The sequence below is a fragment of the Tachypleus tridentatus genome, chromosome 12 (genome assembly GCF_004210375.1).
Source record: "Tachypleus tridentatus isolate NWPU-2018 chromosome 12, ASM421037v1, whole genome shotgun sequence".
In the NCBI taxonomy this organism is placed as follows: Eukaryota; Metazoa; Arthropoda; class Merostomata; order Xiphosura; family Limulidae; genus Tachypleus; species Tachypleus tridentatus.
In genome coordinates this window covers 14,490,488-14,543,303 of record NC_134836.1, presented here as the reverse complement: position 1 = coordinate 14,543,303, position 52,816 = coordinate 14,490,488, and the positions used below count along the sequence as shown (strand labels likewise).

Here is a 52,816-nt window from a genome sequence, read left to right as displayed (position 1 = left end):
CAACACTAACTCTCTTGAATGGTGCTAAAACATAATACTGCCACAGCTGCTCATGTTGTTCTTTCATGGACCTTTTCAATCACAGCAGAGTTCAGATGTGTTGCATCAATTCTCTAGAGATCCCTGGCACCATTTTTTCCACTTTCTTCAGCCCTGAGATGCAGAGAGATTATTTGTTTACACCCTCAGTCACTGGAATCTATGTCTACTGACAGAGATCTGCCTGCTTGACCCATAAAGAAAAGCAGAATATTAATGGGAGGAGTTGTTCCATAGAGCACATACTCTCATATCGCCTTAAACTTTCTTCAATACTGGTTCTTTTACTGCCATTGATCTATATATCTGCTCCCCTTCACTGTTCTCTCATTGGAGTTTAGCAGCAGTTATTTTCCAATTGTTTTGAAGAAAATTGGCTATGGTTGATGCCACCAGATTTTAATGGACGTAATCCCATCTGGGGAGGTGCTGATAATGATAGGAGAGGTCACTCAGTAGAGCACATGCTCTCGGATCACAATATTTCTCTCTTCAATACTGGCAATTATACTTATTTTCATGCACCTAGTCAATATTTTATGTATGTAAAAACGGCTCGTTTGGGTTGAGAAAATTATTTACGTAGAGGAGTGAACAACATTTCGACCTTCTGTCATTGTCAGGTTCACAAAGAAAGAGAGAGGAAAAAAAATTTTTTTTCTCAACCCAAATGAGCCGTTTTTACATATATATTTCTCTACAAGTGGGTTTTCTCAACATCACTGACTGTCAGTATTTTAATGCTATTGATCTCTTGGTCTACTCCCCTTCACTATTCTCCCACATTTCACAGTGGGTTGACAGTAACCCACGGGGTAGTGATCATTTTCCTGTCACTTTGAGAGAGACTGGCTGGGGTTGATGCCAACAGACCTGCATGCCCCAGTAAAAGCTGGACCAAGCCAATTATCCCTATTTCACTATTCTCGGAATTTGATCCTGCCATTGTCTGTAAGCCATTGATAGATGACTGTGTGGCAGCAGTGACTGACTGTATTATCTAGGCAGCTGCTCAGTGTATTCCTAGATGTCGCACATTTTTGAACCACATCACTTTCCAGCAGGCCCATGCACATGTAAGGCAGGTAAAATGTCAAAGCCAGAAGGAATCCTGAATTAAATTCACAACCAGCATCTCGTCTACCACAAGTTACAAAGTCATACAGGACTAGATTTGGAAGGTCAGTGGGAAGTATAATTCTGTCCCCCTTACAACCTTGCTCTCTGAGGGTCAGGAAGTTGCTAATTCACAGAGCATTGCTGACACTCTCAGCAAAAGCTTTTGCCAGGTATCTAGCACTTCTGTTTCCTTCTCCTTAGACAGAGTGGTCGCCTCTTTCCTTTCTAGCTGACCATCTCAGTGACTACAATCACTTCTTTACACCGGTGAAACTCAAGCTGACTCTTCCTTAGTCTGGCAGTACATCGGTCAGACCTGATCATATACACTATGAGATACAGCATCATCTCTCCCCTGCTGCTTTTTTGCTATTCTTCTGGTTGTTTTTAACCAGATCTGGCAGGAGAATGTTTTTCCTGATGTGTGGCACCAGCCAATTGTTCTACCTTTCTTTAAGCCCGGGAAAGATCCCAAGATTTCTTCAAACTACCGTCCAATTGCTTTGATAAGTTGTCTCTGTAAGACCTTAGAGGGGATGGTTAATGCTCATCTTGTTTAGTTCCTCGAATCAAATAATCTCCTCTTACTTACTCAGTGTGGGTTCTGATGACAGTGCTCCACTGTGGACCATCTAATTTGACTTCATCGATCAGAAAAGCCTTTCTCAAGCAACATCTAGCATCAATATTCTTTGACCTTGAGAAGGATTATGATACTACATGGAGGTATAGCATTTTGTGAGACCTTTACTTATATTTGCCCATTTTTATTAAATGTTTTTTAATGGGCAGGTGATTCCAAGTTCATGTGGGTTTGACACTTTTCCCATTCTTTCCTACAGGAACTTGGAGCCTCTCAGGGCTCTGTCTTGAGTGTTAGACTTTTCAGTATAAAAATTAATGTCATCACTGGACAACTCCCTTTCACTGTTGCAAACGGGCTCTATGTTGATGACCTCCACATCTCGTGTCAGTCGTCGAACATGAGGTTTATTGAGCAGCAACTACAGATTGCCCTCAGTTGTTTACTGAAGTGGACCACAGCAAATGGTTTTAACTTTTCTCTGTCTAAAACCATTTACATGCACTTTTGCCTCCAACAGGGTATTCATCCCAATCCTAAACTCCGTGTCAGTGAAGTTGTGCTTCCCTTGGTCTCTGAGGCAAAGTTCTTGGGGCTTATCTTTGGCCATAAGCTGACCTTAGTATCACGGATCAAGCAGCTATGAGTCAAATGTACAAGGGCACTAATCATCTTCCGTGTCTTCTCTTCCACCTTTTGGGGAGTGGATCGGTGTTCTGTGCAAAAAATATATCATGCTCTCATTTGATCGAAACTGGACTTTGGTACTGCCAGTACCTCAGCCCTGCAAGGGGGCTTACCATACTTCCCCAATCCAGAGTTTGTACACAGAGTCTCATGAACCTCCTTTACACCTCTGCCATTTGCAACTATTTTTATTGTATGCTTTGAAACTTTGATATTTACCACAGCGTCTCACCTGAGGTTGTATTTTCTTTCCTTGGTGAGCCATGCTTATTCAGAACAGATGATCTGCCATTGCTCCTTTTGGCCCTTGTATCCAGGTGCAATTGGATGAATTTGGTCTGTCCTTGGATAACATTGCTGTATACACTAGTCAGCCCATCCCACCATGGCTTATTACCATTCCAAAGTATGATCTTTCTTTGAGTCATCTGAGAAAGGCAGATTCTCCTGATTGGAAGTACCGTCTTCTATTTGCCAATCATTTTTCCATTCCTATTTTAACAGATGGTTCGAAATCAGGTAACTCTGTGGGCTCTGCCATGGTTTGTTGTGTTCGGTGGTTGTACACAGATTCCCCTCTACAGTTTCTGTGTTCACTGTCAAACTGTACACCATTTATCTGTACACAGAAGCTAAGCAGTACTCAAATTATACCGATTTGTTTCGCTCTCTACTGGCTCTGAAATCGCTTCACGTTAGTTCTCGCTGATGTTCACAACCGACTGGCCCATTTATCTTTAACATCTACTTTTATCCAGTTCTTCTGGATACCAGGCCTGGTTGATATTCGCGGGAACGAGCTTACTGAAATTGCAGCTAAGTCTGTCTGCTCTGGCGCTATCACTGTTATACCTATGCCATATATGGACTATGGTCCTATATTCAAGGTTCGGCTCCGCATCAGTTGGTAGTCGACAAGCTTTTCTAGATAAAGCTCTCTATTGGACTTTGTTCTCCAAGGACCGGAAAGGGGAAGTTGTCCTAAAACTTGAGTTTTTTAGCTCATCGTTTTCCAGTGGCGTCGCTATGGGGGCAAGGGGGTACATCTGTCCCAGGGCGCAGCATCGGGGGTGGGCCGAAATTGATGTTACATAATTAGGAATTATGGCTTACATTATGTCACGCGGGAACGCGAAAACTGACTTTGTTCCCGGGCGCTGAAAACCTTAGCTGCGCCACAGTCGTTTTCTTTTATGTGGGACTGATGCACTAATATGTGGTCTGTGAGACATTCAAGTCACAATAGTCCATATTTTACTGTCATGCCCTTGTTACGACTCTCAACAACGGTACAATTTTAGACATGTTTTGTCCACAGGTTTACCCCTGATGCTGGACAGTGTCATTAGCGATGGTGATATTGTCCATCCACCTTACAAATGTTTTTAAACTCTAAGTTCTTAATTTAAAAATTGGACTTTGGTTTGTTTTAACATTATTCCTTTTTTACGAATTTTAATAGTTTTACATATTTTTAGCGGTTGTTTGGTGCAGATAGCCTAGTTGCTTTGCGCTATAAAACGCCAACCAACCAACTCTGGTTTCTACACCTCTCGTTGTGTGTCGTATAACTAACGTATAAGTTACAACATTAACTATAAATATGTCTCAGTGATGTCGAGAAAACCCACTTGTAGAGAAATATATATGTAAAGGTTGACGATGACCGAAGAAGGTTGAAACATTGTTCACTCCTCTACGTGAAAAAAAAAATCTCAACCCAAACGAGCCGTTTTTACATATGCATAAATATGTCTTATATATATATTATATGGAGTATCTGTACCCTGAATGGAAATTATGTAAATACACGATTAATGAAAAGATACTCAGAAATACACACACACAAACATGAATGGGTTTGTTTGTTTTGGAATATCGCACAAAGCTACTCGAGGGCTATCTGTGCTAGCCGTCCCTAATTTAGCATTGTAAGACTAGAGGGAAGGCAGCTAGTCATCACCACCCACCGCCAACTCTTGGGCTACTCTTTTACAAACGAATAGTGGGATTGACCGTAACATTATAACGACCCTACGGCTGGGAGGGCGAGCATGCTTTGGCGCGACTCGGGCGAACCCGCGACCCTCAGATTACGAAGCGCACGCCTTAACGCGCTAGGCCATGCCGGGCCCAACATGAATGGGAAACAATTGAAAATTTACATTATGAACCCAATAAATCTTCTTCCCAAATTTGGTGAATACATATTAACAAGGGGTGTAGCAGTGTTAAAAGGGGGTAAAATGCTCATATATAAAACTGAAAATATATTTATACCCCCGCCAAGACCTAGTGAACCTCCATATCGAGTTTGGTGAAGATTCATCCATACCCTACAGGAATAGGCAGTTTGTTTGTGAATTTCGCACAAAACCTACACGAGACCTATCTGCGCTAGTCATCTCTAATTTAGTAGTGTAAGAATAAAGGGAAGGCAGCTAGTCATCACCACCCGCTGCCAAATCTTGGGGTTACTCTTTTACCAACGACAGGGAAATTGGACCATCACGTTATAACGCTCCCACGACTGAAAGGGCGAGCATGTTTGGTGTGATGAGGATTAGAACCCGCAGATTGTGAGTCGAGCACCCTTCACCTGGCCATGCCGGTTCTGGTTACACACAGTGTTTCTGTGTTTTTTATAGATTGGTTACGTGGTAACCAAGGTTACGAATAAACACGGTGCAAAGTACGTATATATACGTAAGCAAGTTGACAAAGTTTAACATTAACGTTCTAAATGTTAAAATATACATTTATTATTAATCTGATTGATTATGGCGAATTTTAATGAAGATTATTATGATGATGCCAACTGCCAGTATTTGGGTAGGTTCTATTTAACCTAATATAGCTTTTTATTGTATTTTAATGTGAACTAAAATTAGAAATCATTTCAAAAATTCGGTCTAGCCCATGTTCGACTTTTTCATAGGGTTAACCCCGCCAGTTAGCGTGACATATTTCGAAACTAAAATCAAACTTATGTTAGAATTATACACACTAATAAAGTATATATGTATATGTTGTATCTGTCTGTTATACTCGCACAAAGAGAGAGAGATACGCATATGTATATATAAAACGGCAAGCTTTGCTTTTAAAACTTTGTAACATCATAATTCAATCACAGAATATTTTTTTTTATAATTTATATGGTATTGCCTTCATTCTAAATTGATTTAATGTTAATCTTATTGAAAGTATTTGATGTTTCTGTTTTTGTTCATAGTTTTGAATAGAATAATATTGTGTTTGTAGCTCCAAAGGTCAGTATAATATGAATATTTTTTATCTTGGTAGTTATGAAGTGAAACTATAAATATTAAGTTTAAAAACAACTGTGAATGCATACCAACACTAAATAGCCTTTTTATGGAGTATTCCTTTCCTGGTTCAGTATTAGCCTATATACTCCACGAAGTACTAATGGCCCTTTTGTTCTGGTTTTCATTGCTGTAGCGTATTTAACATTTGACTTGCAAATATTGACAGGATTGTGATCGTTAATTTGGTGCACAAATTAAGTCTTAAACAAACTCGGTTGTAATGAAGTCTAGTGTATGTTCCAACCACAAAGAGGGATTGAAGTTATTGAAATATTTTAGACTAATTTTAGATAATATGAACAAAGTAAATTGGGCTTCAGTCTGTAGTTTAGATATTTAGATAGAAGGGTATTAACTAAAATGATATAGCTTAAACATAAAAATTGATAATCATTAAATTGATTTCAAACTCTTTATATTTTGAAGCATACCAACAGTTACCTATTTGTATATGTTTATAAAACTGGTCCACACACAAAGAGTGACCCTAAGCATTTTCATTTGAACAATAGAGTGATTTTTCAGATAATTATTTAGAATAAGATAATATTATTAATTTTATATATTTTGTCAATAAATTATAAAAATGTGAATTGTTTGTTTTCAGAAACATTCCTGTACAAGAAAAGTTGAAGTTATTTTGACTAATAATTTAAATCTGTGCATCTTAGCTGAGAGTATATGATTTTAGTCAAATAAAATGATCTTATAACTTAATATACTCTTAACATATTTTGTATGTCAGTTATATCAATGGCTTATCTATAGAAAAGTCTTTTTAGTTATGTAATTAAAAATACCAAAATGATTAAAGCTTTATGTTTGAATAAAACCTTATTGTAATAAAAGATTGATCCCAGACTGGCCCTTAATGGACAGAAGTAATTGATATAACATTTATTTTTAGAGTTTTATTGTAAATATGGAATAATATTGCCAAGAGGCATTCATCTTACTCATATCTCAAAATCAAATGATGAGCTAACAAAAAGTCTCTCTACTGAATGATAACCAGATATAAAACATTGTATAGAAAGAATTAGTAAAATGTTTCAAAGGTAAACATATTAGTTCCTTAAATTGTAAACCCTTTTAAGATCTTAAAAATGAACAAAATCAGGATATTTCTGTCAAACTAAATTTTTCCACTTTAAATATTAGTTTTTATAAATAATTGTCTTATGTATTACTCTGACAAACAAGGCAAACTTGTTGGCCATTCTTTCATTATTAAATAAACTTAAGGTTCTTTTTCTGGATTATAGGGATTTCTTCAGTTTGGGATTAAGACTTTTGCTTTATCAAAATAAAAGTGGAATCTTTTGTTTATATTCCATTTTGTTTTATTAGACAAAAGTAAGCATTTATGTTTCTTTTTGCTTATTATAAAGATATCTTTGTCAACTGCCTTAGGGTTTAATGATGCTCAAATTTGTTCCAGTGACTCCTGTTATAGAGACTATGTCATAGAGCATATAAATGCCAGGAATTTTAACCACAAAAGCCTTGTTAGTTTTGACATATCAGATAGTTTGCCTTTTTGATGTTCCATTAGGACAATAGTTTTGTGGAAGAGATGCCATTTTTAACTGAAGCTGTGTATTGCTAAGTTTAACCAGCAAATAAGTTAGTCAAAAAGCATAACTGGACAGTTGCTGTAGTCTCTGAGAAGAAAGGTAATGGTATCTTGAGAAAGGCACACTTTTCTTGTTGGAACTTTTGATTCATGTAAAGTTTTGATTTATTTATTAGATGAAGTTTCAACAATCTTGTTAAGTGAGTGTGAACTTTGGCCTTGGCAAGTTATTTTTGCTTTGGTGCAAGAAAGGAGAAGACTTATAGTATGGATCAAGGAAAGTTATTATGATGGGAATTACATTGCAGATTTCAGGAGTTGAAAGCTTATAATCTTTCCAGTTTAGTTGGTGCTTTATTCTTGAACTATCCCACAATGATATGGTCATTGTTCTGTACTACCAGATGCTTGTTGATAAGGTAGGTAGTTAGATGTATTCCACTAATGACTGGGTATTCTTATGAGGACATAATGCATGTAGCCATATTCAAGAGATTTGAGATTTGAACCAAAATCACAAACTCCTTGTTTTGTTGTTGCTGATACCCTGTGTTCAGATCCATAGCAAATTATGGCTTCATCATTTTTGCACCATGCAATGTGGCATATATACTGGCACTCTGTTCCATCAAGTATTGAAACATGGTATTGAGTAGTATAAGCAATAATCTAGCTTAATATTCATATGCTTTAGCAATTTATTGCAGTTGTTGAGGTCACTAGTATGAAACAGTTGAAAAAGAATCACCAATGTTTTGCATCTGTAACTGCTTTAGCAGTACCAGCAACAGAGTTAAGACCCGCTTTGATACACAGTTGAAAGTTATAAGTGAAACAATCAAAATGATGTTCATGAAGATGTCAGACACACAAAATCATGTAAACTGCATTGTTTGATATGATTCCTGACATGGACTCATATGTAGCCAAAACACAGCTATTTAATTTCCAGTTTTCATTAATAAAATGAGTCATCACATTTAGTTACCTTTTTATGCATAGCTGATTTATATTAGATAAATAGAGGTAGCAGTTTAGATAGGAATGTTTTATGTAGAGCTCATTTCATTACAGAAATACTCAAATTTTTGTCTTTGATGATATTTGTAGGACATAGATCAATTTCATATGTTGCTACAATTTTTTAAGTGCACTTGTATTTTTCTTTTAACATAGGGGAAGCTTGGAATGCTGTGAGAGTAGTGTGTTAGGGATGTAACCATTTGTTAACTAAAACTTGTATTTATTCTTTTTATACGTATGGTTACTCATATAACATAGAAATGTGGAATTATGAGATGGATGCAGTCAGTAGTAGTGATTGATATGTGCATTTAGTATTTACTCTGATCATATAAAGGAACAAAAAGCGCATTTGTTACAAGATTACAACTTAAACATTTTGCATTATGAGAAGAGTAAAAACTGTAACAAGTGTCTTATGTAGTTTTCTCCATATTTTTACTCTATCACTCTGAAAAGAGTGAAACATGACACATTTTATATGACACTTCCAAATTATTCATTGTTCTCTGTTTATATGTGAAATAAGTATTTTTGGACTAGCTACTATAAACTTTATAAATGGTTTTTCTTGCACAGCAGTTGGACTCAAATTGAAACATTGTGTGAAAAAATACAGTTTGATGTCTATTCTACTTTACAAGCCTGCCCAGTCATCTTTACTCTTGATCAGACATGAGTGGTTGGAAATCACAGTTCCTCTTTAATTTACTATTTTTGATAGCTTGGATGACAGATGCAAATAAATGAAGTTTTTTATAGATGTATTGTGAGGAAAGCCCCAGTAAAGTACCTGGTCTGTGTATATGAGATGATGATTTTGTATCTTAATACTTTAAGCAAAAACTAAGTTTGTTTTTAAACCTTATTTAAGTAGAATTGAAATTCTTTCTTAATGTAAACATTTTGAGGAATGTAATATTTTACATCTGTGTTTTCAGATCATAACTTCATTAAAACAATTTAATGTTATCCATGGTAATTATTTTGATATTCCATAGTTCTCTGTAATACAAATATGGAATTCATTTTTTTCACAATATCTTACGCTTTTACATAATTACTTGAATATTTACCCTCACCTCTGGAGTTGGAGGCAGTGAGGGTATTGCAGTTCTGCCTTTTCTTTGTGTGTGTTTGTGTTTCTGCTTGTATATCTTGAAAACTCATAAACCATGTATACAAAACTTATACACAAGATGGGAAGTTAGTATGGGACAATTCCCCACAAATTTCTAGACCCAGATTCTGGATATCCTTGGAACATATTTTATAACAGTGAGATAAGGCATTTTGCAGTTTTGAATTAATAACCCTGTGAAGTGTGATCAAATTTGTACCAAATTTCATGGGTACATTAAAGTTAAGGATCCTCATCACACTACAAAATATTGTCTGTATTGTTGATCATTCTGGATCTGAGAAGAATATTATGAGTTTTTGAAGTTTAAATATGACACTATCCAATATAAATGCATGCAATTTTGAAAAGGTGTAGTGGAGTGGAGGAATGTAATCTGTCCAGTTTCTCTTTTTGATCATGTATTTATGTTGTGAATTTGAGGTGTTGGAATTAATATATTTTTAAGTATTTCTGTTGTGTGCTAGAGAATGAACATATCTTAGTATACCTTGAAGATGCTGTAAAACAATTGACCACCCATCATCAAGAAAATCCAAAAGTTAAGCCAGCAAAGTTTTTCCGAGATTAGTGAGTATTATTTTAAGACTGATTTAAAAAAAAAAAATCATGTAAAAAAATTGACTCATAAATTATTTGGTTAAAATTTAATCAGTTGCTTATTAATTGATACTCAGTATTGATAACATTAGAAACTAAAATATATATTCATTGAGTCATGTATGGAAGTTGTATTTTCACTAGTAAGGGTAATTAATTGACTGACCCTAAACTGTCTAGTCTATATGGCTTTACAGTGTTGACACAGTAATTAGTGATATAACATATCAATTTATAGATGGATGTTCCAAACCTTGAATCTTTAACTATGTTAAGAAGCTAACTAATAAATGTGATGACTGACCACCAGTTATTTTCAAGTGATTGTCTAACACAGACACGATATGACCATCATAATCTGATTGTAAGAACTCACGATTCTTCACTTGTATATTGTTATAAATGTATATCATATATCCAAGCACATTTTTATAGGCCTCATATAACTGCTTGCCTCTATTTAAAAAATAACCATTGTATTAGAGCTTTGCATCTGAGAAATGAAACCAGCAAACTTCTGATTAATGGGGATTTGTAAAACCATTGCTAGTGGTTAAAACATTCAAGTAGTTCTTTATTTTGGTGTTATATGGTATTTGGTATGTGTGTCATTTTTACTGTAAAAAGAAATGTGTGTAATGAGGTCATCCTCTGTGATTTTTTTCCATTTATTTGCAAATAAATGTTTTGTGACTATATCTAATTGACATTACAGTAAAATGTTTTGTTCACTATCACCAACAAATAGGTTTCAATTTTTGGGAGAATATATTCTTATGCTTGCTGAATAAGCAGCAAAGAAGTTTTATTCCATGTTCATGTTTTCAGTTGGTATTGTTTGAAGCCTGTTTATCATCTAGTCTCATGTACATTACAAGCCATCAAAATACATCATAAACTTGTAACACATTCATAATGTGACAACATCCATTTGACACTTGCCCATTTCAAATTTTCATCCATACTTTTTAAAAACTAAACAGAACTTTGAACTTTTCATTGTTGGACCATGTGAGTTGTTATCACCATTCAAAGAACAGAGGGTGGAAATTTTATGCTGGAATTAAATAGTTGTTTACCAACAGACAAATGTTATTAAGTCATGTGGCCATACAATCCCTGAATTATTAGTGTAGCAAGTTTTTGAGTTTGGCACTCATAATGTGCTGTGTATGTACTTGAAGATTTTGTTTTCTGACTTTCAGTATTGTATCCCATGCTCTATGAAAATAATGATGCTCATCTAATCAATTTAAGTACTGAGTGCATTGTAATTATACAATAGTCTATATTTTAAAATATTCCTCAGTTTGATTCTAACTTTAATATTTTTCAAGTGGGGTGATGATTCTTATTACTGCATAAGTTTCAAAAGTAAATTTAAAGAATGTATATGTTGTGTTATATTCACTGTAATCCAGTTTCCGAAGTGTTCAGCAAGGTGGTCACATACTTCTTCGTGAATATGATTTCATCAGAGCTACACCATATAACCGAGCATGTGTGTTGCACCTATTTTGGCAGGCCTATAAATCTGTTGGACAAATTAAAGGTGAGTTTCATGGATAGGAGCTATAATTTTCTTACAGCATTTTAATTTATTATCAGATACTTTAATCCACTGTTACTGATTCTAAAACAGATGAAAACTTGTATTTGAATATATTTCCTATCTCTTCCAATATATTTCTGTCTTTTGTTATAACTATCTGGACAACCTGTTTTGATCTATTTAAAAAACTCCATTTTCTTACATTAAATGACAGGGAGGTATTTGTTCTCAGGATCTCTGTTTTTTACTCTGTAGCTCCACTTTTTGGCAGTTAACAATTTCTAATTGTTGGTCTTCCATATTCTGGGAGATTTGAATTTAGTTGTAGATCAACTGTCATGCCTGGACTGAATCCTTCAGACAGAATGGTTTATACATCTGCTAGTATTTCTGATATGGTACATTACCTATGCTTACATAAATAGATATTTGCATTCAGTGCTGCCCTCTATATCCAAAACTTTTCTGCAACAAACCCCATGATCAGTATGGTTTAACAGCATCTCATGTATAAATTATCATGTGACAACCCTCCACCAATAGGAGTGCAACACTCCTTCCTGATGCACGAGACTCCATCTATTCGATTCTACTGAACTATCACTTCTCGTTTTGCAGTGCTATCATCAATATGTTTTTGTTTGTGCTCTTTTAATTCCTGTGTTTTGTTTTTGAAATTGCATATGAAATGGAGATATATTCTGTTTTTTTTACTTCACTTTATCACTTTTAAATGATAACTTTCCTTTATTGTTCTTTGCTGAAGCTCATGTTTCCACTTTGAAATTGTTATAATTTACTTCCAACACAATGTGCCCAGGCTTCAGATGGCTTTACTTGACAAAATCGTCAGCTTTAATACATTGAAGGGTTTAGAATTACAAGTGTTGACCTTACTGGGCCTTGAGTTTGGGATCCTACACATTTTGAATACAGTCCACCAACTGTGGACCAATAAGCTGTTGTACTGTTATTGCTTTTTGAATAATATTTATATTAATATTATTATTTGTAGTTACTTGGTTTCACTAACATATGTTTAGTTAAATTTGTACCTACTTTTTGTACAGTTAGAGTTTTTCAATTAAAATTCAGTAATACCCTTTGTGTTACAATTAGGCTTAATACATATCTTTATTACTTCAGGTTTACCTGTCATTCACCTTACTTGTAAATTATAAGTTAGATTCAATATGTTGTTTCTTTAAGAAATACTGTTTAATACATTTTGCATTGTCAGTATATACTTACTAAAGTTTAAAATATCGTGATTATTTTATTTGTGTATTTCCACTGGGGTGGTGGACCATGGAAAATCCTCCTGAATGTGATATGCAAAAGAAAAAGAATCCATTCAGTTCATAGTAGGGTGGTGGTGTTCTGCTTGTATAGATGACAAGAGATCCTCCAATGTGATGCTCCATCTATAAATAAGTGGAAGGTTGTCACATGATGATTTATATGCAACACGCTGTTTAGCCACATTGATTGTGAGTTTCGTGGGAGCACAAGGCTTATCATAACACTGAATGAGAATAGTTATTTATTTTAGAGCAGGTACGTACCTGTTAGAAATAAATTTTCCTTATAGCAAAATAACTTTTGCAGATTTGTTCTTGCTTTGGGAGTCCTTTTTCAATGCATTTGTGACTCTTCTTCACATCAAGCTTCCATTTTTTACCAGTACCAGACTCCATGGCCATGGTTTAATCCACAAGCATTAATTACCCCTCTTAGAGCAGTTCAATCATGATTTCTACTCTGTTGCCTCTTGTTGATTCTGGGGCTTCTGTTTCTTCCATCTCTTATTTTTACATCAGTTTTGGACCTATCTTTTACCATGATATTACACACTTTTATCTTCACATGTGGCTTTTGTCTAGTCCTTTACAATATGGACAGTTTTTTTTCTTCTTCTTCTCCTTCTTGCCCTTGGATGTTTCCATACAAAAACAGATAGATTTCTTAGACTGCTCCATCTTCTTTAGCATGTGGGCTGTTTGTGTGGGTAATTGTTTATTTTTCCCAATTATTCTCCTTTACTTTTCTTCTTTATATGATTACCTCAGTCCATTTGCTTGCTTTTATTGGCTACCAATTGTTGCAGTTTATCAATCCAGGAGAATGATTTATCACTGTTGGTTGATTAACTACCCCCTTCCTGTAGGTTGTCTTATTTTTCTTCATGTTATTTTCTATTTTCCCTGGTTCTTGAGGATGGTGTTTCCATTTCTTTGATTGCTGGTTATAATGTGGCTTTGTCAGTAATCTTCCACAATTTTCATGTTCATTTTCCATTTTTTCTGGTTCTTACACATCTATTTCAAGTTTTTATAATCATTTATCCTCCTTTTCCAGGTTCTTTTCTGGAAGGCCCGGCATAGCCAGGTGGTTAAGAACTCTCAACTTGTAATCTGAGGGTTATGAGCTCAAATCCCTGTCATACCAAACATGCTCGTCTTTACAGCCATGGGGGTGTTATAATGTGACAGTCAATCCCACTATTTATTGGTAAAAGAGTAGCCCAAGAGTTGGCTGTGGGTGGTGATGACTAGCTGCCTTCCCTCTAGTCCTACACTGCTAAATTAGGGACAGTTAATGTAGATAGCCCTCGTATAGCTTTGTGCAAAATTCAAAAACAAATTCTCTTCTGGACTGAAACCTCTTAAATTCTGAAGGCTTATCCTTATTCTCCATTTTAACATACAGACACCTGTTTTTTGTGACTTCTTTTACTTATGAAGTATTTCTTCTTCTCTTTCTTGGCCTTGGATATTTCCATACAGGAACAGATAATTGTTTTTTTCTAGACTGTTCCTTCTTCCTATGGATGTGGGCTGCTTGTGTGGGTAATTGTATATTTTCCCCAGTTATTCTCCTTTACCTTTCTTTTTTATATGATCACCTCAATCCCAATCATCTCCTTTGTCCTATTAAGGGAGTTTACATTTCTTCCTTCCAAAACATCCAGGATAGCTCTTTATGCCATTTGCTTTACTCTTCTTTTGGTGACTTCTCATCATATATTGTGACCAGTTTGGTTATACAACTCATTCAGCCTATCTGTTCCTCTGTAAGATATAAATATTTTCATTTTTTTATGTGTCACCTCCCAGAAAGTTCCTCATCTTACATTTTCTCTTGAATATAGCTGTTGTTATCCGGATGAAATATTGCAGGTGAGATGTGGATGAATTCCCCCTGTCACCTTTGTGTCACTTGAAAGACATTTTAATGGACTGCCTCTGTCCAGGAAGTGCTTTTGATTATGTTTTTAGTTACAAACATAGATCTTTCAAAAAACTTCCTAGACAGATGTAATTTATTAGCAATGCCTTTAAAGTTCACTTTCCTTTACCAAAACTTTTCTCAAGCACAATTCTTTGTGTCAGAGTTTTTACACCATATTGCAGTTTTTTTCTGTCTCAGAGTTTAGTCTCCCACCAATTACTTTTCTCCAATCTTTCCAGAGGCTGTAATGGGTGAATTGTTGATGATTAATTTTTGTTATGTAGATTGTAGACAACATAATTCCTGAAACTATGAAAACATATACATATATATGTGTAATCCACCATATGGCCACCAGTGTTGTCTCTTAAGTAATATTTCTCTCTCCAGGAAGTGTTAAGCCAATCTGCCACTGCTCTGTACCCTTTGTTTGGATGGGGTTGTCCTTAAGCCTGCTTTGGCAGTGTTTATATTTTACTTTCCAACTTGTACTTCTTTTTTTCAAAGAAAAACAAAAAATTTAGTACCAAGTGTGGCTTCTACTTTAATTACTGCTGTTCATATTCACAATGATTCCTTTTGTCAGTGTGGGACCTTATGCATATGAAATGATTTCTGTTCAGTATGGATATATCATAGTTAAAATCACTTTCACAGCTTCCTTCTTTTCATTTCTTCCTGTGGAGAAACTAGAATCCTGACTTTCTTTCTATTCCCAGTGCCAAACCATTGTGTAAGATGAAATTAAGAATTTCCTCTTAGGCTGTTGTGGGGCCCGGCATGGCCTAGCGCGTTAAGGCGTGCGCTTCGTAATCTGAGGGTCGCGGGTTCGCGCCTGAGTCGCGCCAAACATGCTCGCCCTCCCAGCCGTGGGGGCGTTATAATGTGACGGTCAATCCTACTTTTCGTTGGTAAAAGCCCAAGAGTTTGCAGTGGGTGGTGATGACTAGCTGCCTTCCCTCTAGTCTTACACTACTAAATTAGGGATGGCTAGCACAGATAGCCCTCAAGTAGCTTTGTGCAAAATTCAAAAACAAAACAAAAAACAAACTTAGGGTGTTGTGATCCACTGGTATGAGACCAAGTAGACACACTTTTCAGTTGGAAGTAGAGCTAGGGTGTTTACCTAGAATTGTAATACAGGCCACTCATACCTGAAAAATGAGGCCATTCCTTGTTATTTATTCCAGCTGGTTGAATCTTACTTTCTCCTCAGGACACATCTCTGCACCTACTTAATCTATTAGCTATTTCACATAAGAATTTGGTTTAGCCACATTACACATACATGTCTTGTTGATCCCTTAAAATATACAGACTGGTAGAATGGTTATTGCATTTCACTCACTTGTGACACATTAGCACCTTACAGGAGGTTCTTTTGACAGCACTTTTTTGTTCTGTTGGAAAAGAATATTCCCTGCATGAGATGGATATGGTCTGCCACTGAGTAATGTGCTACTAGGTTCTCTATACTTGATGACATGCTCTAAGAGTTTTCCCTTTTTATCACAATACGTTATGTTCAGAAAGGAGCTCATCATTTTAATTTCTTTTTCTACAGCGCTCCTTCCACCATCATGTCAATCTGAGATTCAAGTTACATGAAATACTTTTCAAGTAAGAAAAATATTAACACTCATTTAAAATGATGGATTTTATAGCCTATAGACATCATTTGACCTGAGTGTGGAAAAGGTTGCTATTTTCACATATAATTTATATGATTTTTAAAAAAACCTTCCCAGGGAAGATGAAGGTGATAAAACAATAGATAGCTAGACCTTTATTGTCTCGTAGTTTATATGAAAACTCCATATGTCTGAATAAATTAAAACCTTTGAAAATTTCTTTATTAACACAATGGAGTAACAAACACATGGTATAACAATAATAATGGATAAGGCTTAATTGGAAACAGAAGAGACATCATTAGACTTCTCCAAAGTCACTCACCTTTTAAAAGTATCTACTACCTTATTAAAGAGGTCATTAATATCCTGAAGTGTCAGTCATAATAGTTAATAACACAGAAACAAAAGTGAATATTATAATATGGAATAATAAAAAATATAAAACAACTTCTATATTGCAATAAAGTATTTTTGAATAAAGAATTTCAAGGAATTTATTTTCCGTAGCTTGTGGGTTAATGTATTTTTTTGTGCTTGGAGTGAGGAAAAGGAGTAAGCAGGATATTTTTGAAACTGAGTAATATATTTCTTGTTTTGCATGTGTATTCTTTATTATTATAAAAATAACTAAAATATAAAACTTACATGATTTAACATGAGTTGCATGTTCTCTGTGGGGAGACATGGTTTGAAGGGCAATAAAACAATAAAATTAAGTATAAAAATTTGTATACTGTTGTGATTTATTTGTAACTAACATAAAATACCCCTGCTCTGTTGCAAAGTTCACAGCTACTCCAAGAGAGTACCTTACCTGAGCATGTATGCCAAGTTTGGCTTTGGTTACTTGTGAGTTGGGGTAAGAACATATTTTCTATCATATGTTTTATGTAAAATATAGCAAGCAGAAAATTTTAAATGGAAACATATAATGCCAGTTTTGGGTTTAGTAACCCTGAAAATATACTCTTAAACCCCTATCATACATGGGCAACTTTCCAGGAACATTTTAGCCTTCTTGGTAGGAGGCTATACTATGTTTGTGAGAGGATTCCCTCCCCAGGATGCCTGAGCTCACCTGCCATATTTGGTCTTGCTAGCTTTAGAATTGTGGTAGACGTTAGTTGGATATATGTGAATATAGAAATGTATAAGATGAATTGATATAATACACATTTTTAATGCATATTATTTTTATTTATTAGCTAATCTTTTATAAGCATAATTACAAATTTTTAATGGATTTATAAAAAGAAAATTAAGAGTATTTTCAAAAATCATTAGAAAACTAAAAAGGGAAAAATATAGATTATATTTGAAAACGTGTGCAGGCTTTCAACAGATATTATTGTAACGTAACTTCATTACCTTATGATGTATATTTCACTCGGTAATCATACATTCCATTTTTCAGCTGGTTAGAGTTGTCTTAATTCTTTTTTTCTTTTCTTCTCTGCTTATGAAAATGCATTTATAAGAAATACATGCCTTTTGGATAGAAAGAGGGTTAAGCTCTTACAAGTCTAGCACCAAACAGGAAGAATACTCATTTTCCTGTGATGGGAACTAGGAATCTACATCCAATTTGGAATTTTAACAACTTTGTAGAGTATAAGTATATGTAGATAGGAAAAAAGATTAATTCTATACTGTGGTAAGGATTTGATGTAACTATTTGGACTCTTTAAAGGTAAAATATAAGGGTTAAAGTATTTTCTTTTATTTAGTTTGTTTTGAATTCCTTGCAGAGTTACACAATGGCTGCCCCCCACTAGTACAGCAGTAAGTCTACAGATTTACAACGTTATAATCAGGGGTTCGATTCCCCTCTGGTGGGCTCAGCAGATAGCCTGATGTGGCTTTGCTGTAAGAAAAACAAACACAATGGCTGCCTCTGCTAGCTGTCCCTAATTTAGCAGTGAAAGATTAGAGGGAAGGTGGCTAGCCCTAACTTCCACTGCCAACTCTTGGGCTACTCTTTTTATGAAGGAATTGTTTACTGTTACATTATAACACTCCCATGGCTGAAAGGGCGAGCATGGTTAGGGAAGTGGAGAATCAAACTCGTGACCCACAGATTGTAAGTTGAGCACTCTAATCATCTAGTCATGTCTGGCTCTTTAGATATGTACTAGCTCAGGAAAGAACACAAAGATGTTTTATTTAGAATATAGTAAGCAAAAAATCTTAAAAGAAAAATTTCTCAAGTGAAATAATTATGATTGTACAAAATATTCACAAGATATATAAATTAATGGTTCGTATTGTGTGAAATGTTTGTTTTGAAATGTAGAAATGAAAAATTCCATCTCTTCGTATTCAAACTAAATTACTTGACCAATTAAGTTTGAGTTAAAAGAAGTAATAGTAATAAATAAATACCAAAATAATTAACTGTAAAGCTATTTAATCTTTTATGACTTTGGTACCAATTTTGAAATTTTGTTAACTACTGTGAATAGAGAACTAAACATTGTATATACTTAACAAAACGATATACCTTTTTCTTAGTATAACTGTTTTGTTTGTTTGTTATTAAGCACAAAGCTACATAATTGGCTATCCATGCTGTTCCCATTCATGGGTATTGAAACATGATTTTTAACACTATAAGCCCACACACTTACATCCGAGCAACTGGAGAATCACTGTTTTGAAATCACTTTTAATCTCTTTTCTTTTTTTTAAGGTAGAAATTGCAAAATATTCACAAGATATATAAATTAATGGTTCGTATTGTGTGAAATGTTTGTTTTGAAATGTAGAAATGAAAAATTCCATCTCTTCGTATTCAAACTAAATTACTTGACCAATTAAGTTTGAGTTAAAAGAAGTAATAGTAATAAATAAATACCAAAATAATTAACTGTAAAGCTATTTAATCTTTTATGACTTTGGTACCAATTTTGAAATTTTGTTAACTACTGTGAATAGAGAACTAAACATTGTATATACTTAACAAAACGATATACCTTTTTCTTAGTATAACTGTTTTGTTTGTTTGTTATTAAGCACAAAGCTACATAATTGGCTATCCATGCTGTTCCCATTCATGGGTATTGAAACATGATTTTTAACACTATAAGCCCACACACTTACATCCGAGCAACTGGAGAATCACTGTTTTGAAATCACTTTTAATCTCTTTTCTTTTTTTTAAGGTAGAAATTGCATGTGTGAACTTTTTGATACATATTATATATATGTATCAGGTCATTCCTTAAGTAATGTTCGATTTTAGGTTCAGAAAAAGAGAAAGGATTTCAAATTCTTTTAATATTATTTAATCAATAATGTATGTTCCATTATTATTAATTACTTCCTGCCAACTATTTAAAAGCTTCTGAATGTCACTTCTATAAAATTCTTGGGGTTTGGAGGAAAAGAATGTAGAGAGGGTAGTTTTTCCCAAAAACTAGTTCTGCACACTTCAGAATAAATGATAATCAGATAGGGCAAGGTCTGGAGAATAAGGTGGATGTAGAAGTTTTTCCAGTCTAGCTCATCAGTCTTTTCAGATGTAATCCTTGCTGTATGGGGCCTTGCATTATCCTGGTGTAACACAACATCTATACGATTGATCAAAGTAGGCCTCATTTCTTTCAATGCGACATTCAAGCGCTCTTAGCTGTTGACAGTTGAAGTCTGATGTAATCATTATATTGAGTGGTAGCAACTCAAAGTGGATCAAACCAACATTATCCCACCAAATGCTTAACAAGACTTTCCTATGGTGGAAGTCCATTTTGGGCTGTGCTTTAGCCAGTGTATCTGCACTGAGCCATTATCTGCAGCACTTAACATTTTTATAAAATATGTATTTTTCATCTCCAGTCACTAACCTGGTGAGTTATGTTCACGAGAGTGCAGAGAAGTGCAAATGTCCACTTTTGCTCCAAGGTTGGCTTCTGTCAAATCATGGGGGATCCATTTTCCAAGTTTTGACACCTCTCCAAGCTGTTTCAGATGATGGTAAACTGTTGAATGGGTTGAATTAAGCTTCTGTGCTATTTCTTCAACTGTTACAGCATAATCTTCATCAATTGCAGCAAGTAGCAAGTCATCATTAAACAAAATGGAATGATCTGAACATGGCATATCACTTGAGCTTTAGTCACCTGATCTGAGCTTCTGAAACTACCTTTGACATTTTCTGTCATTGAGAGACTGCACCATAAACTCCTTGAATGTTTCATGTAGTTTCTGCTACACTATTGCCTTTTTTAAAAACTTATAAAGCATTATATGCCTAATTTACTTCTCATACACATTTGTCTTCATAAGGGTTTATTTGATTAATGCTCTGAAAAAGTAGAGTTGGGCTAGTTTCTTTTATCTGTCTGAACATTTTTATACATGCCCTACTATGTATTTTACTCATTAAAGCCTTTTGCAAAGACAGGAATGATGATGCACTTTCCATATTAAATTGTCAGACATTACTTGTGGAATGACCTGATTTAATCACTTGTCTCAAATATGTTTAAAATAAAACAAGTACTCTTTACATTTTTCTTTCCAGAAAGGTTGAAGGTTGTTGACTATCATTCACTTTTTACTTTATTATGGCCTGACTTTCCAGAAAATGTTGTGGAGGAAGCATGTCGGTGACTTATTTTTTGTTTTGATAATGTATTTTTAATAATATCTTCTTTGCTGGAAAGGGAATTTGGGAATAAAACTCTTGGTTTAGTGAAATGTATATTTTAGTACCATGATATTATTCTGCTACAAATTCATATGCTTCTACAAATAATTTTTCTCTGTAGAGGTAAAAACACATTATACTCTAACTGGAGTAATTTTGTTTAGACAGTTGTTTTTATTATTGTTTTGTTAAGACATTTGAGTCTACTCAGCTTTCTAAGACCTGACGTTGAAAATATTATTATTGTAGTTGTAAATTTTAATATAAAACATTTAAGTTTGTTTAAAACAATTTATTCTATAACTATTTGAGGACTGTTGTTATTATAAATATCAAATTTCATTATCCCAGTTAGGTCATTGATAAGAAATCATATATAGTACATACAGTTTTTTATGTTTTTCTTGCATGAATTTAAATTTAGGTTCTTTACAAATTCATCTCTTAGGCTTTGGTATGCAGTTTAAATTTAGAGTACCAGAAGGTGAAAGTACTTTCAAACTTTGTTATTGTGAAAGAATCAAATATGACTGAATAATACATATTCATATCAAACATCTAGATAAATATGTATTACTTTTTAAGTTTACAAGATCTTGGTAGTTTTATAGATCTTATAAAGAAGTTGTTTTGGGACACAGTTCAGGGGGAAACTCTCAAAAACAAGCATAGAGATACTCAGCTGAATGAAGTTAACCTGTTTTTGAAAAAAATCAAAAAATCTTCATATCAATATGAAAAACGACTGTGTGGGTGTCAGTAAATAAATGTTTTCTGACAGAACAATGGAACACATAAATATCTGAAAAAGCAACTCATATAAGTACTGCCAGCATAATTTTACTCATGCAAGAAATGCAGTGGTCCAGTATACTATAGATTATGTTGACAATGCTAGATAAAAGAATTAAATTTACTTAATTTTATACATTAATGCAAGAAGTAATAATTTATGATGTTTATAAACCATGTTTCAGAGTTGCAAGAATTATAAACCCGTTGAATGAAAAGATGATTACATTAAAAAATTTCATATATTCATTTCAAGCGACTTTCTGTCTACAAGGTAAGTGTTTTTCATGTAATGAAAATGTGAAATTGAAAACTATTAGATCTTGCATTTCTGTAACCAGAAAGTAATACATCTTTTTTTCAAATGTAATCATGAATATTTTTTCCAGTTTTTTTGAACAAGTGTTCTGCAGTTGATACTTCAAGAAAATTACACCAAGCCTGTTTTTGTGAAGTTATATATATATACATATATATATATGTGTATATATACACTTAACTGGGAATTCATCATATTTATTGTGATGAAATTTGGTAAGCTAGTAAGCAACATTTAATGTTTTTTGTTCAGAAAGTCATATATTTCAGTCAAGTATTTTTACTTAAAATTTACCTGTGAAGTTGTGAATTCTTTATTGGATCAGCCTGTGTGAAAAGTGATCTTTATACTAAGAATAAAAGTTCTTTTTGTCTTACAGTTTTCATATTTTATTTGTATAACATCTTGATCTTCCTAGACACATATTGTAAACATATTTGTCACAAAACTTTATTTATACTTATTTTCTCTATCTTACACTAACTATAGAGAAATCATCAAGGTATTGTGTGTTTGTAAATAAGGACAAAGCTACATAATGAGCTATCTGTTCTCTATTCCCCATGGGTATTGAAACTTGGTTTTTAGAGTTGTAAGTCTGCAGACATGCCACTGTATCACTTGGGGAGGCTTACCAATGTAAAATGAAATAAAAAGTATAAAATATGAAGTACAATGAATAATGTCATTGTCTTCTCTGCTAGTATTTTCACATATAATTATATGGTTTCATTGTAGTCTGTTGCAGTTGTAGAAAAGAAGCAGTAACTGTAGGTAAAACAATAAATCACAGAGAGAACTTGGTAGCTATTTCCCACAGGGTGAAAGTAAGAAACATTGGATTGTGATTTGTCGCTCCCTCCCTTAGACTGTCTTCATGTCATCCTATGTCACTGTATCAAATTGTGCTGGTTTTGTTGTAATTTTTCCAAAATTATATATGAAATTATAGATAAGAAGATACATCCTTCATTACATGAAAGACTGTTTTGAATTTGTTGGAAGTGAAAGTGCAAGTGAATTCTAATCCCAAAGTGTTTTGTTGTAGTGTAAGTTATGTTTGTTCAAAAAGAATATTTACAGTGCTGATAATAAGTCCCTTTTTAATCTAAAGAAATATGTTATTCCAATGTGGTCTTATCTAATCTCACACAAAGCCATCTTGATGTTTGCCTGCCCTCTAAGCATTATTAAAATATTTTCACAATCAGAACATCAGTTTATGTACCTCATCACTTTTGCACCATTTCTGAACATGTACATATCATGTGACTACTTCTCACCAATAGTACCGTGCCACTTATACTGGTACAACTAGCTCCCTCTCCTATTTTTGCTCAATCCTCATTTTCTAGATTTGCTCAGCATTGTTTAGACATGCATTTGTTTTTGCATTTGGCTACAGTTGGTGAGCATAATCCTTTGCCATTTCAGTTTTATTTTACTCTATTTGCATTTACTTGTTTCAGCAAGTTTTGCTTTCAGTGATAGCTTGTTACCAAAATACAAGAGATCATAGTGTAATTATGCGATCAATGTATCGACTGCTGAAATTTCTGTTATAGTCAAAAATGCTAGTGATATAACTTCCCAGTATTTGGATTTGACTTTATCTGCAGAAGAGATACAGGCCTTAACTTGCAGAGACCTTTATTCATATGTTCAACTGTGAATTTCTTCTTTTCAATGTAACAATGTTTCTGAGGAAGAATACAATCAATGAGTAGACAATTTGGATTATCTTTTTCTGGCACCTTTCACCAGTTGCTGTTCACCATATCATTCATTTTGGTGGGAATTGCTCATCTCCACCTTTCTTCTTGTTGCTTCCAATTCTCCCAGAGGACCTCTGGTAAGTTTTTCAACATATGCGCATAGTAGGTCCATTTCAAATGCCCTTTGTGTGGCTTTGCTCTTATTTATACACAGGAGAATTACATATTTCATATCATCAGTGCTCATATTTTGGTAAGATATATTGTTATATACTCTTTGTCTTCTAAGTTACTTTAGATGAATTGGAAGTTAGATATTAATTATTACTTTGCGATGAATTTAATTTTTTTGCATGTTTGCTAATATAATGTAATTTGTACAGTTTACAACTTTCATGGGTTTATGAGTTAGTTAATAAGTGCTTTAACTATGTATGTTGAGATTTTGTAGATAAGTTTAGATAGTTTGTCCATTTGATATTCATCAATCCTTTGGATATGTCTCAGTAGTTTGTATGCTACATATTATCACTACTAGTAGTATCTGATTTATTGTTCTATGTAAATATTTTTTTCATAAATGTTAACTATGTGCCTAATCATTTCAATTTTCTTAAGTGTTGAGCTTAAAAGTTCTCTTTGTCACATCATTGATGAATTCATTTATTTCCCATTTGTAGGACTGAACTTGGCTTTGGCTTTTTTTCTGCACTTTTGATCCTAGAAACCTTATTTTCACCTCATAATTCACAATATAATCATTGATAGTTATTTAGTGCTCTAAGTCATGTTTACCTTTCAAACTAACCTTGAGTGTTTAAGTGTTTTGTCAGGAAGTACAAACTCTTGTCCAACATCTTTACTCTATGAGTCTTTGCACTCTTTTTTCTATGGATGAGTGGCTTATGCTTGCTTCCTCTCATTCACAGTTCAGAGACTACACTCCTCTGTTCCTACAAGATGTAGGATTTCTAAAGACAATGGACAATGGGAAAGTGTTTTCTTATACTCTCTCTCAATATCTCATTCATTTTTTAAGGCTTTTTCTTTCTAACCTTCACTTTATCTTCAGATTTGGAGCAAGTTATTCATACATCTCTTATCTTTATTATGGCTTAATATTTTCTATCTCTTTTGGAATGTGAGCTTGGAAGCTCTCATTCTCATGAGACAGGCTTAAGTGAGTTCCTTTTGGTGGACACTCCTTGATAAGTGGAACTTGTATTCAGATCTGTGCCTTGGTGATTAGACAGAATCCAGACCACAGTGAGGGTGCTACTCATTCCACCTTGTCTGGATTTACATCATTTTCAGAAACTAATCTTTAGAAGGTTGAGGTTCCTGCCTCAACTCTCAGGAGACTTCCAATCTCTGATCAGTAAGGAGTCTTCTTTTCATATCATTTTTCTTAAACTTTTGCTAATTCGTTGATCTCTTCTCTGACTGTAGTTGTTATGGTACATTCTGAGATTTTCACAGTAGTACTGATTCCAGTTCTCTGGATATCTTTTCTGGGCCCACAGTTGCCACATTATGGTTTTAGCATACATTTTCTTGGCCCCCTGAATCTGATGGTGGATTGATTATCTTTTCTCATTAAGATTTTCCTCATGGAGTAGTCTCTTGTTCCACAGATAACACCACTGTCTGTCTTTGTACATGGCTTTTGTCAGATACACTGTTTCAGCCCAGGGACTGACTCCACTTGTTGCATCTTCATTTTTATGATCCATTACACCATCTTCCATGTCCATTTGCCGTGAGTGACAGTATAGTTTCCAACTTTGGTCTCTTTGTGGTGGTTTTTGCTCTACCCACCCATCTGTTTCTCAAGTTCCCATATTCTTCACCTGCTGACTCTTATTCCTTACTGTTATCAGTTTAGATAGTTTGGCTTTCCCACCCATTTTCTTACCTTTCATTTTTCACCTGTAATTTTGTTCCTGATTAGCTTATTGTCCTATTCACTCCTTAAGGTGATTTGTGACACATACTGCCTCATTTTGGGGTTCATGTTCCCAATCTTTTATTCCCTGGAACTTTTCAGTTTTCCATGACCTGTCATCTCCTGTCACACTTACTGGTTGGGCTTGTGATCTCATTAGGTGGGCATATTTGGATTTATCCATAAAAGATCACCATCTCTATAATCTTTCTTTTCATCATGTTTGTCACATAACTATGTCCTGGGCTACAGAGTTTTGCTTTCCTTTGGAAGAGATTGTTCAGGCCAGAACCTGGACTGCTAATAATACCTTGATTGCTCATTATCTGCATGACTTGGCTGTGTCTTCTTCTAATAGATATCATCTTCCTTCATATATTTTTGCAAAAGGCAGCTCACTTTTTGCCTGGGTAAGTTTTATTATTTCAGTTCATTTATGTTTTTATTTCAGAAACCTTAGTTTTAACTGCAGGTAATGGGACTCTGTGGCAGGTATTACCTGGTCAGATATGCTTTATCTCAAACCCACAAATAATGCTATTTCTGAGCAAAGAACCATTTACTTCAAAAGATATAGAATTGAGCTTGTTCCCTTTACCAACTTGTAAATTTCTCTTCATTTACTTCAATGTGCCTATTATATCAAGTGCAGCTGTAGAATGCATTTTCTCAACAGGGAACAATATACTAGAGCCAAAAATAACTGGATTATTGGATAAGAAGTTGATGCTACAGAAATTGAATAACAAATTAAATAATAATAAAATTTAATAAATAATCAGGGACATGATATCTTCTAATATTAGAGTTTTATTATTTCATATTAAATCATTTATTATTATTACTGTTTTCGTATTCATTTATTTTTTTAAGTTGTGTTCATTGAGTACTGTCATTGAATGTAGCAAAGGTTGTATGGTTGTTAGCTGCTTTTGTCTTTTCATTCACTGATATTGATAGGCTCTTCTCAGAAGTCTGTATTATATTATTGTAGCAGTAGAATATTACCATTTACCAATAAATTTACATTTTTTTATTCTTAGCCATTGGCAAAAAAGTTATTATGAAAAATGTCAGTTTCAAAAGTAGTGGTAGTGATAGTACTAGTGTATTCATAAACATATAGTAACACTGTGTTTTTCTTGCTGTAGTGTTAGCAGCACTCAATTTAAGAAGTAGCACACACAGCAATGAGTGTGTCTTAAAACTACTATGATAGATCAGAAAAATTACAGGAGCAATATAATGATCACATAGCTGAATGTTTAGGTCAAATGAACAACACAGATACCAAAATAAAACAACTGATAACTATCTTCTGCTAAAAGAGATATTGTTATTCTTATTGGTTATAAATATATTCAACAACCATGTAAAGCTGATTAGCAATCATTGTTGAAAGTGAGAGTGAGAGAATAGGCAGTTGTGATAAATGTATTGATGTTTCAGTAAATGAAGAAGATAGGAGGCACATATTATATGTTTGTGTTTGTAATTATGTATAGTTTATTTTTCCAATTGTTTGTTAAATTTTGTAAGCATGCAACAGGCAACAGAGAAAAATGAAGATGAATAATTTTAACATTTTGCTTTGAAATAAATACTTTTAAAACTTAAATAATATAAAAGTTTTAAAAAAGTACATTTCTATCCCAAATGAATTAACATACTTTTATAATAAAGTAGTTTAACTAAATTTTGTATGTAACATGAAAAAAGGTCATGACATGCAAACTTTGACCCAGCTGTATGAAAGAGTTAATATCTTTGCATTAACCCTCGTCTCAGACTAAGGTTGTATACCACACTGGTCATCCATTAGAGCTTATACTTGCTTGGTAATGCATCTCTGCAATTACTTCCCTTTGGTGTGAGTTACATCTAGTGAGAGATTGATAAAGGTTAAAATTTAGTGTGAGTTGTGAGTTTATGTCCCATTAGCTGTATGTAATGGGAATGAACTTTGAACTTGATAATCTACAATTTTTATAATATTGTATGAGAAATTTTGTGTGGTTTAACAGTGTGATATAAACATAATCATAATGGGTTTTTTTTATAAGAAAAAAATTGGTTTCAATCAACTCTGAGATTTGCTAATTAAGGGCACACAAACACTTTATGTGATACTTAACAGCTTTGTTTTCAGTATGCAAGTATCATGGCTTCCAGAACCTCACGACCGTTCTTTTAGTCTATTTCTATTGGTCTCCATCTCCTTACTTATTTATGTAACATCAGGTGAAATGTTTTGAGTACTTTGAACGTTTATTTTTCTTTTCTGTTTCATACAGTAAGATACATAAGAGTAATGATCTCATTGGCTGATTAGAATGAGTGTTTTTATTTTAAGTATCCAGTGTGATGGCTGGTCATGTGCATGTATTATTTCTTTCACTTTTTCCTTTATTCAAAATTATAATATATTTTTCTCTTTCATGTAATTTATTTACACTTATAAAATAAAATATTTTTCATTAGCAGCTGCCTTTCTTAATATTATTATAATTTGAACATTTATTGTAATGTAACTGGTAATGCTAAGTTCAAAACTAAACAATAATTGTTTAATTTTTTCAGATTTTCTAGCAGATGCTTATAAAAAATTCACAGATTTCCAGTCTACTCATTCAGATTTCGCTAGTGAATCTGTCGAGATAACCAAGTCCCAGAATGTGAATGAAAACAAATTCCTTCAGATCCTGCTTGAAAACAATGGATGTAAACCTGGAAAAGTGATTCCAACTATGTATGTTTTGTAATTTTTCCCTTACTATTTAAAAATATAAATTGTCTTTGAAAGAACTTTTTGATGTTTATTCTCATGAATAAACAAATTTAGTAGTGCTCTGACTGTCAATTTGAAGGTGTTTAGCTCAGATGCAGCTGCCACTAAAATGCACTGTACATTTGGTGGCTGTGGGAACACTATAAGAATGACAGTTAACTCTTTGTTGGGTGTTATAAGTCTTTGCCTTCACTTTAGCCTTTTAACTCAAAATAGGGTTAGCTTTTGTGTAGATTTATATAAAAGTCACTAGAAAGAAAAAAACACATCAAGACTTACATATTTTATGTGAAAAACAAAAGAAATGGTTTGCTAGAAATTTTAAGTGACTGGAGAAAGGAAATGATTGACATTTTATCAATCATATTTTTGGTTCAAAATAAATTGTTTGTTATTAAGCACAAAGCTACAAAAACCAGCTATCTGTGCTCTGCCCAAGACAAATGTCAAGACCGAATTTTTAGCAGTATAAGTCCACAGACATACCACTTTGTCATTGAGAGGCTGAAATAGATATAATTATATGGTACAAAAGACAAAAATACACAATAATTAATGAATAAGGCTTTGGTATAATGAATGTAAGAATATATTTTTCTAACTTATATGATCTAAGTTTATTAGGGTTTTTAACTGTGCCTGATAAGAGTTCATTTAGAACAGTTGTTTTTTAGAAAGTTAAGATACAGGCTTTCTCAATACATGACCAAATGAGAATTAGAAAGAATTAACTTTGTATCATAAAGTTTCTCTGTTTATACATGTTTCCCCTGCTCATTTATAGGGATGATTCATATGATTCTTTTATTGCTTAGTTTACAATACATTTGTTTCAAAGATAATGAGTGAATTAAAGTAATTTCTTGACTAAACCTTGGCTAATTTTCTTTACTTTTATAACAGTATTTATATACGTGTATAAAGTGTTATCATAAAAAGATACAGAAAAACCTGTGTGTTTACTACTGTATGTGATAATTTTAATCATTCTTATTACTTAAGGTAATGCTTAGTTATCACATATTTAGTTATAAAAGAAATATTTATAAAATGTACTGTAAGAACTTTCAAATTTGAAACTGTATTTCAAGACGTCATAGATTTCTTTATTCTTGTATAATACTGGATATAAAAAGTAATTAATTAATTTACTTTTCATCTTTTTGTTAGTTGGCCTACAAGAGAAGTCTTGATTAAAATGTGTAATAACCAAGTGTTTGATTCATTTGAAGACTTTGAAAAGACTTGTGCAGAAAGTGAGGATATCACACTGATGATTGGTAAATTTCTTTGTTGTAATATGTAAATATATTTTTTCCAGCTTTTATTAATAAAGAATGTCTGAAGACTCTTTTCAGACTGAACCTAAGCAGTTTTGACATAAACATGTGATCAAGTTTGTATTATTGTGTGTTATAGGTAAAAATCAATTTTAATTATGTGTACAGTTCACTAGATGTCAGTCTGGAGAAACTATTTTATGAAGTGAACCGAGACTTATCTTTAAGTCTATCATTTGTACACTCTGTCACTTATGTTGGTCAAGAACTGGATAGCACAGCTTGGAGCACAGAAAGATCTTCATAAGGATTAAGAAGTTAATTTCAACAGCTAAGTGTTGAGTGAGTTGTGTAAAATGTCAGGTATGGCAAGGATACATGCTTTACCTTATCACCTTCAATCTGATGGTGTGGCAAACAGACTACCAAGTGAATACTTGGGAAGCTTGTTTATGTGCCAGCCAAGTTGACTGGGATGAACACTTGCCATACATGCAATGGAGAAATGTTTTACAGTTGTTCATCAAACATGCTCATGTTCAGACTGGAAATGCTATTACCTGTTGATGTGATGTTTTATTCACAAGTGAGAAGATGTCTCAAAATGTCCACAAAGTGGTTAAAGTTTTTAATGGTTGATGTGCGTAGATTTGTTTAACAACAATTAGAAAAGGTGTTCAAAAACAGAAGAAATACAATGACAAGATCATAAAGGAATTTATCATGCATTACAGAGATTGAATATGGTTGTGGTACATGCTAGCAGCATTGAAACAGTTTGGATCCAGCTGGATTGATCCATAACTTATACTTTGGCAAGTTGTTCCATTAATGTACAAATAAAAGCATATTCATGTTGCACGAAAACACATGGAGCACATTAGTAAGCTGCTTAACCAGAAATCTGATGATAAAACTGACAAGTCAATAGAAGATGATGATGCTGTCTTGAGTGATAATGATTACAGAAAAAGAGATGAGGATACTTAATTGGCTGGTCATCATGAGCCAGATGAGGAGGTGCTGGAGACAGAGATGAAAAACAGTTTCCAACCTTCAGTTTAGTCACTGACATTGACTTCCAATTAATGTCAGTGGAATTAATTAGTGAATTTCACAAGCTAGAACAATAACACTGGTTTACAAAGAAATTTAGGCAAGCACAAAAATAGCTGTTCTAACCTAATTTAGGGGTGCTGAATTCAGATTTGAAATCCGTTTTTACTCATCACCTCTAGTTTTTTAGATATGCATACTGTACATAAAGGCGTATATGCATTCAGGGTTAATTTCTAATATTGTGTGAGTTATGTCTTCTTTTTTAGTTATTATGCAATAAATGTAAGTGATAGCATTACATTATATATATATATATAGCTATATATCAAGACGGATTTTGGCAGTTAAGCGTAGCCAACACGTCTCAATCAACAGCCAGTAGTGCACTGGCAGTCAGCGCAGGAGGTTGGTGTTCCTCGACAATTGTGTTACACAATCTTTTGGGTATATATTTGTATTACAATTTCCAACGATGCACATAATTATTATTGCCTTACATATGATTTAATTTTACTTTGTTTTCTCGGCTTAAACAGTGGAACCTAGTCCTGGAAGATGTAAGGATCACCAGTTTCAGAAATCGGAACAAAGACCTTGCTTCATTTTTCGACATGGAAAACAAGTTGTACTACTGCACAAATGTACCTGGCTTGTTCACTTTCCTTGGTTTGCCACATAATCCTTCAGACTGGCGTCTTTTCATAGACTCTTCCAAGCGAAGTCTCAAGGCTGTGCTTCTGCACAACGGGAATAAATACCCCAGCATTCCCACTGCACACTCTGTCCATCTAAAGGAGTCCTATGACAATATGGAGCTTCTTTTAGAAGCTGTTAAGTACAACCAGTACCAGTGGAGTCTGTGTGGGGACCTCAAGGTCATTGGTCTTCTTATGGGTATGCAAGTGGGCTTCACAAAGTACTGTTGCTTTCTCTTTCTCTGGGATAGTCGAGCTGTATCCCAGCATTACAAGCAGAAAGACTGGGGGTCTAGAAGCACTTTCGTTCCTGGCGAACACAGCGTCAAGGAGAATCCTCTGGTTGACATGAAGAAGGTGCTTTTTCCTCCTCTTCACATCAAGCTTGGTTTGATGAAGAATTTCGTGAAGGCCATGGACAAAAATGGTGCTGCCTTCCAACACTTGTCTACTGTGTTCCCAGGTCTCAGTGCTGCTAAGCTCAAAGAGGGCATCTTTGTCGGACCTCAAATTTGAGAAGTGCTGAAGGATACTGATTTTGAGGAGCTTCTTACCTTAAAGGAACTGAGAGCATGGGAAGCATTTAAGTCAGTCTGTAGTGGTTTCCTTGGTAACACACGCGTACCAAATTACCAAGCCTGTATTGAGAGGTTGCTAAAGACTTATGAGGATATGGGATGCCGAATGTCACTCAAAATTCATTTTCTCCATTCCCACCTCAACTTCTTCCCTCCAAACCTTGGAGCAGTGAGTGATGAGCACGGAGAAAGATTCCACCAAGACATTACGAAGATGGAGAGCAACTATCAAGGCAAGTGGAACCCCAGCATGATGGGAGACTTCTGCTGGATGCTCTTGCGTGACATCCCGGAGGCAAAATACACCAGATCATCTAAGAAAACACACTTCTAACTGTCTGCGGTACTATGAATTGTGTACATTGTGTCATCCAAGTATATTTATTCCGTCAATGTTCTTTATCTATCCTGTTTTTTCTGTAATAAGCTGCTGCAACTGTTGAAATAAGCACGTATATACTCTGTATATACTAAAATGAGACTATTTAAAAGCCAGAAAACTAGAGGTGATAGAGCAAAACTGTTTATAAATTTGAATTCAGCACACCCAAATTAGTAAAAAACACCTATTCACATTCTTGCCTCAGACAAAAAATATTTTTTTGTAAACCAGTGTAATTATGGTGAATGACTAATAACTCACAGGACTTCTGACTACTGCTTTCCAAGCTGTCAAAGTATCTGCCAAAAATCAGATGATAGCTTCTTATTTAGCAGTTAAGACAGCCACTTGCTCGAGTAGTCAGTGATAGAAAAGAAGTAATGAGCCATACTTCCAAGCTACCAAGTGATGTTCACAATACAGTGCAAAATGTTAACCAATTTTTAACAGACTATGTAGTGGAAGAATTGACAATTAGGGCATGGATTTCTATCTTTCATGTGCAAACTTTAAACTCTTTAGCAATTCTCATGAACTATATGTGTGATGATTTGGCAACTTATTTTACTCTAATTAAGCTTTGAAAACATTATAGATCAATGCTTTAAAAATATTTTGCTAAGGTAAATGGATACTTCATCAACACTGACTTCTACAGCATATAAACAAGTTATTTATCTGTCTTGTCTTATCTTGAGTAAGAACATTTACAATCAGAATGAGGAGAGCATGAATGAAATACAATCCCTAGTGTTGTATATTTTATGATAACATGTAAACTATTAGCTACATTAGGACATTTTGTGTTAGACAAAACGGTAAGTATTCACTTTCTTCTTTATTGCATCTGGTTAAAAACCCATTGACAAGCTTCGAGTAGTAGCTGGTTCATTTTATAATACCTCACCTATTTACTGCTGAAAAATTTTAATTTAAATAAACTCTCAAACTTCATCTAAAAAAATCTGCTAATGTTTCTACAACATAAATGATTGTTGATCCACATGAAAGTACACAAATATAATAACAATGTGTTAAATTTGCTATTATTAGTCACAGTTAAGGCAGTCTTGAAACTAAAGTGACCTTATATTTCAATGTTATTTCAAATATATTGAAATGTACAGTAGCACAGAGTTATTGTTTGTCCTATTAATGATATTTTGTAATAACATTAGTGATAAAAAATATATAAGAAATAATCACACAAAATTCTCCAATAATAAACTGATGTTTAATTTCCTATCTGCAATAAAACCAATGCCGCTTAACCCTTTAACTGTGGTTGCTTTAAACAAATGTGGAATTTTTTTAGAGTGTACACAACAGACTCACATTCAACTGCTAGAGATTGACTGTACCCTGTATGGTGAATCAACTAGGAAGTAAGCTGTTTCTACATGCAACAAGGGAGTGGTGTTTTTCTGAATCTATGTTAAGATACAGTAGTAACAGAACAAATATTCATCCTGGCTGATTAAACATTTACTTAAAAATCTTAGTTTGTCCAAATTTTGCCAGTGATCATTTATCACTAAAAAAACTAGTGAAGTTCTTCATGAGAGAATCCAAAGCAAACTGTTATAAACTATTAGAATGTATGGCATTGCATTATGATAATATATATACAAGGTTTGATCAAAAAGTTTTAAGACTTCTTCTGTTACGGGTGACAGTACAGAGGCAGTGAGCTTCACTGAGGTGTGTAAAAAGTGCAAATAGTGATCTACCCCAGAAACAAGCCATTTCTCCAGACCTTATACCTGTGTTGCGAAAAATGTGTTCAAAAACAGACATATCTCTTGCCCATGTTGTAATAAAAATGGAAAGGAAAGAATAGCAATGTGTTGCATCAAGTTTTGTGTGAAAAATTGTAAAAGAGGAACAGAAAATCTCGAAATGTTAAGAACTGCCTTTGTTGATGACTGCTTAAGTAAGGCTCTTGTTTAGCAGTGGATAAAATGCTTCCAAGATGGCCAGGAATTGGTCAAAGATGACTTAATTCTGGGTGACTGTCAACATCTTCACTGATGAAATGGTCACTAAGGTGAAAGAAAAAATTTTAATGTGCCAAGCAGTTAACCAGGCCTTTTATAAAGAGGTCTTAATTTTCTTGAGGGAGAAAGTTAGAAGAAACTGCTGTAAACTGTAGGAGAATGGTCACTGGCTTCTTCAAAATGACATTGTGCCTTCACACACTGCTGTGTCTGCTCAAGAATTTTTGCCAGAAAACAACATTCCTGTAAAACCACATCTCCCATATTCTCCTGACATTGCTCCATGTGAATTTTTTCTGTTCCCAAAAATCAGAATTAAGTCAAAAGGAAAGAAATTTGTTGACATTCTAACCATCCATAATAATGTGAAAGCAGAAGTTAGTCACATAACAGTTGAAGACTTCCAGCATTGCTTCTGAAAATGGCAGGAATGTTGGAACAAGTGTGTATCAGCTGCAAAAGATTACTTTGAAGGGGATAGCATATACTACTAATGTACGTGCATTATTCTTCGGAATAAAACTGAAGTCTTAAGAACTTTTTTATCACATTTTGTATATACACTGCTGGCCAAAATCTTAAGGCCAATGAACATAAAGAAAAAATATGCATTTTGCATTGTTAGACTCAACCACTTATTTGAGTAGAGCTTCAAAAGAAGAAAATAAGAAAAGGGAAAATAAAAATAAACTTTTTTAGCATTTAATAGGGAAAATGTGAACATTATGAAATTAGCCTAAATACTAGCTGGTCAAGCATTGAAGACCATATCAAATAGAAATCCTAAACAGGGTAGGAAATGGCCAACAAAAGGTCTCAGTAGTGAGTTGCATGGCAGTCATTGTGAATAACTTCAAACATTCGCTTTGAAATGGTTGATATAAGCATTTGGAGAAGGCTGGCTGGAATGTTATTCCATTGCTATAGACCTCACTTGCCATTCACCCCCAAACAATTTCAATTGGGTTCAGTTCGGGCGAACACACTAGATTGTCCAAAAGAATCACGTTATTCGCCATGAAAAAGTCCTTTGTCCTGCGGGCATTGTGGATTGCAGCATTCTCCTGCTGAAAGATCCAGTCATTTCATTACAAGCGAGGGCCTTCAGTCAATAAGGATGCTCTCTTCAACATGCCAGTGTAGCCAGCTGCTGTTTGATGCCCCTGTATAACCTGAAGCTCCATTGTTCCATGGAAGGAGAAAGCACCCCAGATCATGATGGAACCTCCTCCACTGTATCGTGTAGAAAATTTCTCCTGTGGGATATCCTTATCGTGCCAGTAATGTTGGAAGCCATCTGGACCACCCAGGTTAATTTTTGTCTCATCAGAGAACAAAACCTTCTTGCACTTTTCTACATCCTATGTTTGGTGCTTTTCAGCAAAGTTTAATCGAGCTATTTTGTGGCGTGGAAGGAGGCGTGGCCTTTGAAGACGTTTATGGTTTTTAAAGCCTTTCTCTCATAAATGCCGTCTTATTGTTCTTGAGCTGCATTCTGCATCCATAAGGGCCTCAATCTGGTTCAACAATTGGCTGGTGTCTTGCTGAACAACCCGTCGAATCCTCCTGCTCAACACCAGCGAAATTTTCTTGGGCCGACCACTTGAAATTCTTATTCCGTGTCCCTCAGGGTTGTTTAAGAAATTTGCAACAGCAGTTTTACTATGCTTAATCTCACCAGCGATGGCACATTGAGAGAGACCTTGCTTTTGCAGCTCGACAATTCTGTCACGTTCAAACTGTCAACTTTTCAGCCTTTGCCATGTTTTTACCCAATGTAACACAGGAGATGTCAGTGGGAGATGTTGACAATGCTAATGCTTGAACACAAATGACTACATTTCGTTACGTGTTGACCAGTTAACGCTTCATTTTAGTATGGTCTTAAACTTTTGACCAGCTAGTATTTAGGCTAATTTCATAGTGTTCATATTTTCCATATTAAATGCGAAAAGGGTTTTTTTTTTTTTTTTTCCCTTTCCTTATTTTCATCTTTTGAAGCTCTACTCAAATAAGTGGTTGAGTCTAACAACACAAAATGCATATTTTTTCTTTATGTTCATTTTGGCCAGCAGTGTATATATATGTGTAGCAGTGTGTATATAACTAAATGTATATGTGTGTGTATGTGTGATTTTACAAACATATATGAACATTAGACACTTGTGAGTGCTGCATAGCATATATGAATCAGTTATGCAAAGAATACAACAATAAGCAACAATGGTATAGAGAAAAAAGATTTTATTTTAATGTTAAGAATTGATGAGTATAAAATTAACTGTGTAACTGTTATTGAAAAATACAATGTAATTAATACTTTCATTAACACCAGTAAGAGAATGTTTTAATTTTTCCATTGAAATTTTCAGCATGTGACAAATTTGCATGAAATAATTTAAAATATCAGAGACTAACATGTCTGAGAGAGAAAACACAGTTTTATCTGGTATTTCTTATAAAGAGTAGTTCAAAAGATATTTCAGGTAGATTAAATGAATATTTATTCATGAGTGAGTGAAATTATCAGTAGAAAATGTTGGGTATAATAACAAATGTAAATTTATTGTACCCAGTGTTTTATTTGGTTCTGAGAGAATAATTTTAAGCTATGTAGGTTAAAATATGTTTCATAAGCACAAAAATTGTACAGAATGTTTTCTTTACATTACTTCATCAGATTGAATTAGATTCATCATCATTTCTAGCAGTGTGAATCTGCAGACATACCACTTAACTACTGTGTTTTAAGTGATAAATTTTATAAATAACATTAGCACCAAATTTGTAAAAAAATAGAAGTGCTAATAGAAAGTCAACACAAGTATTTATGAAGGCTGATGATCAAAGATAATGGTTAGTATCACTTAACCGTGTAGGAACCTTTTCCACTCTCCAACTCATCCTGCCTGCTGAAACTGGGTACTGTCTGCATGACAACTAATAGTATGGAAGACAGTGATGCTGTGTTGAAAAGTATAGCATGTATTTCAATTGTCCATCAATTAGGAATCAGGAAGTTCTTGTATTCTTGATACTTATAATATAATGTGTGTGTACACATGAAGCTCAGAAAAATGTTGACTGATTATTATCTTAATTCATAGTTCATAGCCATGATCATGTGTTACCTCCCTATAATTGCTGCTTTCAGCTGAACTTTTAAACAGTTATAAATCATCCAATCTTGCATTTCAGTCCTGACTTTCTATACACAAGATCTTGTTCTTCAACTAGCCAGCAGGTTTCTTATTTTCTATTCCAATTTTACTGAACATATCCTCAAAATATTTTTCACTGCATGATGAATTGCCAGCCTGATAGAAAAACCAACATCCAAGTGCCAACATCAAAGCTCCTTTGATTTGATGTTGCAGTGCCAATTTTCCATGTAAATATTTGTTGCAATTTGTTCTCACTTGTCTACTTTTTGTTGGTGTGTATATAGGGAGCTTATAATACAACATTATATTATATATGTAAATGTATGGTTATTTTGATTGTGGTTTGCTCTCACTTGAGTAAAAAAGTTTTATTTCAATTTGCTGATTTTAGTATTTTCACATCTGTGAAGAGTTTGTTATGCTGTGTTTTGACTTGGTTTGAAAATAAAAATATTATGTCAGTGTGTTTATTATGAAGGGTTTATTTGTATTTTAACTGTTTATGTTTCGATCTATGTTGTGATTATTAAGTTTTTTAAATTATTTTTTATTTCTATGAAGTGTGTTAGACTATCCCTTCTAAAAAGGGTAGGTCATGGTTAACTTTTGTTTGGGACAGACTGATGTGACTAACCTTGTAACCACAAAATAACCTTTATAATTTTCATACTATAAATTTTAATATTGTACATGTATTTGCACAAAATGTGACAAACTTTTCATTAACATTACAAGTCTTTTGTACATAAAAAATCAATTTTTTTATTTAAGTATTTTTTAAGTTCTAGAATATATGGATTCAGTGTTGACTGCTCTGAGTGAAAACTGATTTTCATGTTAAGATTAAAAAGAGTTCATTTGAAAAATTTCAAATTTCATTTGTTTACTTTCTAAAACACACAAATAAATATCAAACATTTTCTTCAGTATAACTATATATTATCTGTCATTTTCTCTACTCTAACTGCATAATGACTTAATTCATTTAATTTGTAACCACCATGAAAAAATATAAGATAAAGCTAAGTTACTCTTTTTTTTTCTAGAATTACTGCAGATTTTTACAAGAATTAGATTGTTTATTAATTTGTAGAAGCTAATAACTGTCTAAGTCTATTTATGATTCATTTTTGTGTTTCTTTGCTCTTTGAACCTTGTCTAAACAATAATTTCACCACACCAGTTTTAAATCAGTCTGTGAACTTGTAGCTCACATTACTGTGTTGAATAATGTAATAGTGAGCTCTTGTGAGCATATTGTGAAGAATTTATATTATTACTATTTTCCATTATATTAATTAATCAAACTGTTTGTAACCAAATTAGTTTAAGATATTTATATCTTAGTTACCTTTATAATAATAAATAAAGAATTTACATGTAAAACATGAAATATAATACCTAACTTTGACCTCTTGTTTCTTGGGGGATTTTTTTGCTGTCAATTACTAGTACATTCAGTTTTTTATTTACTTAAATAATGCATCTATGAATATAGAATAATAATGTCCACAAAGCCAACAATGTCCTATAACTATTATAATTCAACTGGCTTTTTAAACAAGACAAGAACAACTTAAGTTAATTCTCTTTGCTCCTTGATATAAACACCACAATATAAAATTTCAGTACTCTATACTGAAAACAACACAGCATAAAAAAATTATAAAATTTTAAAAGGACAAAAACAGGAACTTTATAGCCCATCGTGGATGCTCCTTCCAGCTCCCAACTATAACCATGCCCTTACTATTCATATATTCATCCAATCGTTTCTTGAACTCAGTTAAATTTTCTGCCTACCACTCATGGAGGTAGCTCATGCCACAGCCAACTGCTCTGTTTGAAAAGTGATATTGCCTAAACTGCAGACAACTCCTATGCTGCCAAAATCAGAATTGATGACCAGTTTTTCTATTGTTTTTGCTGCTTAGTACAAAAGAGTTTGATAGATCTGTGTTATCAATACCTTTAATAATCTTAAATACCTCAAATCTCCTCTAACTCTTCTCTTCAGAGAGAACAAATTTAGATATTTTTAGTCTGTTCTTATAGGACAATTTCACTATTCCTGGTATCATCCTAGTTGCTCTTCTCCAACAATTCAATATTCTTCTGGAGGAAGGAAGCCCAAAATTGTACACATTACTCTCTAAATGATGCCTTACAGGTGATGTATACAGTGAAACAATAATATCCATTGTTTGGTATTCAATATTTCTATAGATGCTACCCAAAATCCTCATAGCAATATTGCTAGCTACAATACACTGTTTGGATGAGTTAAGTGACTTTTTGATTACAACACCATGTTCTTTTTATTCAACTTCAATATCTAATGTATTCACATTTAAATTGTAACAATAATTTGAATTGTGAAAGCCTACATGCAGCACCTGTGATACAGTTAACCAACCCAAAAGTTATAATGTTATCCAGAACCTTCAAAATTGTTTGTCACTCCAGAGTCAATATGATTAATATAAACCATAAATAGCAGAGGATCCATTATATGTCATTTAATATATTAAAGTGTGGCCTTTCTGTTGGTTATAAATGATATAGAATGTCAGAGAGAACTATTGGCAAGTTTTAAAAGAGAGGATATAACAGTTATTTTCTAGTTTACGACAACATGAATAATTCAGGTTGAAGGCTATATAAATTAGACTTCACCTTAAAAATATCTATGTATAATGAGTTAAATTCTGTACTTCAGAGAGAAGTGGTAAGTAAATTAGAGAAGTGGGAGACCACACAAGCAAATTCATAATTCTCATACTAGGAGACATTGAGGATTTGTTTTAAATATTTTATTTTAAAATAAGAACTTATAACTTATTTAATATTAAGATTTGATTTATTAACTATATTCGATGCATGATAAGTTTATTCATATGAATAGAAAATAAAATAGTTTAATTAAATGTTGAATACAGCTCTATGAAAGGTTGTTACATGCGCATTTGACCTACTCATAGCAAGAGGGTAAAAGAGTGTTTCATATATTTGTGTGTACTTTCATTCTATGTTAAAGGGTTGTCTTTTTGTAAAGCTGTATTTTTCTTTGTTAAAGGGGTTATCAGTATCTGCCAATGAAATGATAACTACAGGCTACAGGCTTTGTATTTTATACAGAAAGAACTAGTCATATGGTGGTGTTTATTACTTATGGATAAAATTGAGGTTTTGTGTTTAGGACAATGTCAGTTTTGATCAGTATGGATATGTACACAGTTCTGCTTGTTATCAATGGGACAGTGGATATCCATGTGGAGAGACAATAAATTCAATTAATCATTGGTCTTGTAGGAAAATTAATGCCCAATATGTTATGCATGTATGCATACTGTTTCTTTGTGGGTTTGTTTTTTTTTTAGCTTTGTGACATGAATAAAAATTGTTATTCACTTTACATCACATATCCAGCCAGTTTTGTCTCAATCATTCAATTGAATAAATTCAGTTTTACTCCAAGAACATCTCACACGACTCTCTTACTATTCACTTGTAGTTTAGAACATACTAAACCTGATTGGGGTCACAATGTGCCAATATTAGTCCCAGTTGTTACTTTATGTAGCTGAGTTCAATCTTGGAAACTGTTTACTTTTTTATGAGATGGTTGTATTAATACTAGCTCTATGAGCATGACTTATAGGAGAGATATTTCTGGATAGTTTTAATCCAGTTATGAAAGGTGGGTGCAATTTTTGCACTTTAATTTCTAACTATGACAGTATCCAGCATTGCTTAAATGAAAATGACTATAGATGTCTTGAAATGTTTGAATAAATCAACCATATTAATTGTTGTTTTTGCAAAAAAATCAAAATTATATCTTTACCCTCTAAGTATTTTGGTTAAAAATCAATAAAAATAACTGTGAAAAAAAAATTGTGCTAAAACTATTTTAATCAAATCAAAAATAGTTACGTTACTCCTACTTTTTGCATGTTCTTTGCATTACATTTCAAGTTTCTAAAGTAAAATTCCCTATCTTTTGGTATCTTGTGTTTTTTTCAGTGTGATCGAGTATCATTTGCAATTATATCTGTATTTTGAGTTTGGAGTTTTAAAAATGTTTGCCATGCAAAGAAATAGACCTACAAAGAAAGAGGTACATTTGTATGTACTTTTTATTTCATTTACCATGTTATTCAGTCTGTTGATTATGTGTGCATCTTTCTTAAAATTATTCATCATCATTAGTCTTAATTTTATTTACAAGTAAAGTTCATTTTAGTTTCTCTTTTGCCACAGTTACATTTTACAACAATGTACGTGTGCTTGAATTTCATTGTACTCTTTCTTTATTAATAACGTATATGTTTTTGTCAGATTTTAAGTTGAGCCTTGTTCCTTTTATTCCACGAACAACAAACAATTACACCTATCCTTCTACATACTAGGTCTGTAAATCTCCCACTATTCCAAAGATCACATAGTTGTGTGCTTTGTTATTTTCTTTAATTTCTGATTTTGTGAGATAGGTTTTTTAAGTATAAGTTATGAAGTATATAAAGCAAAAATTTTCATAGTAGATCAAAATAGTTAATTTATTTAGTAATAATTGTTTTAATCTCAGTTTTTTTGCAAAATATAAATTAACTCATTTTGTTGTCACTTTTTTACAGGAATAATTCCTCCCCAGTCTATGTTTCATAAACAGGAAGAAATGTCCAGAAATGATGAAACTTCACAACAAATGTGTGTATGGGTTATTAAGTTAAGTAATTTAAGACCAGCATGATTTATATGTTCTTTTTATCTACAAGGAAATTAAGTGGATGTTTTAGTATAAGTGATAAATATATTAAGAAGTGTTTGTTTTTTATATACTATGAATTTAATCTTATGCTTACTTTGCTGTTGCAGATATGTGTAATTTGTTTTTTGTCTGAGCAATTATGTGTTGTATTACATTTCAAAACAAAAGATTACTGATTATTTCATATTCATTTAGTAATATATTTGTGAAATCTTTTAATTTTAGACTAAATGGAAGGACATTTAGTTACTTAATTTGATATTCCTACTTATAGTTCAAGTTGATAACAAAGCAACTAATACTGGTGTTTACTGCATAATACTCACTGAGTTACTGGTTCTTACTGTTGCCCAGTAATGCACCAGTTCTTACTTTATTATTGGTTTTCTCATGAAACACAACTGTGGGTATACTGACTAATATTTGAAACTTACTGGTTTATAGTACTGAGAGTTACATTTGTCTTTTTATCAAATGATAACACTTTTCAAATTACAATATTGCTTACTTTTACTATAGACTTATTATTTATCACACAAAAAAGTAAACAGTTTTCAATAATCAACTCTTATGTTAGTTTTATTCATATCTACTCTATAATGTTTTGCATCACTACCTGGACCATTTAAGAAATTATTTTACAACTAGTTATTTACTTGTTGTCTTTATTAGTTCTGCATGGCTTGGCTTGGAGTTATTGGAGGATTGCAATTTCCACAGTGTTTTCACTGACATATCCATGGGTTTTAATGCATCACTATTGTAACTGAACAGAGCCTTTTCCTTTGTCCATCAATCAGTGATGTAGACACACTGTTAAAAGTTAATACATATTGATAGGTACAGCTGAGACTTATCTTTAGTCTCAAAATTAGAAATAGTTTTTCTTGAGACAGTAGCTCTGAAGGAAAAAAAAACAAGTAATGAAATTTTATATTTCTTTTTTATTATCCTTAGTATTTTTATACTTGATTATGGTTTGATTATGGCAAGGAAAATTACAGAGTGCTGAAATAATATACACTGTACTTACAACTTCTTTTTATGAAATGTATAAACTTGAAAAAGTAAGCTTTCATCCAAGTACTTATTAACTGTTGTTTACAATACAAAAATTGTCTATAATATCTGTTGGACAAAATAACATATCAGCACAATTCAAATACCACTTTACACAAAATACAAGAATACTTCAATCGTACCCATACCTTTTGTGCTGTTCAGTTCTTAAACTTAATTCATTGCTAATTATTGTTTTGGAAATGTTGAATATTACTAACAAAAACATTACTAACTACTTTATCAGGAATGTAGTGCTGCCAGAACTCACACATGTACCAGAGCACCATTCTGACATCTGAAATTAAAATTTATTACAGAAATTTCACAAACTAAAAATGTGTATATAAAAAAATAAGTTATTCAGTTTACAACCAAAATTAAACATTTTTTATATCCAAACTCTCAGGATGTAATAGAACACAGACTGTTCAACGCACACCTTTAACTTCCCCTCAAGAGCTGGCATCAAATGCCATGCAACATTTTTGGTTGAGAGGCAGGAGTGAGAAAATTAAAATAGTGAATATTTTCTTGCCATACATCATTAACACACACAAGTATGGTATTACAACACTTCATAAAATGCATGTGATAGTTGTATGATGTGCTTAGTACATACAAATTTCTTAAAAGGCTCACTATTTAGAAAATATATGATGAATGTCACCTTTGTTTTTCATGTTGGCAGCAGTACCAAAGTTGTGACACTATTGTTGCTAAACCTGATGGTGAAGGAGAATAGAATGCTGGTATATATGGTTGTTTTGTTGTTTTCTCCTTACTGCTTAATTTAACTGAACAGTGGTGTAGTAAAGATGTAACAAAATTAGGAAAATTACTCATAAAAAGCATAAAATTGAATCCAAAGCTCAAGAACTTCCAAGGATGTAAGGTGATTCCTAAATCCTAGCAATAATGGATGTGTCTGTGGTTCACATTTCCTTACTTTGGTTGATCAAAAAAATAAACCTTGCCCACTCACTTTTAATTTTACACATACAATTTTGAGGAAGTTGAGTTGTGCATTTTTTCTTGATAATATATGCTTATTTAGTTTATTACTAATGTAAGTAGTCTCAAATAGCTAGTGCTACTTACATTTTGTTTATTTAAAGTGGAATTACAGAAATGAAAGTTGTATTTTTAGTATGAAATCTTTACCCTGATTTAGCACTACACTACTGCATGTTATCATTATGTTTCTTCACTAAAGAAAATTTGAAAAGCACAGGATCCAGGAACTTAGCCAAGGTAGAAAACTTGAGGGTGAAGTTGCTACTGTGAAATGAAGCACTACTCATCTAACAGTTTAATGATGTATTTGTGTACATTAATTATTAAATTTTCACAGAAATATACTTCTTAGATGTCAGAGGCACATGACTTCAACATAGAAGTCACTTTATATAAATTGCTATAAACTTTCCCGTTTACACTATTTATTAATTTATCCCAATCATCAATTCTCATTCACCTGTATATGAAACAGTTTTAAGATAGTGTCATTCCTGACCTAAGATTTGGCTTTAATATGTCCGGAGTACATACATAATATACTACAATCAAGAGTCAAGATTTCATGTATCACCTAAATGCATAAAATCCAGCAATAAAAGTTGCACTAGAAACTCAAACTAGATAAAGACAAAAACTTCTGTTCTCAAATATGTTATTCACAGAGCTACATAATTTATATATAACATACATTTACACAAAATCCACAGATTGTGGTAAATTCCTCAGCAGTAAATCAAACTACCACGGAACTGCAAAAATGGGCATCATAGATGTATATTTTTATAATTAACAAGAGTTATAATACAAAAGCTAAAAATAATAAAAAGAAAGAAAAACACATCATTACAACAATCCTTGGAGAGACTTTCTATAAACAATAAGATAAACACCAAGAATAAACAGAAATACAATTATGGCACACAACCATGTTTCCCTATTTCAGAAGTCTCTCAGAAATATAGAGAGGATTTGAAAGCAACATCAGAACAGTATTTAGATGTCACAATAAAATATGAATGCAGTTATTACACACCAAATCATATAAAAACCAAGTGGAGGGCAAAAACACCATTTACAACATATTTTGCAAATATGACATCCCAGTACATTGGAGAAACAACAAAGGTAAAAATTTAGGAGCATTATAGATATATATATACACGACATTGTGATACTGATCTGTTTGATATAGTCCATCTGTCCAACTGAATCAACCTTGTATAAAAGTCAATAAAACCTGGATATCTCTTTTTTTCAAGCCATTAAAATAGTTAGCTTGGTTAAGATCTAATGTAGGGGAAGAGACTGTAATCAAGTGGACATCACATCAGTTTTTTTTAACAATAAAGCTCAAGATTGGATCTGAGTCTCTACAACTTAAATAATCTTTTTAAGGGCTCTCCTGAAAACACTAGCAAATTATTAGCTAAAACCAATTTAGTAATTACTATCTAGTAATAAAAAATAACTAATTAATAATTAGACTAAGCTGATTGTTTGAGCTTTTAATAAATTATATTCAATTACCCTAGCCATACCATACATGCATACTTCAGAATGATACTAGATTTATGTCTGAATGCAAAGAAACTATAAAGTTTCAGCCATTCTCTGTACTATATAGCACAGCCAAATCATCATAAGCTTCACCAAATGTCAGTGGCTGGATGTGGCCTCCTATCAACATTTTAAAAAAGTACAATTTTTTGGGGTGGCTGTGAAGTTAACTTTAATAAAACTTTTGTGTAGTCTGGCTTGATGATGGGATCATTACAACAAAAGTGCTAATTGTAGAGGATGTTGCACAAACTTGTAGATCTTGATGAGTGTAATTTGTGGTAGGTAGAAGCACAAAATAGTTTAGAAGCTATGTTCAGTACTGTGATACTTGAACTAGCTATAGTCAATTTTTTATGTTCTTTGTTTTAGCCATATCTGGCTGTAGCAGGTATGTCTAAGGTTATAATAGTCCAGTCCCAATATTTAAGAAATTATACAAGTGCAGAAAGCCTTTGGTTTAATGTGATTTTGCATATTGTCATTTGCCTCTACACTGAGGCACAAAATTAAGTAAAACTTTAATTTAAGAAGAAACTTGAATGATAGTTACCTCTCATCCATATAAATATCATTAATATATTTTACACTATAATTAGGGTGTGGTTTTAAAAATTCCTTGCATGTGATAATTTCATGTTTTCATTTCATGCAGTAATTTTGATTATTTAGTTTTCTTGCTTGCTGTAGTGAAGACTTACATTAACCATAGTGAAATTGCAATAGCATGAAAGTTTATTTTTCATGTTGAATTTATTTACTACCCATCACACAACATTCATAATATTCTCACCTGTATTTTTGAATAAGAATGACTATATAAGTAAACCAGCTTACACAGTATTTACCAGTAAAATTCAGCTTGACATTTGTAGAAATCAATAATAATCACAAGCTAGAATTTCCAGAACTGTTTCATCTTTAATGGTATTAAATGCAAATTTTGTCAGTGTACTATGTCAGGTTATTATAAGTTGAACAATATACCTTTTTGTATAAAGGCATTTTTATTAAAATTAATTTGTTACAAAAATGTATGAGGACAAAAGATTTACTCAAACTATACTTTTTAGTCTTTAGAGAATAGGTCCACAAAAAAAGGTTTTTATATTGATATGATATGCAGAATTATCTATGTGATAAAAAATTAATGTATTTTAACTTAAAAATTTATTATTATGCCATAATTTTATGCTTAAATTTATTTTTATGAAAGATTCTCTGTGTATATATATGTCTTTTCTTACAGTGGTCCTGTTACATATCTTGTGTATTTTCATACTGTACATTGTTTTATGCCCAGTGATTATACCTCTCGCCATTTTCCAAGTTTTAAAAATAAAGATATGATGTGGATATGAAATGATAATTGCTTTTTAATAGGCTTTATACTTTTTTTATATTACTTCATAATGTTTTGAAGTTTCTTTTATGATATTAAATATTTTAATAAATTACTTTTGTTTGTTTTTGGGACAACAGTGGGCTCACTACCAAAACTATATCCACCTCCTAGTAGTTTACAGTATTCTCAACAAGAAGCAGGTGAACTTGGCCAGCGAGTGGATAGCCTTAGGACAACTGAGATTAAAATCAGCTGTGAATTTTCAAAAGCATGTGGAATAGATAAAATATCTCATATGCTCAAAAGAAGCATTTCTCTTTGACTGAGCTATTTCATAGATTGCATTACATTTATAAAGAGAGAGAAATTGTATTTAAATTTCAGAAATAACTTCAAAAGTGGTTGATTTTTTTTTAAGTGTAGTATTTAAGGTTCATTACATTTGGTTTGATCTAATGTCTAAACATGTAATTAAATATTTGTAAATATATTTTAGTGCTATATATGACAAATATGTACTTACTTCATTAACTGCCGTTTAAACTTGATTTATGAGCATATAAAGTGAACTAAAAGTTTATTTTTAACAACAGTTATCCTACATGCTAATTAGGATATTAAATGGATAATGTAAATATCTGATACTTTTTAATGTATTAAGCATTAACTAAGTATATTTAATTCTGTCAAAGTAGTGTATTTCATAGTTTTACTGTACCTGCTTTTGATAGCTTGTTACGGGTTTTTGAATATATTGTTTGTTTTTTATTTTGAAGTATTACATCTTTTGTTTGCAATGTATATTTAATTCTTTAATGTGTAACAGAAAATTATTAAAGTTTTGAAATATGATAATGTTGAAAACTTTAGTTACATTGTTTAACAGTCAGAAATAATCTATTTATTTTATAAGAAATGGAAAATATATTATTTGTATAAATAAATGTAATTATCAGAAAATTTTCAGGTGTAATTATGAAAATGACCAATGATATCATTTAGATGTCTGCTTTTTAAGGAAGCACAATAAAACAATTTTGGATGTTTTATTTTAGATAATCATAATCCAGTGTCAGTGGATAGTAACAATTCTTATTAACAGCATGTAAGAAATTTTTTGACTAATTTTTATAATCAAGGATAAATAAATTACTGTTTTTAAAATGGCATATGATTTACAAGAGCAAATTAAAGGTCATATGTGCCAGGGACTAAAGTTTATTCTACTGAGTATATTGTGATTGCAAGTAAAGACTAAGGTAAAAAAAACAACAACTAAATCTCAGAATAGGTTTTATTTTTGCATGCAATGGGAAAATTATATCTACACATTTGTAAGGCATGTTTGCAAATTAGAAGTTTCTTGAATAGGAGAAGTGGTACACTAACACAGACAAAAATTGCATTTGAACAAAAAGCATTTAAACAGAAAAAAACACCTTTACATAAACTTAATAACTTACACATTTATGTGCACACATTTACATGCTGAAATTACACCTGCACTCACATAATATGTCCAGCAGTTGTATGAAATTATGTCATCTGAATTTGGTAAAACTATTGTTGTGGCTGTTGTTGTTTTTTTGTAGCAAAGCCATTTATGACTTACTTTATTTCAAGCAGTTCTAATAAGTCATTTTCTATGCACAAAAATGCTGGTGTTCTTAGCCTGTCTTGGCACATTGTTGATTGAAATGTGTTCTTTATCTTCATTAGTATTGAGAATGGTCTTTCTCTTGAGCAGTTGGTTCATATGAGACATCCTTGAGACATTTGATAAAACTGATTTCAGATATGTCACATATTCTCAGCAGAGAGTGGCAAATTGAACAACTTCCACTATACAACTATCCAGGTCTATAGGATACATAGTTATCAGCATTTTGATGACATTGCAGAGATCCTCTCCAGGCGTGGACTCATAAGTTTCATAGAAACCAAAATTTGCAACTGACATTTTACTTATGCAATTTTTCTGTTTTTTAGTATAAATAAGAATTTCTCAGTTAATTCTAAGAAAGTTTGAACATTATATTGAATAGAGTGTAAAAACATCACTGTTCTCAGCATCCCCTTTATCCCATCACATATTTCTCTCCTTTTTATTGATCTTTTGACTTTATATGTCCCCCTTGGTGTGGGTTCTTGCACGTGGTGAGGGGACCTCCTAGGGAAGGTATTGTTCTTTCAGATTACCTCCTCTGGGATCTAAACATCCACTCACATGCTTGCCGTGCATGGCGACCTGTAAAGGGGAGGAGAGGATCCTGGTGGTTGAGGGGTCCAACCCTAACACACCACTTTGTCCTTGAATTCCTGTAGACAGGTGGCCTTGGGTCAGTCGGCTGGTCAACCTTGGGCTAGGGTCAACCAAGTACCAGTGTTGGATGTTTACAACGGGTATTGTGGACATTGTATCTGATACTGGTGTTTGGGTACATTGCTGCAGTGTCCTTCTTTGGCATTGTAGTGCGTCTTCTTGTAGGGCTCCATGGTGGGTGGGGTCAGTGGGTATTGAAATATTTCTTTTTTTTTATAATGTATCCTCCAAATAAAAACTTAAATAAAATAGTGAAAAGCAGTCCATAGGTAAATGACCATGTCTTGGAGCAGCAGTCTTCAACATTTGTAATACCTATTGTACTTCAATTTCTTATACTACAAACCTTTAGGGCAAATGTCTCCCTTTCCCCCTTGGTGTGGATTCCTGTACGTGGTGAGGGGACCCTAAAACACGACTTTGGCCTTGAATTCCTATAGACGGGTGGCCTTTGGGTGGCCCCCCTTGGGTCAATCAGCTGGTCCACTTGGGCTAGAGTCAACCAAGTACCAGTGTTGGAAGTTCTCAACGGGTGTTGTGGACATTGTGTCTGATGCTGGTGTTTGGGTATAGTGCTCACGAAACCCTGGGATTGCTACAATGTCCTTGCATGACATTGTAGTGGGTCCCCTCGTAGGGCTCCATAGTGGGTGGGGTCAGTGGGAACCAAAATTTTCCTTTTTTCCTATGGATCCTCCAACAAAAAATTTAAATAAAATAGTGAAAAAACAGTCAGTAGGTAAATGACCACGTCTTGAAGACTCTGAGCAGCAATCTTCAACATCTGTAACACCTGTACCCCATTTTTTTATATTACATTCTCTTTCAGAAAAACCTTTAGGGCAAATGTCTCTCTTTTTTATTCAGAAGGGACTAGAAGGACTTGCTGGCTCTCCAAAGTCAGTAAAGAAGCTTCGATCTGGAGACATTGGTTGAAACATCCACATCCCAACACAGTGAACTCCTCTTGAATTCAAAGGCAATTGGGGATGTACCTATTGAGGTTACATCTCATGCTACCTTGAATTCATCATGAGGAGTTATTGTTGAGAGGCATTTGAAGAACATCCCTGAGTCAGAGATTCTTGCTGGTCTCTCCACTCAAGGAGTTTCTGCAGTGAGGCGCATCTCCACTCGCAAAGACGGAGTTACACTGCCGACACATATCCTCATTTTGACATTTGCATCACCACGTGCACCTGCCACCATCAAGGCAGGTTATCTAATTTGCAGGGTACTGCCATACATTCCAAACCCTCTTCGATGTTTCCAATGTCAGAGGTTCGGCCACTCAAAGACGTTTTGTCATGGTTCTCTGACATGTGCTCGTTGTTGTGGCATGGACCACGATGCCTATGAGTATCACATAGACCCACATTGTGTCAACAGCAATGGTTCCCACCATTCCTACTTCGTTCTTCCCCAAAATGGTTGGAGGAAAAAGAGGTGCAGCGTTTGAAAACGACTCATAACATTAGTTATCCTGAGGCTTGGAAATTGCTGTCCACCACTCCATCTCAGACATATGCTGCTGCACTTTGTTCCACAACTAGACAGTGCAGACAGATCTCTCTGTGCCTCCAAGAGAATTGTTTTCAAAACAAATGAAAAGCCTTTTGACCTCCATGGTTAAAAAGGTTGATGAATCGACTTTTACACCCATCTCCCATACATTCCAACAAATATCATGATCCACATCCTTTGGTTTCAAATGCAGGCATTTCTTCTGATACATCTTTGTTTCCCACCCCAAGATGCAAAACAATCATTCATTCGCATGCTTCGTCACTGGAATCCCCTTCCAACAAAAAACACCTGCCCAATCAATCCAGAGCAGGATCCATGGAGGTAAATAGACCTCCTCCAAATAAGGACGGTAAGGAAAAAAGACGTGGTCGTAAACAGAAGGGTTCTCCAGCCACTTCGCCTACCCGTCATTAAAAATGGCCACCTTGATACAATGGAACTGTCGAGGTTTACGTTCTAATCTGGATGATATCAAAACACTGATTGCTTCCCACCATCCTGTATGTCTTTCCTTACAAGAAACATTTCTAAAACCTGCTTATACAGTCACCATTTGGCAGTTTTCTCTGTACAGAAATGACAGGTTGTGTGATGGACGAGTACATGGAGGGGTGGCACTATTAGTTGATCAGCATGCGCCCACCCTGTCTTTGTCACAACACACAACCTTGGAGGCCATAGCCATCTGTGTTTCCTTGGGTCATACCATCACTGTTTGTTCTCTCTACCTGTGCCCTGGAGAGACAAATGATCAACCAGACCTTGATGCTCTCGTTGAACACTTGCCATCTCCATTTCTAATCCTGGGGGACTTTAATGGACATCATCCCCTCTGGGGAAGTGCTGTTATTGATAGGAGGGGTCGCTCTGTACAGTGTATGCTCTCTGATCACATTCTTTCTCTTTTCAATACTGGTTCTTCCACTTATTTTCATGCACCTAGTCAGTTCTTTACTGCTATTGATCTCTCAGTTTGCTCCCCTTCATTATTCTCACATTTTTCATGGAGGGTTGACAGTAATCCACTAGGCAGTGATCATTTTCCTATACTTTTGAGAGAGACTGGCTGTGGTCGATGCCACCCTACCGACGTACACCTGTGGAAGCTGGATCAGGCAGGCTGGTCCACTTTCACTGCTCTAGCAGAACTTTATCCTGCCATCATGAATCAGCCATCAAAAGACGACTGTGTGGCAGCAGTAACTGACTGTATTATACATGCAGCTGCTCAGTGTATACCTAAAACCTCTGCACGTTTTCCACGAAATCCTTGTTCATGGTGGAATCCTGCTTGCCACTTGGCACGGAAGGCTCAAAAACGGGCCTGGGATACTT

At 33.6% G+C, this 52,816-nt stretch overlaps 1 protein-coding gene across 4 annotated transcripts; it reads left to right on the top strand.

Moving 5' to 3' along the window:
- The first annotated feature begins 4,848 nt into the window (after positions 1-4,848).
- On the top strand, positions 4,849-48,486 carry LOC143234883 (centriolar satellite-associated tubulin polyglutamylase complex regulator 1-like). 4 transcript variants are annotated; one of them, XR_013018848.1, is made up of 10 exons: positions 4,849-5,260; positions 9,968-10,070; positions 11,522-11,652; positions 21,040-21,124; positions 22,143-22,231; positions 28,517-28,685; positions 29,895-30,004; positions 37,914-38,106; positions 42,517-42,589; positions 47,769-48,486. XR_013018848.1 is itself a non-coding variant. In XM_076472576.1 (9 exons), the coding sequence occupies exons 1-9, from the start codon at positions 5,209-5,211 to the stop codon at positions 47,800-47,802; spliced, it is 846 nt and encodes a 281-aa protein (XP_076328691.1). In that variant the 5' UTR covers positions 4,866-5,208; the 3' UTR covers positions 47,803-48,486. The 4 variants fall into 4 exon arrangements, 3 of the variants coding, with proteins under 3 accessions (XP_076328693.1, XP_076328691.1, XP_076328692.1); XM_076472576.1 differs by lacking the exon at positions 37,914-38,106 and having other exon boundaries at positions 4,866-5,260; XM_076472577.1 differs by lacking the exon at positions 37,914-38,106 and having other exon boundaries at positions 5,127-5,260; positions 9,998-10,070.
- Positions 48,487-52,816: the final 4,330 nt, after the last annotated feature.

Excerpts from the sequence above, each read along its gene's own strand:
- LOC143234883 (XM_076472576.1), top strand. The coding sequence starts at position 5,209 with ATGGCGAATTTTAATGAAGATTATTATGATGATGCCAACTGCCAGTAT. Across the intron at positions 21,125-22,142 it reads GTTGTGGAGGAAGCATGTCG|AGTTGCAAGAATTATAAACC; the intron begins GTGACTTATTTT and ends ACCATGTTTCAG. Across the intron at positions 30,005-42,516 it reads GGATATCACACTGATGATTG|GAATAATTCCTCCCCAGTCT; the intron begins GTAAATTTCTTT and ends ACTTTTTTACAG.